A 72,089-nucleotide genomic window follows, 5' to 3' on the forward strand; every position below is an offset into this window, starting at 1 on the left:
GAACCGTTTTAACATGGACAGCTCTTATCGCACCTTTTGGAGAGTCAATTTAATCGAAACTTCTCATATTAACCATTTATTATCAATCACACCCTTTCATCATATATTAATCAGATTCGTTAATATTTGTAGTTGAGTTTTACTAGACAAATCATATTCTAATAGACTTCATAAAACTCTTTGTCGTATCATTGTAATTTTATTTACTGCAGATAAAAACTTATTAATTCTGTCTATGACCCGTCAAAGTCTTGGTCTATAATGACTTTTCTAACACTATGAATTGAAGTGATGCCTTCTCATATTCGTTTCCTTTAACAAGGTAATCGCTGCCATAATTATATTTGTTCCCAGAAAACAATACAAGTCTACAATCATTTGAACCAGTTGACAAGTGTCGATTCCTATTGCATAAGCTAAAGGCACGTAAAGGTAAAGGTCTCTAGTTTCTGCAAAGAAAACTTACTGCGAAGAATCTGATTGTTGTCCCTTGTATAATCATTGGATTTGTAATGTATGCTCAGACTTCTTTAACATAATGTAAGGCATAACATTATGTTTGAACAATCTGAAACATATCTCTTAATAGATATTGATGACAAAATATGTTCATCAATTTCTATAGCAATATGTTTATCAATCTTCGTAGCAATATGTTTATCAATCTCTATGAATCAGCAGACCTATTTGATATCAATGACAATATCTCTATCAAAGATCATATCATTCATGGGTCATTCTATCTTTGCTCTCATTTTAATCGACATTGACATCTTTATGCCTCTCCTTGGGGATGTGGTTCTTATGGTTGGGGATAGACCACGAACTCGATCGTTGGATTATGAGCGTCTCTCTTTCTTTGTTGGAGATGCTTCTCAACGAGTCACTTAGCTACGGATTGTTTTCTCTCATGGTATAAAAGTGATGTTACTTCATGGAAAGATACTATTGCTGATCATTTGACTATCAAGACTTTTGATTCTGATGTTTTTTATGATTCCTCCTAGGATGAGGTTGTGCCTCTTACTGTCATTGAGGCCTTTGTTGGCCCCCTGGTTGCTACTAGTGTGACCTCCTCTGGCCTTGAGGCTTCTACTCCCATTGCTCCTGTTCTGCAACAACGGTGTGCTCCTAGTGAGTCTACTCCAGATGTTGTTTTGCAGCAACAATCTGCTGCAATTGTTGACGGAAACGCAAAGAGGATCTCCCCGCTTGATCCTTCCTATAATATTCCTAACGATAGTATTGCCTAGAATGTTGTTTGTCACATGCGAAAAGGTAAGTCTTCCCCACTTCACCCTCCACACTCCCCTCTCCTCAGCCCACCCCCGCACACCCTAACCTCCCCCGCCCCCCAAGCCCCTCTAACTCAAGTTTTGGGTGTTTCTCCCCACTCTTGAGTTAAGTCTTTTTGGGTTGTTGTTAGTTTGGCAAGCCTTTAACAATGACTTTTTGCCTTGTTGTTAAATGCCTATCTAACCTAGGCTTGTTTAGAATCAGCACCCTTGCTTTGTTGTATTTTTTATATACCGCCTACGGGTTGTTTGTATATAGGGCCAACACCCTTGTTTTGTTGCTTATTTTAATCAAAAACAACATCATAATTTTATAATAATAATTTAGTTCATTTACACATCCAAATTATATTGGGATGGGATTTAAATATTATAAATCCTAATCTTATATTAATAATTGAATTAATTTACACATCTAAAAACATATTGAAATGGGATTTAATTACTCTAAACGATTTTTAGAATGTCTTATATCAAAATTTTACCAAGTAAATTTTAAAAATAAATATTACACAATTATAATTATTCAAAATACAATATTTTTGAGCTATGTAAAATCACAAAATTCTTAAGAAATTGGCAGAAAGCTAGTTGAATATCATCTCGTTGCCATTTCCTTTGAAAACCATATTTTACAAGATGTTACTGCATGTGCTCAAATGCTTGTAGCTTGAAACACTTTATATGTAAGTTGACCTAAAGGAATTATAATAATCTAGTGATATGTTAGCTATATCGTTTTTAGGGAATAAAGTTGTGCAAACCCTCTTGCCTTGTGATTATCATCAATGCATACAAAATTAAAAAAGACTTCATTAGAATAATATTAGCATATTTTATCTATTAATAGTCAATATTGTAATCTTTAGTTAAGTTAGATAGTTTCTAATTTTGTCTTTAGTTAATGATTGTTTCTTTAAGAAAATCGCCTCTGTAATCTCTTTAAATAGAGTTTTCATCTTTAATGTAAACATACAATTACCATTACATAGCATCAAAGTGGGTATAATTTTTTGAAAAAAAATTATAATTCTAAAAATTTCCTAACAAGAAATTTTTTAGTGAAAAATTTTCTACAAATGCATAACAACCTGTGCCAACTCTTATGTATGTTTTTGTGCTAGCTGCAATGAGAAATGTTTGCAATTTCTGGATCAAGGGTCTCTTGCTCACATTTTTTCACTACAATGGGTATTATCCTACCTGCATCAAGATTTCCTTATGCATTGCGAGGGTTTCATTTTTCTCTCTTTGAATTTGTAGTGCAGAGCGACTGAACTTTCATGACTGCTCTCTACTCAGATTCATGTATATTTTCGCGCAGCCTATTATATTTTTTAGTGTGCAATTGAAATTTTTTCTTTCGCGCTAGTTTATGAGGATTTTGTTCGTGACTGAGGGCTCATAAAAGCATCAATATTGCATGTGTCTATACTACTTTATCTGTTCTTTCTACCTTAGGTTTTAATTTAGTGATTCTTTCTTTGTGCCTAAGCTCTCGCAATCTAGGGTTTTATGATGACATCAGTAAAAAAATTAAAGAATCTTTTTTCTTTTTCTCTCTATCGTGACCTGAGGTTTCTAGGTCTTTGTAGATGTGGTTGCTTGTTTTGTGGTTGTTCTTTTAGACTTGACCTAGGGTTTTCTACTTCTAATCTATGTACCTTGGGATCTATGCATTACGTTTTGTGTCTGCAAGTGTTTTTCAACATCTTGGGTTTTGTGTTGATCGTTTCTTTGTTCTATTCAAAAGCTTATACCTTGTTGTTCATGCATTCACAAGGTTGATTTGGTTTGACCTCGATGGTCATGATGGCATCTCTGACCAACATTATGTTGGAAAGTAGTCATAAGTTCAATGGCCGCAACTACAACACGTGGAAACAATGCATGTTGACAATGTTCGAGTATCGATGCCTAAACAAAGTCATACTGGGTAGTACACCTCGTCCTATTGCCGCCAGTAAATATTAGGACAAGTGTGGTGAGCGCAACCGTGAAGCTAGGATGTTCCTCAAACTATCTATCGCTCACGATCAACTCTCACAAGTTCCTTCCAAGAAGACAGTTGCAAAGATCTAGACCCACTTGAAGGATCTTCATGAAACACTAGATAAGAGTCAAGCATTCTTTCTCATGGACATGCTCTTTTCGATCATGATGGACGAGAAGATGTCTCTCCAGGAGCATTTGACAAAAATCAAGGATATTCGCAACTAGTTGGAGGCTATAGGTCGAAAAATGGAGAAAAAAAGATATAGTGATGATCACTTTGAAAAGTCTACCTCGGGCCTATGAGCACCTCATTGAAACGCTCAATATCACATTTACCTATGTTGATCTCAAGTTTCCAGACCTCTACAAAAAGCTTCTGCAACAAGATAGATGGAAGTAGCAGTTCGGGACCAACACTAGTACTTCCTCTTTTGAGTAGGATTTCACAACAAAAGCCTTTGATAAGGACAAGGGAAAGGCAAGTCCGTTCAATAGAAAGGTCAGGGCAAGCCTCCGGAGAATCCTAAGAATAACATTCAATGTTACTACTATCATAAGTATGGCCACATGAAGAAGGATTGCAGAAATGACTGCCATCTGAGCAATCCAGATAAGGAGTCTCAGAAAAAGGCCCATGCTGCTACACATTCTAAACAGAAGGGGTCAGTCTTCTATGTGTCCATAGGAAAACACCCATCTGATCATGTGAAATCATCTACCTAATACATCGACTCTGGTACCTCTAGACATTTCACACATCATCGCAATTGGTTTACATAGTACAAGTCTTTCACTAATTCGGTAATCTTTGGAGGAGGCGAAGAGTATACTGTTGTCAACAAGGGCAACATGCAGATTCAATCTAGAGAGAAATTTAATATTTCTCAATGTATACTTTGTACCTAGCATAGAGCTAAATCTACTGTCAATCGGTTAGATTATGCAACATTCTCCTACACTAGATATTGTATTCAATTCGCACAAATGTAGTATTGTTGACAAGGAGACTCTCACTACAATTGTTGTGGGTCTTGAGAATCATGGTCTTTATAGACTTGTTGACAATGGTGATTCTCAAGAGCACGCCATAGCAGCCAAAAGTACTTGAGCACACCATGGCATCAGTGGTATGGGCACCTGAATGTGCACCATCTCTCTCAGCTTGTTCTAAAGGGTTTGGTTGTTGGCTTACCTGAGATTCAAACTCAAAATCATGGAGTTTGCAGAGCTTGTCAAGCTGGAAAGCAACATCGGACTTCGTTTTTAGATGGCGATTCTTGAAGAGCCTCCAAGGTATTACAGTTGGTTCATGTAGATGTTTGTGGACCGATGAACACTCCATTAGACACTGGATCCAGGTATTTTATGTTATTTGTTGATGATTCCAGTAGAAGAATGTAGGTGTATTTTCTTAAAAATGAATCAGAGGTGTTTAGCATGTTTCGAAAGTTTAAGGCCTTAGTAGAAAAAGAGTTCGACTATCTGATAGTCAACTCTTAGGTCAAACAATGGGGGGGTGGGGTGGGGAATTTCGTTCTTCTAATTTCTCCAACTTTTGTGCAACACATGGCATTAAGCGTCAGCTTACCACACCTTACACCCCTCAGCAGAACGGTATTGTTGAATGGAAAAACCGCACAATCACTGAGATGGCCCGGTCTATGTTGGAGCACAGAAATGTTCCAAAGAATTTTTGGGTTGAAGCAATTTACATTGCAGTCTATCTTTTGAACCAGCCTCCTACATAGGTCGTTAAGAAGATGACTCCAAAAGAAGCATGGTCTAGATGGAAGCCTAAAATCAGCCACCTAGAAGTCTTTGGCTCCATTGCTTATGTTTGTATTCCAAATGCCAAATGCACAAAATTGGATTCCAAGAGCCAGAAACTCATGTTCACAAGCTACAATGATAACCTCAAAGCTTATCGGCTAATTGATGTAGACACTGATCATCTCATATTTACTCATAATGTTGTTTTTGATGAAGAACGAGGGCACTTTTAGCTCTCTTCTCCTATTTTGAGTCCTGAGGATTAGCTTCTAAAGGCTTAGGATTTGGGTGTCAACACTTAGGTCCTATCTGATCTTCCACGTAGGAAGAAACTCATTGGCTGCAAATGGGTGTATAAAAACAAGTATAAAGTTGATCGAACACCTTGATAAATATAAGGCTTGATTGGTAGCCAAAGGGTTCTCGCAATAAGAGGGCATCGACAATGAGGAGACATTTGCCCTCACAACCAAAATGGGTACCATTCAACTTGTCCTCGCTATTTCAGCCCAGTTTGGATGGAAAGACCATCAGATGGATGTCAAAAGTGCCTTAATGGTGATTTAGAGGAAGAGGTATACGTGATGCAACCTTCTGGTTTCAAGGTTGTCAGTAAAGAACACTAGGTATGCAAACTCGTGAAAGCACTCTATGGTCTCAAACAGGCTCCTCGGGCATGGTACATGAAAATTGATAAGTACCTACTTGATCATGGTTTTCAAAGGAGTCCATCTAATTCTAATCTGAATGTCAAACAATCTAGTGATGGTATTCTTTTTCTTGTTGTCTATGTTGATGACCAATCATTACTGGGAGCTCGACACATTTGATTGAAGAAATCAAACATAATTTGTGTCACTCCTTTGATATGACAGATTTGGAACTTCTACATTATTGTCTCTGTGTAGAGGTTTGGTAGACAGATGGTAGCATTTTCTTATCTCAAACAAAGAATGCCAACAGTTTGTTGGATAAATTTTGGATGAAAAACTGCAAACCTACATCTACACCTATGGAGAAAGGGCTAAAACTATCAACTATTAGCCAAATCAAATTCACCTACGATGAATGAATCAACGTTCACGAAACTAGTGGGCAGCCTCATCTATCTCACCACCACTAGACCTAACCTCAGTTATGTTGTGAGCTACATCTCTTACTTCATGGCAGCCCCAAAAACTAAACATTGTGTTGCAACGAAGCGTGTGCTAAGATATGTGAAGGGCACTCCTGACTTTGGTATTTTGTATAGCAGATGCAACGATCCTAAGCTCATTGGTTTGACAGACTCAGATAGTTTTTGTTGATGACAGAAAGTCTACTTTTGGGTATGTTTTCAGTTTGAGCACAGGTGCAATTACATGGACTAGCAAGAAGCAATAGGCAGCAGCTCTTTCTTCAACCGAAGCTGAATATCAAAAAACTGTAAAAGCAACTTGTGAGGCAATTTGGCTTCGAAGGATGCTTTCTGACATGCAAATGTCGCAAACCAATCCTTCACCCTTTTTCAATGATAATCAAGGGGTGCTCAAACTAGCCAAAAATCCAATCTTCCATGAATGTACCAAGCATGTCAAGCTTCATTGTCATTTCATCCACAAGTTGGTAGAAGATGGATCAGTGCAATTGCAGTATGTTTCAACTAAGGATCAAATTGCAAACATCCTCACCAAGTCTCTGAACCCGAACAAGTTTGTACAATTTAGGGGGCAACTTGGTGTAGTCGACAGATTGACCATTAAAGAAGGGTATTAGAATAATATTAGCATATTTTATCTATTAATGGTCAATATTGTAATCTTTGGTTAAGTTGGTTTCTAATTTTATCTTCAATTAATGATTGTTTCCTTAAGAAACATCGTATTTGTAATCTCTTTAAACAAAGCTTTCATCTTTCATCTTTAATGTTAAATGTACAATTACCATTACAGACTTGTGGTTGTCATTCTAAAATTGTTTTTTATAATCCAAACAACTTTCATCATCCTTTTCAAAAGAAAAAAAGATAAACAACTTTCATCATCCACTATCATGCATCTTTACCTTGGAGTAGGTTTTTATGAGCAAAAAATAATTTTCCTAGATGGCGGTTGTAGAAAAAGATGGAATTTTCTATGATGCTCTATCCAATTTCAAATTCTTTATTTTTTTCACATCAAGTACTATATTTTAGATTATTGATAATAATTGACACCTCTATGCATCTATCCATTGTTAATAACACAATGTTCAATCTATATAAATTCACCCTCATCTCTTAATCATTCCCCTAGACCTAACAAATGCATTTGTTTTGCTAAAACCAATCCTCACAATAAACAAGCACCAATTGCAACTTTTGACAATTGCCTCTAAATAAATACAAGGAAAACAAATGCCCTCAAAAGTCACAAATATTTATGAAAAAACAAGGATCTTGACATTTTGAAATTGATTTCGATAATGATGTGGCCACTAAACTTAACTTTGGAATTTGCAATATAAGCCAATCAACCATTCCATTAAATGTTGTGCCAGGCAACCAAGGCTATATTATTTTCTTAATGGAGAAAGATTTGAAAGTCAATTTTCTTTGTTCAAACTTCAACTAACAAGTTTGTAAAAAGCCCACACATGTTGAATGATCTCTTCCCTTTCGGTGCTGGTATTTGTACCTGCTTTTTGTGTAAGAAATTACCACTTGGATTATCCTTTTTTTTTCTGTTCTCTATTTAAATGCACATCTCCTAATTCTAATTTAGTTAATTTAGTTTTGTGATAGTCATAAACATGCATGGGTAAGTGGATCGGTAAGATCAAGCATATTTCCTACACTTAGTCATAAGGTAGAAATCCAGGATCAAAACCTAACAAAGAACCTTTACATTCACTGTGTTCACATTTTATCATCTACTACAAATGCTACTCCATTTCAAAAGATAAAAGGTATAGAAGAGTTTTTAAATCTATGCAATGCTAGCACACCTACTTGACACATCAAAGTCCATATTCGTATTATGATTGTATTTCAAATTTTAAATTCTAAATATTGATGCCAAATAAATTTGAAGGGAAATAAAACAACCCTTCATAAAATATTTACAAATATAAGTGAATAAATTAGTTAATCATAATTAATATTTTAAATATAATATTTGAGTATGTAAATAGACATAAGTAAATTAATTGAAACTGAAAGTTAATATACGTTAAAATAGAAATGAGATGATTAACATTGTGTACTTTAAAACCATCACACTGTGAACTTCAACATTGTGTTGTGACAAACGACTGCAGGCAGAGAAGTGAGATGAGAAATCCAATCAGAACGTAGAGATGACTGAAATTTGAGAAGCTAAGAATCCGGGACAGAATCACAACAACAATCATATCTAAGGGTGCAATCATGTCCATATTTTATTAATTTTAATTCGAGTGCAATGGGATCTGCGGCATCTACTTGCCTATTGATATCTGAAGTGTGTGCTAAAGAGCCTGTGGGCATGCTATACAAACGTTGAAGTTTGGGATGTCCTTGTTCCCTACTCAAGCCCCAAGACTGAGTTAACAGTAAAAACAAAAGACCTAAAGGGTAGCAATAGATGCTAATGTGAAGAAACAATATATGCCAGTGTGAGGTGCCAATGAATGTTGGTTAGCTCATTACTGTTGAAGACAAATGCAAGCCAATGAATAACTATGTTGGACTATATATTTGAAGCATGCTTTGATAATGGATGTTGCTTGACTGGTTGTGGAGAGATCAATCATTGTTGATGTTAATAAAGATGACAAATGACTTATTACATATGAGAGGAGAAATGTTTTTGATACTTCCGTCAAAAAAATGTTTTCAATTATGTGATGATTTTAGTTCAAAGATGATGCCATTAAATACATAACCTTGGGCACATAATTTTGAATTTTTGGTACCTGTGCTAACAAGAGTTAAATCCCCAAATTAAACCTTAGAATGAGAATTAATATCTTAAAAGAAGACGGTATGACTGGACCAACTTGTGTTGATTTTGGCCACAATAAGTAGGTAGATGGAAATAGAGCTAAAACAAAGTTATGAATGACATGGGGAAGCATATTTGACTGTTAAAGTGGGTCTCGACTCGATGTGCAAAATGGTCAAATTATATGATAAAATGAAAAACACTCAAATTATGTGCTAAAATCATGCATCCAATACATCAAACCCAAAGTGACATAAAAGAAGAAATAGTGACAGTATGTGGCATGCACTTTTCTCCTCTGCAATATTATTTTTTATTGAAAGTAGTAATTACTTCTTATGTTTAGAGACTTATTTAAGAAACTTTAAAATGGATGCCAAGCACATCACAATGTAGTTTAATAAGATTCTATGACACAGAATTTCATATCTTCTGAATGGAATTTACACCAAATCACATGTGGCTTCTTTCCTCCAAATCAGAATATCTTAAGCCACTTGCCATAGTCAAGGGAAACTCCACAGTTTGCTGAGGTGCACGCGTGCAAGGGTCAAATAGATTATTTTTATATTTATGCTAGATTAGATTTTATGAGGAAAAATGCTTAAAGCATGCACAACGTAGAGATAGATTGAACAAAGTCATAAGTTCACATGAGCCAAATCCCCTTTTGAAGTTTTAAACCAATGTGTATTCTTGCGTATTAGCTACTTTCCACTTGTTTTGAGTCCAGGATATATTTGACTAAAGTTGTAAATCTGCTTAAGAAATAATCAATTTCAGATTTCTAATAAGAAAATTTGGTTGTTCAACCCAAATCAAATCAGGTGAATTGATTTTCTTCAGGAGAATTAAATACATTATCCGAATTTACATGGAGCTCCAATCTTCTCATGAACCACAGGCTGCCCTGAAAGCATAACCATGTGCCTCGTCGATCAGAGAATAACCCTATATAACATCACCTTACAAGAGCCATGAAGCCCACAATAGTTTGAAATGCAACTTTGACAATTTTATAATAAGCTGCAACCTCATAAACCTTTCTTTTTTGTAGAAAGTTTTAAGCCATCTCTGTCCAGAAATAGAGGAAAAAGAAGCAACAAAAATACTTACCCAATCAAGTACAATTGGGAAGACACTTATGAGAGTTGAGCCATCAAGGTGTGTCCCAGATGCACCAAGTGTGGCCGACTGCAACCACAAATATCCCACTCTATCAATGAAAAATATATCTCCATACTAGAAGTTCTACTGCTCCTAGGATGTGTAATCCGAAAAAGTGGAAAATTTAAGAATATTTAAGCCAGACCTAAATAAATGTTGTTTCATTTAGAAATGAATAATAAGGCCAGCTTCCACTCTTGAAGCATTTAACAAGAAATAGCTATCCTAATATAAGGCATGATGTAGCTACATATTGCTCTGAATAGATAGTAATATGAGCAACCAAGACAAGCTAATAATACAGGACACACTTCATCATGGGAGGTGCAAGCTTTATTTAAAATGAGGTGCATACTGTATTTGAATATCACGGCTGTGTATTTTACATTCTAAAACATCATTACATAGTTTGACATTTTGTACTTGAGTCATCATCACACCAACAATTTTCATGAGTAGTTGTTTCTTCCGTGACCTTTCACTCATGCATTTGTAATATCGCTAGACAAAGCACCCAGTTAATTCTCTAAGCACTTGTTATTAAAATTTTAAGGGAAAGGAATGATGATTATTAGAATACATAGAGTATTGACTTCTACACCTTCTGGCTTATGAATGCCAAAGTATTTTTGAAATGTTTTTGACTAGTAACCTTGAACTAGTGTCTTGGTATTTTCTTCTTAGGTTTTTATTCTACTTACCAGGCATTTTTAAGTCAACAATCAAACACATCATATGGCACCAGCCAAGAAAGACAACAGTATTGATGATGGCATTTCAGATACAACAGAGAAAAAAACATTCTTCAAAATATCATTCGATAAAATACATGGGATTTTGGCACATGAAAATATTACCTGTAGTACAGTTTTTCACCTTAAGCACTCTCTCAATAATTCATTCACTCATACTCCAATCTTGCATGTTCTCAGTAAATTCTCTTCCTTTTTCTACCCACTTTTGGTTTTACACCTTTACATAGTTTATCTGTAGCAAAATGACTTCTGTTAGAAATGACATTTGGCACATTGTGTGTCACCATTGAAGATATTTTCTTTAAACGAACACGAGAAGAAGATTTCTTATTTAAACGGTTCCCAACATTACCCCCATGTGATTCCTTGAGTACATCCACATTGGCTGACAAAAATTGATCTACCATCTCAGATTTCTTCTTTGGTTGCACCCTCCGATTTAACCTGTTTGATCCATTTCCCTTGCATTTCTTACTCCTCTTCCTTTTCTGTTTTCTTGTACAAGATAAACAGTACCATTTTCCTTCTGGTATTTCATCTAGAGGAGGGTTCAAACAGTAAATATGATAACCTTCATCACAATCATCACAAAGGATTATGAAATCATCATTCTCATCAACAAAGCAGATTCTGCAAAGGCAAGAAGGGCAGTACCATCCAGGTGGAGGAATGGTATCCAGCTTTGGTGTCAAACAGCTCAAGTGATAAAACTTGGAAACACATTTAGTGTTACTGCAGTCCATAAGATAATCACCATCCTTTTCTCCAACAGAACATACTCTGCAAAGTCGTCCATGTATTGATTCCTCATTACATGGTTGAAGTTCCTCAGCACTAGCCTGTTCAGTCATCTCTGTTTTGTTAGTATGCAAATTTATCTGTTCCATACTCAATTCTACCTCTTCCCCTTGAAGGTTTGCTACATCCCCTTTACTCGCACTTTGAGGTTCAGCTTGTTGCTTGACCTGAAAATTTTGCATCTTGCTGAGGCGCTCACAGACAACACAGTGATAGACAACAGCGTCCTTTCCTTCCTCGATAAGCATGGTTTCCTGTGTATCATGAAATAAGTCAACTTCTGGTGATTCCTTGCCAGCTGCGTAACAAGACGAACAGTACCAGCTCTCACTGGGAATCTCATTTAATGGGGGTGAGAGGCAATATATATGATATGCTGCCTCACAGGCATCACATATCAGCATACAGTTAGTATTGATCTCAATGCCACACACCTTGCAAAGACTGCCATCTGTGCCTGATGAAGGATGGTCACACTTTTCACATGGTAGACATTGACTATTTATAGCAATTTGAATTTTTCCACTTGGAGACAAATTAAAACCCTTGGTTGTGCCATTCAATTCAACTTTCCTGTCTTCAGCAACCCTCACACTGTCTTTGTCTCCCTGTTGTATGGTTTCACAAATTAACAACATATCAGACAACAGATAGACATCGAAACAAGTATGATCTGCTTCCTTTTATCAGAAAGAAAATATAAACAATTTACAATGTTATTAACATAGTTCAAAGTTTTGCTTCTACCAGAATCTTAGAGGTTGTGATAGACTCATTCCTGATGTCACCAACCCTAGGAAACTGTCCAAATTTGTGTCTCCTCTGGTTACACATTTCCTCAGCTTCATCTCCTTGGTCTAAGAAAGTTCCACCACTGGTTGGCTTGTCTGTGTCATCGAGCTTACAACTCTGGGCAGTTCCTGGCTGAAGCACGGCAGCCACCTGCAGAAATCAATTTTAAACTGATATATAACTTAGCTGAAAGACAATTTATAGGCATCACTCTATCCTTTCATTCAATAATGAATATGTAGGCAACAGTTTGGAGAACAAATTCACCTAGATCCACCTTATTACCTAATTCTAATCAATCTATTCAAAAAGAAATCAGAAATGTGAGATCCTTTGATGATATACATATGCATACAAACTTCTACAGTTGTAAAGCTTCACACTCAGAAATAAACAAAGCATGATAGCCCCAAAAGACAATTCTCCTTGATCAGGTTGTACCTCTTTTTCATAAAAATTTTGAGAAAGTTGTGAGAGCGCATCTGTCAGAAGAACCATCTCCTTACCAATCTTGTGTACATTTTTCCAAAGCTGCAAAATTTCACAATAAATGGATGTCATAGCAGCAAATGAAGGTGCCAATAAAATATGTTGCAAGAAAATCCAGCACAAGTGAATCAGAGATAATTTGAGAGCATTAAAGGAAACAACTGATTAAACCAACATATGTAAAGAAAAAATGAACTGCATAAACTTTTCATTATGATGGTGCAGAACAAATTGGTGTTTATATAAAAATCTATTGGATATTTTCAACAATATAGTTGTTCTCCGTCCACCTCAACATATTTCTATGGACTCAAGTGCCCAGTGTGATGTCCCCACTTCGAAATATAATTTAATAATAAATAATGATAATAAAACTAAAATATAAAAGAATAAACATAAAAATTAAATTAAATTAAATATCAAAACATTTATTTCTATCAACAATATATTATAGAATAATGAATAACCATTTATCTCTATAATAATAAATTATTAAATAAAATATTAATTTGCAATCACTATTAATTACTATTAAAAAATTATTAAATAAACAGTGGCAGACCAAATCTTACGCATGTCAGATTTGTTTGCCTTTGCAACAAAAACATACAAGGAAAGGTACGATTTAGATATGAAGACATAATAATATTTGACTGACATTAATAAATATTTATTAAGAATAATATTTAATAAGGCTATGTTAGACATAATATTTAAGAGGCTACGAACCTTAGTTATTCCTAAACAAACAAAAAAACAGCATTGGAAATAAGGAGGAGACACGTCCTTCCCATATAGCCCATCACATCAGCAGCGCATGTCTTAACTATTAAGAGGTCCAGCGAATCATTATGAGGAATAGGGGGATTGGAGAAGACAACAATGTGTATTAATACAAGTCTCAATTATACGATAAGAGGGGAAACAATACAACAAAGTGCGCTTGATGACTTAGACTTTGCAAACATTAAGGTGACCGATCAGAATTTGAGGATCAAATGGTATCCGATTGACCAAAGAAAATGTAGTGATTCACGAAGAAGTAGATGGACTTTACCAGGACAGTCAGTGATCATCTATCTTAAGTCTCTATATTGCCAAATTCGCATAGTGGCAATCTAATTTGAATATCGATTTAATAAGACAGTGATTTGTTAATAGATATGAGAGGTGGCGGATTGATGCTTAAAACTGCCAACTAGAAGAGGATGCTCCCAAAGAGATGGAAAGAGTGTAGAGATGGAGTTGTCGTCAATAAGAAGATTGAATCGCAGAATAGATTAATATGCTAGCTGATCCCATAAGTAGTTGGTAAGCATTTGTATGCTGCGATTTACAAAGGAAACATTGAATAGATGATTGTATGTAATCAGGCCAAATAATATAAAGAAATACATAATAAAGAACAGCAACGATAATGTGTGTATTCATTATGATTCAATAAGAATTGTAATTCTGAAATTAGTGAAATGCGTGTCTGGTTGAAATATACGATTTGTAAGTGAGGATGTTAAGGTACAATTACAAGGAGCAAGTGAAGACTGTTTAAATTATTTTAATTTAGAAAAGCCATAAACGTTAAATCACAACCTTTCTATAAGAAACGTCTACTCTAACAGGCACGTCTCTAAGAGATAGAGAATAAATAAAGGATCATTTTGATAAGTAAAGTGGGGGTAGAGATGGATTATATACACCAATTTTAAGGGGAGTCATTTTGGGAGATTATGGCAAACATTTGAAAGAGGTTATTTCGGTTACCTTGTGCTGAGAATTGGAAGACCTTATAGAAGATTTGGGGAAGATTTTATTTTATTTTTAATCTAATCTGAAGGGCTCAGACAAGCAACAAAAAATTCACAACAGGGTGGAGTATGTTTCAAGTACTCAAATCAGAAAAACTACCAAGGACCAAACCAAAGGCAAATCCCAAATGGGGACATTACACCCAGGGTGCACCAACTATCATGGAGCAAAGGACAAGGTAATGGGAGCAGATTTCCGTGACAATAGTGCCCATCTCCAAAAATAAACACAGGAAACAGACATGAAAATACATATATTTCATAGGTTTCTAATCTAACAACTCTTATGGAAATGCTGAAGACAAATTTTATGTACCAAATGATACATAAAAAATAGAAGCTTTGATTATCTGGTTTGAAAGTGCTGTCGAAAATTGTTGGGTCTCTGTTCCATGAAAATTGATAAGCTATGGCTACTGAAATGTGTCCCAGCGACAAATTTTGTCTTCTGTGCTGGTGTTACAATGTAAACTTGTAAATATTAATTTTGTTGATATAAATTCTGCGCAGTTTTTACTGATCAGAAAAAAAAACATAGAGGAGGGGCATAGAAAGGCAGAAAAAGGTTAAAAAATAATGATGCATCAAGAGATGAATCCATCATAGCCTCAAAACTTTATACAACATACAAAAGCTGTGTTACAGTGGCATGTTCCAATCTATTGCTTCTAGACAATCCCAAAATAAATGGGCATCCATATTGTTCCTGCTCTTCAAGCACAAACCAGCCTACATTTCTACACCCCATCCTCATCAATTTATGTGACATCCTTTGCATCCATGTCCCATTACGCTGTAGTCATTTCAGATAATAGGTCAAGTGATATATATTTATCAAAAACTTGACCATAAATCTCCGGTTAGATAATTGGAAAATGGGAAAAAGAGAAAGAAATAACAAAGCAAATGGTTTTCTTTTGGTAGAGAAAAAGTAGATTAAAAGTTTTCCCAGATTGGTGAAAGTGAGCCAGAAACTTGATCAAAAGTCTCAGAGCATTTCAGAAATATCTCTGTAAATATGAGATGTTTCCTTTAGGTGACTTGCCAGGTGGGATATCCAGGACCACTGGGATGGAGAGGTGCATTGTGGAACCACTGAATGTGGTTTCTACAATTTTGTAGCTTTTGCATCAGTCTGTCTTCAATCTAAACATGTTATCATGTTATGTACAACAATTCACTTCTTGCTTTGTTAGAGTGCTATTGATAGAAAGGAAGATGATGTAAGAGAACCAGTGCTTTGTGGGTGAGGAACTAGTAATCTGAAATAAAGGTTAATGATGTGCTTCTAAGTCCTACAACTCCATCCTCGTGCATCCTATTTGAGTAATTCTATAGCAGCAAAAAATCGTTTGGGAAAAAATCAGCAAACCAAAAGTATAAGATTTTTTGAAAAAAATTGGGAAAAAATCAGATTAAAAAAAAAAAACTGCAAAAAAATTGTAGGAAAAAGACATACTATTTTTTTTTAATTCTTAAGGGCATTTCCATAGCATAGAGGTATTGAGAGCAAATGAAATAGAAAGTTCAACCCATGAATTATAGAAAATAGGACTTTGCTGTTTATATTCATATCATTGATTACATTGCATTGCACAAAGCATACTTCATAGTGCATAAATAATGACTAGATGGTTCGAGTTGACAAAATTTGAATTTCAATATATGTACAAAGTCAATCTATAAATTAAGTACAAAGTTCCAAAAAATCAAAGATAGCCAATGACTCTTGCTATTACAAATGGAGCTATGCTAGAGGGCTGCATATTCTGATGATGCTGCTCCTAGTTCAAAGCATCTCCTAAGTCATTCAACCTTGTGAGTCTGTGACTATCCAATTTGACCTCAAGATCTCAAAATTCTCGGGCTCAATAAAGTCATTATAAAGATAGTTTTCCTTTGCCGAGCAGACATCATAAATTACAAAACAAGAATCAACTGGTCCATATTTGTGATTTAACAGTACTTGCAATTTCTAGAACAGTGTGAAAGAGAACTCTATTAAGAGTGTGTAAGGGAAATTATCTGACAAAGGAAGGAATTGCAAATAGCTCATTAGCTGACAAAGGAAGTAATAGAAAATGCTTCTGAAACATCATCCTACATCTCAAAAGACCATAAATGATATTGAAATGTTCACACTGATTACTATTTTAGCAGGTTTGTAAAATAGTGTTAAGTATTTTTCCATTAGATAATAAAGACCTGCTAGTAGAAAAGAAGAGAATAATAATTTGCGCCACAAGTTTAGCTATTACTTATTCAAGTAAATTTTCCTTGATTTTGCGTGTAAGTAGATGGAGTTAAAAACACTGATGGACTTTGAGTTGATAATTTGAGAGATAAAAGGTACAAATTTCAATGAAAAACCAGAGCATGAGGAACATTCCCTTTCAATTGGACAGTTGCTGCTGAAATCTATTTGGATCATTATAGAGAAAATATATTAGGCCTGCCTTGCAAGGGATTGAGATGAGCCCACAAGGGCATGACTTCTTTCAAGGAATGTATTAGTTTGCCAGTTACCTATTTAAAATGTATGGAATGATACACTATATATGTCTAAAGCATTCAAGTACTGATATTGTAATCCTTGCAGGTCTTCTGAACCTCCATGTATATGACAAGCCTAAATCGAATGTAGTTCCCTAACAAATGCAGGGCATGGATTTAAGCAGTGAGTTTCACCAATTAACAAAGCATTAGGCCTGTAGAATATAGAGGAAATTTGAATATAACAAAATCAATCCTTTATTTTGATATAAAATATTGTTACAATTCATTTTTTCAGCACTAAAAGCTCATTTTTTCTTTCTGATAGGAACCATTCAGCTTCTGCTTCCACAATGTCTATATACTGTATGTATACAATTCTGCTTCCCACTTGATTATACAATTGTCACTACCCTACCCAGTTGTCATTAAAACTTGATGGCCAGTGTCAAACTGAAGCTCCAAACTATCACACTTTGTTAGCATCTTGAAAGGAAATTTGTCCCAACCTAACCTTGATAATCTAAATAACCACCTTAGTATTATTATTGAAAACTGAAATATTAATATTTCTTTGAATAATCCAGATCACAAGAATTCCAAGAAAACAAACCTCTTTAGATTGATATCAAGCCAATAGAGTTTCATTTCAATTCAGTTTGGCTTCCTATAATTACTTTTGGCAAGTACTCTTATAAAGTTCAGATATTTTAAAAAAACAGATAGAAGCCTTAGTATTTATGATATTGTCTACTATATCCCACTAAATTGTCTTTGGATTTATATAAATGGAAAGCATTACTACAAGCCTAAAGCAAATGATAATATTGTGGAATATAAAGAAAAAAAAGCACATCTATTAACCATTCCATGTTAATGTCCTTAACCTCAAACATAGAAGAAGGACGTCTCTATTTTAATATCATTAACATCTATTAGAAATAGACATCCATTCAAGATCACCTACTTGCAATTTGCCTCAGCAACCTGATGAAATCTGGTAAATCTTTGATGGTGAACCACATCCTAATAGCTAATGCTTAGTTTTGTGCTAAAATCAATGAAAAAACCCAACTAAATAGCAATTACGCACGTTTAGGGCTTCGTGACAGGTTGGTCATAACAGATAAGGAAGTCCAGCTACTAATAAGGTAAGGAATGAGGTTTATCGAAGTGATTTTTTCACAATTTTTACACAATTCAAACCCTTTAAAATCATTGAACATCGTTAAAAATCACAATTGATTAAATCGCAAGGAAAAAAATCATTTCAACTGGAGGTTTTTTTAAAATACAAAAATCGAGATTTTTTGAACATTTATGCTTCTATGGTTGGCCTATTCTAGACTTATCTGCCATGAGCCTCTCCAATTGGAAAAGAGCATTTTAAACTCTATAAAAGGCAAGAAATATTCTTGACACAACCTACCCTTATGAAAAGGCAACTTAAAATCCTCTTCCACCTCCCAAACATCCATTGGAAGTACTCTCCTATGCCTCTTCATAGACCACCTCAAATTCAGCTCATAGTGTGAGATTTTGCCAAGATCAAGAGCTCAATGAAAAGTACATTAGAAAGACAAAATAGATGATAGGAATAAACTGTATTCTATCAAGATGAAAATACTAATCAACTGGATCATCAAACGTTACATACAATGTAGATGAGTCTGCTTATAAAGGCAAGGCTATATGGATATGAGAGCACACAAACATGACATGTGGCTCAATAAGAAACAAGGGTAGGTAGGAAATAGGTGTGTGTTGTGACCATTTCACACATCGCCCCATTAGAATGGGGACCCCCTCTTTTTGCCTTAGGTTTTGCTTTCTCTTTGCTTATTTTTCTCTCTGCTTTTAGGGTTTTGAGTGAGTGAGTGGTCTGCCTAGGCTGGCTAGATTAGGGCTAAACCTTGGAAGCTCGTTTTAGGGTTTCTTTCAAGCTAAGTCTAGTCTTGTTTAGGGAGGTTGTTAGTCGTCTGCTTGAAACCTCAAGTTTACCAGAATTAAGCATGCCTTTCAGGAGAGTCAAGTTGGTTAGATCAGGGGACAGGGTGAATAGGTCTCATGTCAGGTCAGGACTAGATTTGAGGGTTTTCTTGTTAGAGTCCTGATTGTTTCCCGGTCTGAGTCAGTTGAGCAGAGTCACTGGAGAAAGAGAATTGATTTGATCAAGTTTGATGGAGAGTGAAGCGAATCAAGGTAACATCTAGCCTGGAAATGTCAAAATCACTCCTGACCCTTCCAGAGGGTCTAGAGCGAATTTCATCCTAAACACTATTTCTTGCCTTGGACAGACTTGCAATCCTGTTCCTAGCTTAGAAAATGATCTAACTTTGCCTTGTGAGGTGGTTTGAAACTTGAAAACTGAGCAATTTGGTCTGGAATGGAGGTTTCGCTCCTGACCCTTCCAGAGGGTCCAGAGCGAAAATCTTATTAAACCTTATTTCTTCCTAACTTTCGCTAACTTTTCATGTGTAGGGTCTCTTGGAATGAAGATTGGACATCATTTGATACCTTTGAGGATTTGGAAGCGTGCAAAATGAAGAATTTTGGACAAGAAGGGAAATTTCGCTCCTGACCCTTCCAAAGGGTTCAGAGCGAAATTCCCAAAAGCTCTTGTTGTGCAGGGGAGAAGGTCAAGTTTTTGGCATGAATGAAACAAGAACAACTTGCTTTTGCCTCTTGAAGATGTTTTAACTTGAAAAAATGAAGGATTTTGCCCAAAAGGAGAATTTTCGCTCCTAACCCTTCCAGAGGGTCCAGGGCGAAAATTCCTCAATCACCTATTTTTCTTGCAAAATCAAGTCACTTTTTGGTTTTCATGGCTTGGATGAGAGAGGAGTAGTGTTTTCTTCCTTTGAGAGGCGAATTCAACTTGAACTGATGATGGAATAGGCCTAAAACCTAAAAATCGCTCCTGACCCTTCCAAAGGGTCCAGAGCAAAAATTTCTATAGAAGGCATTTCTTGTCTTGCTTGGTCAAATTGAGGTGTCAAAGGCATGAAAAAGGGAAGAGAGAGCATGTTGAAACCCTTAGGCATGTTTAGAAGTCATGAAAATGAAGGTTTCTAGCCAGGAAAGGCAATTTCGCTCCTGACCCTTCCAAAGGGTCCAGAGCGAAATTCCTTATAAACACATTTTTTAGCCTTTCTTGGACATGAAATTCTATTCCTAGCACAATGAAAGATGAAATCCCATTTGGCAAAGACGTTTCAAGGTGAAAAAATGAAGGATTTTAGTCAAGATTGAGAAATTCGCTCCTAACCCTTCCAAAGGGTCTAGAGCAAATTTTCTCAAAATCACCTTTTGCTATCAAATTTTGCTAAGTCAAATGTGGGATAAGGTGAAACATAGAAGGAATTGCCCCTGGGAGTGACTTGAGGTTGCAAGAAATCATCAAAAAGTGAAGGAATTGAGCCAAATGGTGAATTTCGCTCCTGACCCTTCCAGAGGGTCCAGAGCGAAATTCCTAAAAACACCTATTTTCTTTGCAAGGTTTAGACAACTTTTTGGTTTTTATGTCTTGACTAGGTGTGAGGAAGTATGTTATTGCCTTTTGAGGATGATTGAGGTTGAAAAGATGAAGGAATTGACCCTAGAACATGATTTTCGCTCCTGACCCTTCCAAAGGGTCCAGAGCGAAAATCCTCAAAAGTCATCCTTTTCTCAAAATTTAGGCAAAGCTAAACTTGGACAAGGGTATGAGAACCTATTGGAAATGCCTTAGAGTTGAATTGGATCGCCAAGAATGCAAGTTTTGATGCCTAGAGGGAAATTCGCTTCTGACCCTTCCAGAGGGTCCAGGGCGAAATTTCCAAATCCTCCTATTTTCCTTGCAGTTCAAGATAAGATTTTGGTTTTCAAGACTCAAAGAGGAGTAAGGCATGATGTTCTATGCCTTGGAAATGATTTGAAGTTGGAAGAATGAAGGAATTGCCCTAAAACCTAAAAATCGCTCCTGACCCTTCCAAAGGGTCTGGGGCGAAAATCCTAAAACCAACATGTTCCTTTCAAGTTTGTGCTAAGGCAAGACTAGACCAAGGTAGAAGAGGCCTTTGAGACCACCCTTGAGTGGATGTTTGTTCCAAAAAATGATGATTCTAGGTCAGAAGAAGAAAATCGCTCCTGACCCTTCCAAAGGGTCTAGGGCGAAAAAACTTAAAGTCACCTTTTCCTTCCAGATTTGAGTGAGACTAGGCCTGGACTACAATGAAAGAACTTATTTGGAATGCCTTGAAGAAATTTAGACCATCAAAAAATGGGAATTTTGAGCTCAGGAGCGAAATTCCCAAAAATGCAATATTTCCTTCAAAGTTTTGATGAGCTAACCCAGTGATGGAGATAAATGAACCCTGGAGATTGCCTTGGAGGAGTTTAATGATCAAACTAAGGTGAATTTTGGCCTAAAATGTAAAAATCGCTCCTGACCCTTCCAGAGGGTCCAGGGCGAAATTCACATTTTCACCTAATTTCCTCATGTGAAAGACTAAAAATTGAAATGCAAGACTTTGATCTGGGCAAAACAAACATGAACTCGCCTTCCAGGAGATTTTGGAATGAAGGGAATAAGGTATTCAAGACCTAATTTGAAAAATCGCTCCTAACCCTTCCAAAGGGTCCAGGGCAAAATCATCAAAAAAAAAACCATCATTCAACCTTGATTGATTAAGTTTAAGGCAAATTGCAAGATTGTAAAGACAAAGACATGGAAATTTGCAAATGTAGGTTGAGAAAATTTCAATTTCATCAAGAGAACAAGCATGGATAAGGGGTTCAAACAAGTCTTGAAGTGAATCTAGACCTTCATCACTTGGAATATTTCAAAACTCAAGGAAAAAGGAAATTTCATTAAGCCTCAATCAAACCTCCATATTCCTAAATTTTCACCAAATTTGCCAAATTCAAGACATTTGGGAGGTTAAATTAAGTTCGCATAATTTGAGGCCTTTATAATTGAATTAATTAATTTTTAAAGCCTTAAAGCAAATATAAAATCCACCTTGGAGGCCTTGAAATTAATTTTAAAATTTTAAAAATAAAAGGAGAGCGCTTAAAATACATTTATTTTCTTTTACAAGCAAGTCGGCCTCCTTTTAAGTGGGATTTTATCTTATTTTATTGCTAAACACCTAAGTTGGCCTCATGAGGATTAGGGTAAGCGCCCTATTTAAGGGAGATGCTTTGTGGTGAATCCAAATCATTCATTCATTGTTCTAAATGCGATCTTGAGGAGCAGATTGGAGGCGAATTCTTACTAAGTTGGAGGCTAAATTTCCAGAATTTGCCAAGTGGTTGGAGGTTAGTGGAAGGCGAACTTCTTTTGAAGGTTAATCAAGACATAATTCATCTAAAGGGAGACCAAAATCCAATCCTTATCCAGCAAGATCTGATCTTTTTCCTTCCATATTCCAAGGTTGATAGTTAAGCATTCAAGAAGAGGTATGAAGAATCAAATTGTTTGAAGTCCTTATTCAAGACTTATTTTGATTTCATAGCAATCTTTTAAAGTCTAAGTCTTGAAAATCTAATTTCCATTCATAATTAATTTAAAAGTTAATAATTCTTGGATTTGTCATTCTCAAATAAATGTTTTGAATTATTCCCTTGGAAGGTCTTCGATCCTATGCTTTAAGATATGATGCTTAAAAACTAATTTTAAATTTTTTGTGTAGGCCTCAAATGACGACCCCCAAAGCCAGAGGATCTACTAGTCGGCAGGCTCTCATCAAGGAAGATCAGAGGAGCGACGAATTGGAGACCAAGATCGTGTCCAAGTGGAATAATATCGGAGACACCAACTTAGGAAACTTCAATGTGAAGAAGTTTCGAGGAGTCCCCTACATTGGCAAGCCATCACTTGTTGCAAGGAGGATAATTGAGAGTGGCATCATCAAGGCTGCAGGTTTCCCTCCCGCAGTCAAGTGTCATGAGTTGATGATCGAGTGTGCTCGCCACTATGACTCACAATCAAGGACGATCGTAACCAAGGACGGGAACATCTTAGCCTACCTTTCAAAGGAAGCTATAGGCGAAGCTCTTCATCTTCCGGACCATAAAGACATGATTTACAAGAGCTTGGAAGGAGCAAGGTCGATCTATGAAGATGATCCTGAGTCTTGTTTGAACTTCATCAATAAAAATTGGTTGCTCAAAAGTTGGCCTCGCCTGAACAAGATTCCCAATACACCACATAGGATTGACTTCCACGAGGAATACAGGGACTTGATAACTTTGCTCAATCGAGTTACAGGTGCTTCTCAAGCCTTCTTCTTCGACAAGTGGATGTTCTTCTTTATACAAGTGATAGTCCAAGGAAAAGGAATGCTTCATTGGGCCAGAATCATTAGCAATTGTCTGGACGTACAGTTGAGAAGGCTAAGACCCACCAAATAATTCCACATGAGCTCATATGCTATATATGCCTTGGTCAGGAGTTTCGAGTATGCAGGGCTACCTCACAGAGGAGTGATTGGAAGAGGACCCGGATAAATAAGAGTTTGTGATTCTTATGTTCATCTGCATCATCCGCCTAGAAGTGACTACAAGTTAGTCAATGACACCTTCACGATGAACATTACCAGGATATTGCAAGGTGGGATTCACAATCGACTGTCTTTGGATGCACAAGAGCTTGTGAAGAAGTATGGTGCATGGTTCATTCAGTTTCAAAAATTCACATACATCAGAGTTCATGGGTGTCCTTCACCTCCCTACATGTTGCCAAGATATCCAACAGACAGGATAGTACTACTTGAGGTGACTAGACAGTTGGTTCATTCAGTTTCAAAAATTCACATACATCAGAGTTCATGGGTGTCCTTCACCTCCCTACATGTTGCCAAGATATCCAACAGACAGGATAGTACTACTTGAGGTGACTAGACAGTTGGCAGCTTATGCGAAGGCATCCAGACACAAGCATGGAAATGGAATTCCCGTGCCCATCATACTAGGGAATTCAATTGAAGTGTGTCCTAATACTCAAGCCGCGGAAGATGCAGAAAAGGAATTATCTTTATACTCATTCACATCCTTTGCCTCACGAGAGAATTTTGATCCTCATGGTTATATGGAGGAGACAGTCGACAGGAAGTACAAGCATGAGTTTCAAGTGGAGGACTTTTGGATGAATCTCCCAGGTGATTTAGAGGTCAAAAGAAAGATGCATTCCAGGCTACCCTTAGATCTTATCAGGAAATGCAAAGTTTATAGAGTAGCCGATCAAGCCCAGGATAATGGTAGATACCTCCAGTCATCCTCTGAGAAAGAAGACAAAGAAGTGAAGATAGATTGGAATGAGCCCGAGGTTTTAGACTTGAGAGCTTTGATGGCTCCCGTTTTATCCTGCACTCGCAAATGGGTGGATGTACAGCATCAAAAGTTGAAGGAGCAGAATGTATCAATGACATTCACTTTGGAGGCAAGACCAGAAGCAGGAGAAGCAAGTGTGAGTGAGAATACTTCTCATTCCAAAGGCTCAAAGAGGAAAGAAGGACCTGAGAAGAGAGAACCTTCCAAGAAGAAGCAGAAAACAAATCCTAATCACCCACCAAGCACATCTTCTAGGCATGAAAAGGAGGCGAGTCAAGGGGAAGATCAGAGGCAGATAGTATATGAAGTTGATGAGTCTATGGAATCCATGGTACAGAATGATAAACAAGAGAAAGGACAAACACCTCAGCATTCATCAAGTCACTCTCCCCAAGTTGGTGCTAATGAGCAACACAAAGAAAAGAATGATGATAAAGCAACATCTCCTTTCCGGGAAGATAGACCACTACCTAAAGAAATACAAGTGAGGGAAACAAGATCTGCCATTCCTGATTAGCTGAAAGAGAGACTAACAAGGGTAGTTGTGGTTGAAGAAGAAGAAGATGTGTTTGACTTGGAAAGCCTTATAGGAAATTCTCATGAGGTAATGGAAAAGAAGAAGGCCATGAAGATGTCTAAGGTAATTAGAGATGAGACAGGATCCAGGAAAGTGCAGGTAGCTACACCAGTGGTAGACAAATATGAGGATGAGATTCTTGCAGAAGAGTATGACTTAGAAACATTTGAGCTTGGTCCACTTACCTCCGAGCAAGCGATGGAAGATGCAACTGATTCATTTGAAGCACTTAAAGACAAACTTAAAGAAGAAATCGAAAAGAATAAGAAGCTTGAGAGGGAGGTCAGTGCTTGGAGGAACTATTTTAGTCATCATAATCAGCCCTTGAGACGTCAAGATCCAGCAGAATCTCCTTTACAAGCACTCCCTCTTGAATCAGTAGGTGAGGCAGAAAGGGTGAAGAGCTTAGTTCAACTTATGAGTTCTTGGATTGATAAATCTCACAAGGTAGCCGTTGAATTTGCAACAAGAACAATGAAGACAGTTCATCGAGCTATCCAGGTCCTTGAGATTATCCATAATCTAATGATAACTGTAGCTGCACTCACTCACACTAGAGATGTTATCATCCCAGTCTTACAAGTGATAAGAGAAACACCAAGACGGATTCTGGCACAAGAAAAGATAATGGATGGAGGAACCCATAACCTCCTACAGTGGTCAGCTCTGCTCCAAATGAAGGAGGTCCTTTTTGAAGACATCAACACCAGATGCAGCCGAGTTGAAGGTATCATTCATCCAATTCAAGATAAGGTGTTTGAGGTGTTGTGTACCATTCTTGACAGACGGATCAAGATCGAGACAGATGTGGACATCCAAGAGTTGGAGGATAGAATCAAGGTCATCTTTTGCAAGAAGGAGAACATCATCACAGATAAGCAACGAGATCAAATGTACACTACTATGTTCCTGATTGAGAAGACCAAAGAACTCGAACCTGGATGGGAGACGACTCTTCTCATTGCTTTTGATCAAGTCCTTCACCTGGAAGAACGAATGAAGAATCTTCCTGAGATTCCCATTGCTGAGATTGAGGGAATTGTGTCCAAATTCATTGAATATGCTAAGAAAGAGCATAGGAAAAGGAACAAAATTCTAGATGAAAAGTTGTTATAGGATGATGTGGCAACTTAATTCCTATTGGTCTATGTCTCCTCGGTATTTGTGCCAATTCTTTATTGGCTATGGATTAGTGATGTTTATCTAAATGGGGACTTTTTTGTAACAAACCCTAATTAGGGTTTAGGTGTCAAAATCTCAGCCGTTGATCTTCTTTTGATCCGGGCCATTCATTGTATTTGAGGATGCTATATATACCCTCACTCATTTCATTTTAGAGAGTTAGAAAAGTTAGAGAAAAGAGAGAGAGCTTAGAGAGAAGAAAGTTAGAAAGTTATTGTTGTAGCAAGATTGAGTAGTGAAGAAAGAATTTTGAACAATTGTTGTCCATTTGGCTATGAGATCAATAAAATATTGAAGTTATGGTGTTTTATTGCAATACTTGTGGCTATCTTCATGATTGTTTATCTTCTTGAATCACTCTCAATTGAAATAGCATTTAAATTTTAAGTTTGAAGGACGAAGTGTTGTGCTTGATCTTTGATAAGATTCACATTCCAAACCACTAGCTTCTTACTGATTGTGAGGAAACATTGAGATTGATTAAGAATTCAATCATTTTTGGAAGTATTGATATGTATCTCTATGATAGTATCTATACCCTTGATGATTTGAAAGTTATTAAATCCCCTTAGAAGATTGCATCAATTCCAGTAGAGTTGTAATTTCTTGGCGATACTGAAATTGGTAGAATCTTATCAAATCTAGTCTTCATTGAGTCATTCTTAGGATTAGTTCAAGTATTCCTTCCTTGAAACCCTTATCTTTTGATATTTTTGAAATCTGTTAGTGTTAGGAAAATCCTGTTCCTGCATTTGGAAAGAGAGTAAAACGGACAAGCTTTCTGTGAAAGTACGTAAGGCCCCTTGAAGAAACAGCATACACAACGACCACTGGTGCTTATCCACACGTAGAGATCCTACAACAAGGAACCTTGAAGTCATCCCGATTGATCCTTTTCGCGACATCTTCAACATTCGGAGACTTTATTCAAGAGAGGATAAGATACCTCTGGGTATTTTATTCTATGTTTGGTCGTGTACAAAATACACATCAATAGTGTGGTAGGTAGGAAAAACAATATAATATTCCACATGAGGTGGATCAGCCACCGAAGGTGGAATTATCACTCCACAATAAGTGGATATGAGTAGTAACAACAAGATCACACCATAAAAGGTGGAAATCTCCTACACGCACTTATCCCAATGTGGCACAAACACCCAAGTGTCTCATACCCAAACTACTATGAAATGCATGTACCTAAGTACACTTAAGTAAAGTGTAATAATATCCAACATGAATAATTAATTACACCAACACATAGATAACGTCTAAGCAGATTTTCCATCCTATCCTATCTCCTATATTGCATATAAATTTGTCATACAAATCCAAAGTAGGATCCCGCTTAGAGAACATTAACCCAACACAATATTGTGGTTCTCACAATATTAATTTTACTCAAATGACACTTTCGTCATCTTACATTTTCAAAAGTCAATACAATAGAAGAAAGGCCCATTTCGCTTTTAACTATGAATGTGATAACATAATCTTAGATGCCCAACAATTCTAGATCCTGTGCCCCAACTTTAATCACAAGTAATCAATTAAAACTTTAATTTCTAGCCTAGGTAGAAATAGCATAAACCAAAGAAACTCCAAATATTATGAGCTAATACTAGCATGTAAAATTTACCGATTTACAAAGGGAAGGGTATAGAAACCACATGATACGTCCAATAGACCTCTACATCATAGCAGCTTCTTAATCCTTCTATCAGAACAACATATAAATGAGAAAACTTCTCTCCAACCAGGGTACAATGCATTCTAATTTCAATGTATTGGGCAAATAATGGTTGTAATGTCCTCTTCTCCTTAGCACGTGCAGTTGTGTTGAGGTTGGCCTATATTTGACCCTCGTAGGCCAAGGAGTTGTTTAGGGGGTCGACATGGCGGTGATTGGTGACTTCACATCTCTTTATTATTTGTTATTTTCTGATATGAACTCCTAATACTTTTCACTTAGACATTTCATCAAACACTTGACTGTCATAGTCTAATCTGCTGATCTAAGTTTCAGATTGATATTAGGGACATCTAATGCTAATTCTTCATGCAAGAACATTCACAAATGGAAGTATAATAATATAGAAGTGCTTGGACAGCAACCCAAATGTATATTGAGACAAATGAAGCTTATAAACAATCATATCTAATTACTGACATTTTGTCAAATAGTTGACATACAACCTCAGTATCCAATTGTATAAGGTGCAGCCCTATATGCTTTGATCCTTATTCATATAATAGCTCAATGAAACAATACAAACTCAAAACACATGGTCTGATAATGATTACTAATTCTCAGATTTTCTGAGGACAAGAGGCACTCATATAACTCATGCAAACAATCTGAAATTACAGTGAAATAAGGATGCCTTAGGAACCTGATAAATTCACCCAAGTGAAGCGATGAAGAAGCAAACTACATCCAAGATCAAAGTTCCTCCAACATGCAATATCGAACAATGCCTAGTGCTGTCCCTGCTGCTGCCAGTAGTAGGTCTGAGAACCCAGTATGATATGAAGTATAGCAGTCTAAATACTCCTCCAAAATGATGGGACCTTCCTCCAAATGAAGCGCCTTGCTTGACAAAGGGGTCACCAAGCTTTCACATGCACTAAATGCTCAGATCGGAGGTCATGACCCACGAACCTGCCTCAGGTCGGATTCTTGATATTAATCAAAAGAGATACCAAATCGCCTTTCAAACTGTCCAAAGGGTATCGCCTCTTCCTTCTATGAATTTTGGCATCATTACAAGTTAATATCGATGCACACAGGATAAGATATGAACAAAATCGTGGGAACCTAGTTCTGCAACCTGTTTGATAACAGCACCCAATATCTTCGATTTGCATCCAACTAATGATGATAGATATCGCCTAGATGCCCAAATGGAATAGCTGTCAAAGAATGGTTCAAGAATGCACTCTCCAATGCAAGGCGATCTCAGCAATCTGCAAGTTTGAAATACTATTATAATCTGGTATTAAAACTCCTATGGCTCAATGTGGAAGGCTGAATGCTCTCCACTCTCCTCACAACCCTTCAGAGGGTCTTTCACCTCCTTAGTTATGCTGACCAATAGGGATGTATCGTTCCCCAAGATCTTCTGCGGACAACCTATGTCTCCACACTCAACAAGAGATAACATAAACAACTGATGCCCAACATGTGTTTCCTCTCTTCTATTTATCCATTACATAATACGTCACAATCACCTTCTAGAAGATAAGGTTAGGTACACTTTATATTATTTAATTAAACATGTTATTTTAATGTACCTTTAATTTATTAATTAAATAAATTTAACACGTCCCCTGATACGTGTTATCTCCTTATAGCATCAAAATAACAAATAATAAAGAGATGTGAAGTCACCAATCATCGCCATGTCGACCCCCTAAACAACTCCTTGGCCTACAAGGGTCAAATATAGGCCAACCTCAACACAACTGCACGTGCTAAGGAGAACGGGACATTACAATGGTATAGTTGATTTTTTAACATATCTGTGAAAGAAAATATTTATTCAATTTTTCACTAGTAGCATAATGATGGTGAAAGAAAGAAATTAATCAGATTATATCGAGCTCCACAGATGAACAACATAAGTCAATAGGATTCCAAAATTTAGCAAACCAATAGAAGAGTCTAGCTAACAAGAGAGGGTGAAACCAAGGCAAGAAAACCCTGCACATCAAGCATTACAGAAAACATCACAACGAATATCCACAACCAAATATGATAGAGAAAGCCATAACTGGAAGTAATGGCTGACCCTAATCTGAATCACATGATGGCTTATCATCTATTGGTGTATTATTTTCTTCACCTTAGATATGTCTCCATCATGAATGTGATATTGCAACTATTTAATATATTTACTTAGGATATTAAGAATAATTAATTTTCCTCATCTAAGTAGTTAATAGTGCCACTGACGCCTCATCAACCCTTGATTGACAGTTGTTAAGTGCCACCTCCGTTAGTCAAGTCCACCTTTGTCTTAGTCAGATTGAGTAAACTGATCCACTGATTGACAGTTTAACTCTTGACCTTATAGTTAGACCAAGTTAATCGATCCAGTTATTGGCAGTTAAACACATGGCCAAACATGTCATCTCCTCGAGTCATGCATCTAGGTAGCCTTTCTATATGTACTTCATCCAGTCATTTGAAAGTTCAATTGATTGATTTGATTTAGTTATTGATCTACAAATAGCTTGCATATTGCATTATTCGTTTTGTTTTGTGATTGACAGTTTAACTCTTGACCTTATAGTTAGACCAAGATAATTGATCCACTACTTGGCAGTTAAACACATAACCACCAAACATGTCATCTCCATTAGTCATTCATCTAGGTAGCATTTCTATGTGTACTTCATCCACTCATTGGAAGTTCGTTTGATTTGATTTGGTGGTTATTGATTTACTCTATCCTACAATAGCTTGCATATTGCATTATTCATTTTGTGCCTGCACCTACTGTAACTTTCTTCATGCGCCTAGATGCAGGCTCTTATAATAAGATTTGGTGGTGTGAGGGACCCATTTCTAATGATATTCATGGGAGAATACCAAGACATTGAAATTACTGAGGTTTTGCTACAAATACACATTGAAATTACTTCTTCAATGAATAGATACCGTATCCACCTGCCTTAATGCTTTTAGGCTATGTCACCGCATTCGTCGAATTTCAGGTATGAAGTTTGAAATTAGGTGGATTTCAAAACATTAATAAAAATTCATTGAAATTCGTCATAAATTTGGTGCAGTAAACAGGGCAAAATTTGTTCTAATAAAATATTTTTTTAAAATGTTTTGTTCTAATTCCAAATGGTTTAAACTTTATTCTAAGCATAGATTAGCGGAATAATTTGGCATTAAATTTGGTCCCAGGAAATTAGTGGTGTGGATTAGGCACTGCCCACAAAACTAGTATGCATCCATTCTACGACTGAGTTGATTTTTCAGGGCTTTTCACAACGAGGGTTACTAATTTTTAACGTTTTGTTCTTATTTAATTTTTTTTGCTTTTTCAAATTAAATTAAAATTATTTATACTTTATGTTTTCGATTTGTTATTTAATTTTGTTTATTATTCAATATGTTAAAGCTTAAAATTTTAAAATATTTAAACTAAACTTATTATTATAATATATTTATTATTCAATATATTTTTATATATTAATAATATGTAGAATTAAATTTTTAAAAATTATTTATTATTTATTTTCTTTTATGTTTAAATTTTTTAGTATATTTAAATACATTACTATACTAACATTATTTTATTACTCATTTTCAATTTATTGCTTATAGTTATATTTTAAGAAAAAACTTATATAAGGCAAATAAATGCCGATTTTTTTTTGTATTTTTTGCTCTTGTTGAACTTCATCCGAATTTTATGATTTCCAAACTCGAATTCAAATTCGAACGCGATGACTTAGCTTTTAGATATACATATTTCTGCAGGCAGCGACAAATATCTATTGCACATTAAGGTGCATGATCTTGTCTTGTTGTGTTAGCATCCAGATTGTTTCCAGTCATTCTTAGCACTCCTAAGATTTCAATGCTCATTGATTATACCATTGATGATATTAGTAACATACAAAATGAAAACTGTTTCAGACATGGAGCCGAACCCCAAGTGTAAGGGACCCACATTAAAGGACAATAATGAATATATGAATTGCATATGCATTCTTTCATCATTAACCCAAATTGTCAATATCTACAACCATAAAATGAAATATGAATTGCATATGCATTCTTTCATTATTAATGACTAAATGTATACGAATGTATACCTGTTGCATATCTGAAGCGAAAAGCTCTGGTGACTTGCCATAAGTTCCAGAATTCATCCTTGAATCGATGTGCCGAAAATCAAACACCTCATGCACCCTTGAGTCGGTGACACTCCCACGGACCAAGTTACATAATAACATAAATTTTTCTGATGAAATAATCTTAAAGAACACGTCACAGCAACGTTTAGTAACCACATCTGATGAAGAAACAGCTTCTTGTGCAGCCATTTTTCTTCCACAGTTGTTAATAAAGGCATCCTTCTCCATCTTGGTGTTCTCCGGAACAATCTCATTTTCCTCAGGAGATTCCTCTCTTTCTTCATACCTGTAACCAAGCTGTTCACCTCGATACCATGCAAGAAGTACTGATGAAACTGCCTCCTGTGTTCAATTTTTAAACATCAAGAAAAGGATGTTCTAAAACAAATGTTATAATATTCATGAAATTGACAAAAGGAGTTTGAATTACCTTCATGGGTAGAGTTCCACCATTGTTAGAAGCATCCTTTGAAATGCTTTCCTGAAGAAACTTCTTTGCACATTCTGGTGGGCCAGAAGCAAGTGCCTTGGAAATGGAATTCCTAATCCCACCTGAAGTCATGCATGATGAATTCAATATCTCCTCCAGGACTTCGGTCCAATTCATATGTTTACTATTCCTCATATCTTTACTACTATGTGTACTTAAATTCTTCATGTTTTCATCTTTTATTCTGAGGTCAGATGTTCCACTCCATGGCTGAGATTGTTTTTCTTTAAGATTTGGCATGGACTTTATGTGTCTGTCTTCTGTCTCTAAGTTAGATGATTCACTCGGGAGCTCTTCTTGTAAGTCACCAAAATTTTGCAGTGATCCTGTGCCTCTGCCTTCCCTTTCAAGGTTAATTGGCTCATGCAAAGGTTTTTCTTTAGTTTCATTTGAACTCTGCACAGAAAAAGAAAGAAAAACAAAGAGTGCTCATATGAATCCCGTCAATACATGGTTGGGACAATTGCAGAATCTAATATAGATTACAGCCTGACATGGTGTTCTAATTAAAACAATAAAAGATTCACTGGAAACACTTTTGCATATCTTTGTGGGGAAACCAGCATACAGATGAACACAGAATCGTACTTGTATTGCATGTATTACTCAATTAGATTTCTCTATAGTTCAATGATTTGAGGAAAAGAGAGGTATTTTCTTCAATTTATTGGTTTTGGTAGTTCTACTTTCATTAACTTTCAAAGAAAACAAGACTAAATTGAGGAGTATCTAGAAACTACACCTAGAGTAATCTACTCCCTAAAGCTATTAAAATATTCAACCTCGCCATTACATGGGGAAATCAAAGAGAAGGTAGCAAAATTACAATTAAATTGAAAAAGATTAAACATATTGAATCAAGAAACTGTGTGCCTAATAAGGGACTAGTTTAGTGGATTAAGACATGATTGTCAAATGTTGATATATGTGGGTTTAATCATCCTCATTGTAGGATGAATGAATAAGCCAATAAAGGCTGAGAGCCTGAGACACAAGGCCATACTGAAAAAACATTCTACAAAGTCGAACAACAAATATAACGAGTTGGACCTACACATTTTTCATGATTGGCATTAATTGATAAATATGATGCCTAGGTATGACAGCAGAGAAGCAAGATGATTGGAGCATGCAAAAGTGGTGGCTTATCTGATGTAGACGTGTATGTTGGTGAAGGCAGAATTAATCTACTTGCCTTCCTATCCTTCTTTCAAAATGTGGAATAGATCTCTGACTGCCAGCATTTTGAGGTGGAATAACTGTAAGAAGACTAGCGGAAGCAATGGCTTTAAAGTCTAGGTCTAGCAGTGAGAAAGGCAACAAAAAATGAAAAAAGTGTGAGAAACAAGGATGAGATGGAGATTTTAGACATTTCAGGTGATGGGAGGTCGGGCATAGCTAGGGTTTCAGAGAAATTTGCAGACCATATTTCTAAAGAGCTGGTTAATCCAGAGCTGAGAATTTGGATGCTTCACATGTGGGGGTTGGCAAAAGAGATCAATGGAGACAACTGTGTGGTGATCAATGCATGGTTAAGGTGGTGTTGGACCTGAGTTGATCAATTGGGAGGCACAATGACTTTGACATAGCTCAATCTATCAAAAGTGTGACTATGCTATCCATGGTCGATGGGTCTTTCAAGCATCACAAGGACACAAGGGTTATTACAGAGAAAATTGTTCATAAAAGCTGCCTCCTAGAGCACCTGCACACTATAATGAAGAACTGAGGCAAAAAAAATCGCTATCAAAGAAATTAAGTGTTGCATGTTAAAATTTTGGGAGATATAAAAGTGGAAGAGGTTAAATGCTGCAAGGAAGACCTAACTGGGTGTCCAAGCCCTCAATCTGATTTTAATTGTATTTACATGTTTCGGTTAGAGTGACCTGCAAAATTTGCTACCCCAACTGAAGATAAAAAGAACTCTAACAACTCATCCTTTGTCTAGTTATAGCGCTATGGGATTATGGATTCTGTAATTTGCCAAATCCCTGACCTTTTTGTACGCCAAACTATTGAAAGCTTATATCAGTATTTTTGCATCAGACGATGGAATTTGTGTATAAAATGCTTTTTAGATTGGATTTGGTGAACCTAGATTAGCGATTAGCTTTTTCTGTGGTCCCTAGCTGCCTAACCCAAGTTTAATAGCGCCAAAAAACATGCATACCTACACACACGTGTCTGTATACATATATGCATATAAACCAACCAAAATAGCCATCCTTTGGTAGATTGATAAAGCTAAATACATATTTGTTTGATGGGGAGCTCGTCTTGTTCAACTAGAACCAACAACATGGAGGAATGTCCAGCTCCCTATCTATGGTGATTCATGAGATCAAAAATCTCATTTGAGAGTGGATTGGGACACAACTAACCGGCCAAGCACCCAATAAAGTAATATGTGCATGGTCAATCTTTCAAAACCTCATTGAACAACCTGCCCGTCTCCTAACTATCTGTCCCATTTAGCAATAACAAATCTCCCTGTTTGCCATGCTACAACAACCTAGAAACACGCATATACACAAACTGTATATATCAAAAGGGGAGACTAAAATATGTAGCTAAGACCTTCCACATAATGTCATGTGATACACACTCTATATAAAAATTATACTTTGCAGGAAAAATAACATACGGTCTTTGTAACCAAAAGCAACTTTTAATGATCAAATGTAATGTCATACACAATTTGCATTCTCTAAAATTTGTCTACAACAATTCTTGCGTCTAGAATGTCCTAGAACTTTTGGAAGGAAAAGTAGCACACTTGTATCCTCTAGGTTGCACTTGTGATGGCCTCTAGTAGTAATCTCTCCAGCATTGACAAGCCCCTCATGCCTCTAAAGATCTATGGACTCAAATTAAACTAAGTAGTATCCCCCACAAATTGGGGAAGCGGGATACATGGACAATTAATCCTATAGCGATGAAATCCTTAACAAATTGTCTATAAGATCCAAGGATGTCCCACTCAAATCTCTTTTTCAAATTTAGGACAAAGTGTGGAGTTCTACCACCTTTCTCAAAAAAGTCTCCCCTCATGGTGTAACTCACAAAGGAAAAGATGATTAAAATATAGCACTTTCTCTCTCTCAAACAAATATTCAATAGACAGTTGACCTATAACCTCATAGGATATGAATTTATGGATTTATCAATAATAAAGCATTCAGACTATTACAATTTGACATACATATAAAACAATAGCACACAAAAGTAGAGACAATAACAATTATATGTATTGTAAGTTCTGGACTTTCAACCATGAGTGTTGGGGTGAATGTTCTAACAAAGAGGAGGTGAAGGGATCCTTATGCCATAGACAAAAGTGGACACCAAGTCTCCACGGTGTGTGAACCTTACTGCCTTGACAAACACTTACCAAATTGCATCCACTGATCTTGTCCGTACCTAAGAAACTCTCATAGAACAAGGAACCCACGCCTCAGCAATTGCTTTCAAATAACTATTTTGGGACCCCCAATGAAATTCAACTTCCTCTTTTATTCTACACCCATAGCTAAACTACCCAAATACACAATACTACTACAAACAATGTTGAACAGAAAACTACTTCAATGATAAGCCTGCCATAACTAATTGGCAAAAGGAAAAGGGATAGGAGAACGAAGGTTAGAAAAGGAATAGTATTAGAGAAATATAACAAAAGGGTTTGAGCACTATGAAAGGGCAGCCAATTAACTTTCCGCATAGCACACAACCAACTCTCCTCTATGAACAAACATGTACCTATAGTGGAATTGCCTCAACTTCTATTACACAAACTTACATGCATGCAAAACAACACCAATGGGCATTCCAACACATGAAAATAATTCACTTCAATTCAAGGGGCACAAACAAATAAGCACACATACATTCACAATATCAAACTAGGGAGAACTCTCTGAAACAAGATGTAGAGACCATATGAGCTATAATAAATTCACATTCCATATAGACTACTAGATCATGACTAGTTGACTCTTTAGTATAGAAATCCAAAAGTTTATTCTTTATTAGAAAGCCAAAAGATATTTACATGAGGTTGTAGCCCATACTATACAACTGTGAGTAATCCTTGTGCAAATTGCAACAAAGAAGCCCACATGAAATTACAAAGAATGAGAAGAGAGAGGAACAGATGTTGGAAGGGCTACAACATCTATTGGATGATCTTCAAATGATAGTGGAGTGACTAACAAGAGGAAGCACATGCAGACAATAAGAAACTTCAGCTGCAATCTATTGAAGCCATGATGGTCTCCAGACATGCATGTGCCCCTTATTGTCTTTGAGTGTTGATGTTCCATGAAATCCAATAGGGACAAAATATCAATTGACCACAACAAATATTGAGTAGCAGCTCTCAATCGAAGGTCATTAAAAGTAGTGAAGCACATGTTGAACATGAGATGGGAAATGCTACATCAAATGGTACAAGTTGCCTAGGGGAGTCAAACATACTTGGCAGAGGGAAGAGCATCGGTGATGTCACCAAGAGGGGAGACAACCTCCATTTGAAGAACCCTGCAGAGGTCTCACTTCATTTAGAAAAGGAGAACCCCAAGAGCTCAAAACCATCAAATTATATTTCCAAATCAATGACTGGCACAAATGGGGAGGTGCCAATGTGGCAGGATCCTAAAAAGTTCTCAATGAGAGGCAGCAGACAAGAGTGGGACCCACTACAAGGTCAGGCTTGGTAGTGCACGGAGGGTATAATGCAAAGAAAACCACATTGTTGGATGCCACCAAAAATCAATAGCTAGTACAATAGCTAGTACAACTAAGGGGATGCCAATGCAGCTACAATCAAGAGGAAATCCCAAAAACGGAAAAGGACAAGCGAAGTGGTTGGACCCACCAAGACCTCTTCATAATCAAAAGAAAATTGCCTACATGGGGACTTGTTGTGACGTTTTCACACATCGCCCCATTGCAAATGGGGACCCATGTTTTTTGCTTTTTAGGGTTTGTTTTCTAGGTCCTTTAGGGTTTTGTTAGCTAGCCTTTGCATTTTGAGTGCTGTCGGGGAGATCAATGGGATAGCAAGTCCGGCTTGAGTGAAGTCCTGATCCTGAAATTTGGCTAAGTCTGGAATGTCCTGATCCTGAAATTTGACTAAGTCTGGAAACTGAAAAAACCTCCAAAAACTAGATTTTGCAATATAACTCCTGGAGGTCTGAAACCACTCTCAAACATCCTGAAAGTATATATGGAATATAACTTAAAGTATAACTTATACTTAAATGTTATATTCCATAAAAGTTATCCTGATAGAGAGTTCGAAAGTCAAATTTCGCTCATGTCCTTCACTGAGGATCCAGAGCGAATTTCGCTCCTGTCCCTCACCAAGGGACCAGGGCGATAATACTTATTTGAGCTATTCCTGACCGTGTTTGGACGAATTAAGACATCAAAGGCATGGTGAAGGACGAAATGAGCATGATAGAGCATCCAGACTTGATCAAAAACAATGAAATGATGAAGTTTTTGCCTAGAGGGTCAAATTCGCTCCTGTCCCTCACTGAAGGACCAGAGCGAAATTCTTCATAAGGTACGATCTGGGCAAAGATCAAGCAAGTTTTATGTTTGAAGGTAAGAAAGGAGATGAATTGAACCCATTGAAGACAAATTGAAGATTATCAAACGTCAACAAGGGACCCAAATGCCCAAGTTCGCTCTTGTCCCTCAGGCAGGGACCAGAGCAATTTTTGTCTTAGACAAATTTCTTGCCAAGTTACAATGAATTCCAAGGCATGGATGAATGAAAGGGGACATTACAAGACCATTGAAGATAAATTTGGAAGCTGGCGAAGTGTGATGGAGACTGCAAGTACAAATTCGCTCCTGTCCCTCTCCAAGGGACCAGGGGGATATCTTAGTTATGTTGCCTTTTCCTCCAAATTCAAGACACTTCAAGGCGAAGTACAAGGTGGCAAAGATGTTTTAAGGTGTCTCAATCAAGCACAAAGTTACAAAGATCACCAAGACACCTAATTCGCTCTTGTCCCTCAGGAAGGGACCAGAGCGATATTTCCATAAAGGCATAGATTTCAAAAGTTTCAAGCGTCCAAGGTGTTCAAAGGGACTTCATTCTACGCGATGAAAGTGATGGCAAATTGGTCGAAACAAGGACAAGCTCAAAACGTTGAAGTTCGCTCCTGTCCCTCAGGAAGGGACCAGAGCGATATTGATTATAGTTGCTAATTCCTTCAAAAATCACATTAAGTCAAGGTTTTGCAAAGTGGTAAAAGGTCCAAGGTGTCTTTTGAAGATGATATTCGAAGGTTTTTAACGTCAAAATGATCATCAATTGAGCTAAAGAGACTATATCGCTCCTGTCCTTTGGACAAGGACCAAAGTGATTTTTATTAAAACACTCATGCTCCTTCAAAACCAAGACAAGGCAAGGATAGCCAAGGTCAAGGACGTCCTTTGGAAGGCAATGAACGAAGAACGAAGATCAAAAGTTTGCAAATTTGAGCCAGGACACTAGGATCGCTCCTGTCCCTCAGGAAGGGACCAGGGCGATATTTGCCAAAGCACTCATTTTCCTTCGAAGATCATGACAAAACAAACTTGCAAAGGGTTCAAAGCGTTGTTTGAAAGGTAATAAAGGAGAAGTTGATATCAAGAACGGAGAATTTCAAGTAAAAATTGATGGATCGCTCCTGTCCCTCTCCAAGGGACCAGGGCGATAATAGTCATGAGATGCATTCATTCACACAAACAAGTCAATTAAGCTCAAAGATCCTAGCAAAAATGTCTAATTCAACGTGGAAATAAATACTTTGGACGTCAAAATTGCACGAATCAAGACCAAGAAGGTAGATCGCTCCTGTCCCTCTCCAAGGGACCAGGGCGATGAGGTACGTATCTTTCCATCTTCAAAATATTTTGGCGCTCAAACACATTTTTGAATTTATTTAAATGCTAGAAAATTCGATAAGATTGAAAATTTAATTAAAAATAGCATTTAAATATTGCATTTAAATATTAATTAATTTTTGCCTTGTAAAAAAAATCGAAGTTTATTAATTAAAAACGATGGCAAATTAATTAATTATTATAGAGCGCTTGGTATTTTATTGTTTTATGAAGGTCGGCCTTTCTTATTTATTAAAAAATCGTTTATAATTGCTTTATTTTTACAAAAGTCGGCCTATATGATAGTGGGTGGTGTAAGCGCCTATAAAGGAGGTGAGAATTTTCATTTTTTCATCATCATTTTTTACCATCTACAATCAAGTGCGATTTGAAGAAGACAAAGGAGTAGCGCAAATTGTGTGTTAGAGGAGCGAATTTCATTCCAAGCAAGGGAGTACGAACTTGAAGTTTCAAGTTAGGCGAACTTGCCAAGGACATTGAAGAGCACATCAAAGATATCCCCAAGGGTGGCGAATTGACAAAGAGGACGTTCATTATCCTTCAAGATCACGTTTAAGCCATCAAATTTTGATTTTTGTCTAGGCGAATTCCTTTATTTTGGCATTTTAGAGTTAAGCTCTCAAGTAAGGTATGGCAAGATCTCTTGTTTTAATTTCAAATTTTGATCGTCATTGCCTTAAGCTTAAATTTTGAATTTTGAAATTTTGAATTCCAGTAGCCCAATCGTTTTTTAGGAAATAATAACTCAAGGATTTATTATGAGGTTTCCTAAAATTAATTTAATCTATGTTATATATTGCAAAATCATGGTACTAATTTTGAAATGTTGTGTAGGCATCAAATGGAGATCTCTTCAAGGAAAATCAAGCCGAATCAAGGACGGTCTTCGCCAGGACGATCAAGCCAGGACATGGGCGACCTCTTTCAATCCAGTGTTCCAAGGCGAGGTACATCATCATCCTGCACATCAAGGACACATGGAGTTAGAACAAGGGCTCGTTGAAGAAGCAAAAAGTTCCAGATGAATTAATTAAAGCAAGCTTCTCAACAACATCAAGTTGAATATCTACCAAGTTACAAGTGTCAGATGAGGTGGCGTCCTAGTCATCACGTCTCCAATCAGTGAGGTCCATCTCAGCATGTCCAGATTCAATGTACTTAACTCATGGAAGGTGGCACAAACTCCGATGTACCTACCCCGGCTATTTATTGGTCGATTTTTCTAAAGAGGACATGTGTCCAAGCAATACAATTTTATCATTGGTCAAGCATTAAATGTTATGTAATGGTTGTAACAAACCCTAATTAGGGTTTTCATTGTAAAATCTTGGCCATTGATCTCGAATTGATCTAAGCCATCAAATTATATTGTGGGCACTATATATACCCCGGCATTTCATTTTGTAAAGAGAGTTAGATATAATTAGAGATAGTATAGAAATAGTTGAAAGTAGTTAGTAGATAGAGAGTAGTTAGAAATTGATAGAATAGCAATTAGAGTAGAATAGGAGGACAAGGCAAGAAATTGTTGCCATTGATTGTAAACAAACTCCATTTTCATTGAAGTAATGGTGAAGTGTGTTGTTTCTTGCAATTTGCATGGTTTCTTGTTGAGTCTTCAATCTTAGATGGTAGATGATTAGATGAATGGAGGAAATGTGATTGATTGATGGTGGAATTCGTATATCCATACTACTAGCAGTTTGTTGATTGCAGACTTGCCTTGTGTAGTCAACTGGAATCGTTCAGCTTAAGCTCAATTTCAATTTGTCGCTTCTTCATTGATATGCATCAACTTGATGGTGTCTATGCCTGCGGTGATGATTTGAACATCATAAAGCTTCCCTTAGAAGATCGCACTAGCCTTGTGGAGATGGTCCATTGATGTCAAAACAAGACCTAGTTAGAGTTTCATCAAAAATCAAATCATTGCTCCTACATTCTTAGTATTAGGATTAGATCCTCTCTTTGCCCTCACCCCCTTTTTCCATTTTTTCAAATCTAAGCTAGTAAGAGCCCGTGTTCCAGCAATAATCAAAGCAGATCAGATGTTCAATGTAAGTCCCCTTGTGATTCCAGCAAATCACATCATACCACGGCGAGCTTATCCACACGTAGAGACCCTACATCAAAGAACCTTGGAGTCATCCTGATTGATCCTTTTTCGCGATATCTTCAGCAATCGGAGGCTTTGTTCAAGAGAGGATAAGGTACCCTTGGGTATTTTATTCTGTGTTAGGCTGTGTACAAAATACACGTCAACAGGACTTAAACTTAGTGAGACACCCAAAGGACAAAAAAGTTGTAAATCCAATCACTAGGAAGGAGCAAGGCCCACACAAGCAAGAGGCCTGCGAGCAAAGAAATCTTTGAAATTGATGGATACAATGGATACAAGATTGAAGATTTCCCAAAGAATTTAAAGACATGGATACAAGATTGAAGATTTCCCAAAGAATTTAAAGACTTAGTCAAAATCATGAACAAAGGTTGTGAGCAGCACCAAGGCACCAAAAGCATTGAGTTGTGTAGATCACAAGAACAATTTGAAACTCGAAGGAGAATCCTACGGATCCAAAAGGGACCAAAGTTCAAAGAAAACAACTAGAAAGGACCCAAGTAATCTATCTATGTTAACATTGATTACTCAAAGGGAGTGTGTGAAGAAAACACATTACAAGTACCTACTTTGATTATAGGATACCATACAAATTCTCTCAATAATATTGTTCCAGTCTTAACAACAAATCTTACAAACCACAGATGACTAGGAACCTGAAAAGACCATGCAACAAACGTCTATTAACCTGAAAAGACCATGCAACAGATTTCTGGAAACTTGAATGCAACAGCCGGAAATAAGTAACCTGCTACAAGTCTTTGCTCAATCAAGCTAACTTGTGTGAGCTCCTTGGTGTTTTACAAGTGATATATTTATCTAATAAGAAATCAAAAAGTTTACCAAACCTATAAAATAGTATCAGGCTTTTATGTAGTAAATACCTCATCAATTCTATAAACTGTGAATATGGTTTTCCAAATTTGGAGATTCAATGCCTATAATGTTAGACTAGTATGGTTTTTGATAGTTTAGTCATATTGTGACTAGATTCTTCCTAATTTCAAAGTGCTTCCGGAATCAGGTAAAAAGTTGTTGTTACTTTACAGCAATAAATGATGACTAATAAATCCAGAACTGTAATGGTCATTTACTATTATTTACTTACAACATTAAATGGCACATTTTTTTTTGGCTGGAATTCAAACAAATACAATATGCATTATCTGGAAAGCAGTAAATATTTGCAAGTTCACTCACAAAAAAAAAACTTGCTTGCCAAAATAAATTAAAATTTGATCAATACGACATCAACAAGGTTAGAAACAACAGATTTCACTACTCGTCCACTCAAATGACACTCTTTGAGAACGTAAGCAAGAATGACCTAAGAATAAAGAAGATAAATAATCAATGCTGAATGGAAATAGATCCACACAGTTTGATCTACAGAAACAATCATGTCTACATTGTAGTACAAACTACAAGAATCCTCTATGAAGTAATACAATGTACAATTTCCACAAAAAATAAAAGAAAAATCATGACAATCAGAGAACACTAGGAAGGGCATTGTGAACAATAGCAAATCATATACATCACAAATAAGATAGCAGTGAAAGAACACAGTGATCCATAAAAAATTGCATAATACAGACCCAGGCAGAAAAGCATTTGAACACTGAACTTCGAAGTAACATACAAGACAAATTCAGGAAAATTACATATGAACACCGAAATATAGAATCAATTAGGCTCTAACAGATATTAGCAAGCCAAAGGACCTTATCAGGAATTTTGTATGCTAAGAAACAATAATATAGAACAAAATGTGCACCTCATGAAGGTAAGTAAGGTTGATCCTGAATTTAAATCTAATTTTCCAAGACAAAGATCAAAATCATGAAAATCTTCTTGTTTATGAACAGATATTGGTCCTGGCCTTGCATGTTTGTTTTAAGGCGTAATTTAGACATTATTAAAACTTGGCCAATGCGTTGAATGCGCAAATTAAAAAGAATCATACAGTCAATTTCATCTTCTCACGCAGTTTTCAGATTTTCTAAGACATCAATGCAGGTTTGGATTCAGGGGTCGGGTTTGCCATACAGTGGGTTTTTTGTCCATGGGTTTGGTACAGTTGGTGTGTGTAGTTGACCATATGGTGGAACTTTTTTTCCATGGGTTCAGTACTGCTGTGTGTTTGTTCAGGGGGTGGGTTTGGGGACGGTCGCAGGGAAGGTGTGTAACAGTGAAAATTTACAAAAATACTCATAATTCGCAAAAACAAAATACTCATATTAATGATTCAATGTCAAATGTCAATACAAATTACAATCAATAATCTTTGTATTGCTCTTGGTCCCTTTGTCAGTCCTTCACCTTCAAAAAATAACCAGCAGGCTTCAAGAATGCAAAATGGCAACTTGGGGACAAAATTACTGTTTTGATCTTTTGTATTTGTCAAACAAATGTTGTTTGAATCACTTTATGCCAAAATAGGTCATATTGAGCCATAAGGAATAAAAAACATGTATTTTTGTTGAAGAAAAGGTTTTCCATCAGATTTTGCCATCACGCCTATGGATTTGTCTTAGGTATGCCTGGGTTCACCCAGGGATTGGCTTGGGCACCCCAGGTTCACTATGGATTGTCCGTCTAGGTCCTGAACTTTACCCTAACTAACACCATAATTTGCCAATTCATTCATTGTTTCTTCCAAACCCAGCTTCTTAGATTTTCTTACAACAGCCTAAAAAAATGCAAGAAAGAGAAAGTAACCAAAACATTGTTTTCCCTAGTTGAACATATTTGAACATTGCAACAATGGTAAACATACCCACAGAATAGAGTTGCAGCCCTTATTTGGTCCATGCTCTGCTACAACAGAGGTGGTAACTTCTAAAGATAGTTTGTTAGTCTCCTTGTCCATTTTGTGAGGAACCTGATCCAAGGCCAAATTTCCCGCAATGGTTTCCTTTTTAGAATCACTCACATTCAAGCAAACAGAAACACAAGAAGCAACCCCATTTGGTTCCGTTGTACCTGGTTTCTCTTCTTTCCAGATTTGCCTATCTTTTAAGTGCCCTACAGCACTTCTCATTGAATTGGGTCTTACATTCACTTGCTTATCGGAAATTTGTACTTTCCATCCAGGATCAATAGTTCCACCTCTCTCAGCAGCATTTTCCTTCATTTTTTCTAACTGTTCAAGATCAATGTTATCCTCCTCAATCTTAGTATAAATCTTATTCGATGCCTCAGGGTCTACAACATGAAGTAACCCTTCAGAACCATGTTCTACAGAAGAAACAAGTGCGCTATTTTTCTGGGCTTTCATAACAGGAGATGGACTGGGCTCTAATACAGTTTTATTCATCCCTCTTAACACTTGCAGATTGTCTACAACATTACCATTGTGTTCAGGAAATAATTCATCAGAATTGTCTTCACTTGTTATGCCCAATTCTTGTTTGGCTGGAGCCATGTTCAAGCTACCCAACTTGCCAGTACTTCTGTTACATGGATTACCCTTTATTCTCCTGTACTTTTCCCTTATGAATGGTCTTTTTGAGACATCAGCACAGCTTTCTCTGGAAAAATCCTTCCTTTCCTCCACAGCATCAGTACTTGGATAATTTACAGCTGTTTTGCAAGCAGGCATCCCCCATGTACCAGATTCTGAGAGAACTTGACTTTCAAGAGAAGTCACTTGGTCGGGTGGTAGAGAGTTCACTGGAGGAATATCTACACATGCCAATCCAGTTGTTTGCCTCTTTCTTGACCGCAGCTCCCTGTCCACTCCCATCTTTAAACTTTGACTTGACAATTACACTGTCTGTTAGAACTCCGTGTGCAGCCTAGAGATAAGTTATATACTTACTGAGAAAATAACCCAGTTAAAACCCCCGAAGGAGTGCTCCACATCATAATGCAGCTGTTGGAAAATGTAACTAAGAAAATGGATTCATGTGCCCTCTCTGATCTTGAAACAGGGTTTGCCTAGCAAAGAAAACTTAACTTAGTCAATCTCCTTCTGCTGCAAGATTTTAAGAAAATATGTTGATAAGGATGCAGATGAGGAAATGGATGCTAATTTTAAAGTTAGTTATTACTTACTGGACGGAAGTATTTGTAGAGAACACTTAAAGCTGATATTAAATGAGACAGTTCCTTGCAAAATACATGACAGTAATTTAAAGTGCCTATAAGTGCCACATTGAACAAACCTTGGAAATTCGACTCTTAAGTCGGAAGTAAATGCAAATGCTTGTAGACAGGAAGATACTCTGAAACAAACATGCACGAACTAGAAAGCATCCTTCAAATCTAAACCCGCCATGCCTCAAGATTTCATAGATATAAGTGCACAAGAAGCACCCAGAATACATGCAACTCCAAATTTTACTCACAGCAATTCGAAAGCCATTTTGTCATACCACTTATAAAAAAGCACCTGCCAAACAAAGTTCATAATGTCAAATCCAACATTGCTATGAGGACAATAATATAAAGTCTCTACAAAACATTTGACTGCAACGGCCAGATTCCAGAAGCATACTATGTTGCCATATACCCCTTCTATGTCTTGGATATGCCTTTTGCCAGGTTTGGTATGGAAAACGATCAAATATTCCTTTCGCCAGATTCTGGAATGGATACAGTCAAGATACAGAACACACACGTTCAGCAGACAGCAGATAGAACCAACTCTGAATGTGAACTCTACCCAAAAGTTCTAAAAAATGATAAAAACATTTCAAATCTGATATACCATTAGAATCTTTCTTGTCAAATAAGCCACTCATTGAGCATAGCTTTGGATGGTTTTCACATGACAGGCTTCTGGTCTGAAATTGCCATTGTTTTATGGTATTTAGGGAATACATCAATGTCACTCCCCACCATAGCGTATTGAAGCTCTTTCAAAATTTTGTTTTATCCATACGAGATATAGTAATATATCCATATTTGCCTATAAACATATCCCAGTAAATCAGGAATATGCCTATAAACATATCCCAGTAAATCAGAAATATATCTTATTTTGTTTTATATCCCTCTTCACAATGCCATTCTATTAGGTGAGCTCACATTAAACATTAGATTATATATAAACAGAAAAACCTTACATCTTCATCTTCCCAAGTTTGTCCATATAATAATAAGAACCCAACAGACTAATGATATGGCAGGAATGAAGATTATGTCCCAGAGGAAGGCGGTCAGATTGCCAATCCCATAAGTTTCTACTTATTCTCGACCTCAGTCTATCACATGAACACACAATCACAGACTTGTAATAAGTTGCAATTACCCATCAGTAAGCTTTGCGCTTGAGCCTACATGCATCGACGGTAAGTAAAAGTCACGCAAATAGCAAAATACTTACAAAAAGACAGTTTTCCAGTCTCATCTACCAACATGCAGAATAAACTTACAAGAGCTAAATTCATGTCAATTAGGAACCAACTCACATAATCCTCTAGTAGACTGACCCTCCTGAATACACCTTGGAAATAAAGAATCTGTAAGTTGTGCAACTCAATCAAGTAGAAGAGCAACAGATGTTTCCTTTTAGTTCTATCCTATTCACTGTGGAATGGCATTAACCAAAATCAAACATATTTGCAGTAATGCCTACCAGGCAGCCCATCTTATTCTATGACTTGCTAGGTTACCGGAGGGATCTTAACCCAACTGAGGATTCATGGGGGGAAGGGAGCGAGGAGGAGATGGGGTGGGTGCTGTATGACTTTGGTGCATTCCATCTGCCTCTTGAAGGAATACTTGCTAACCGCTATTAAAAAACTATTCACTTGCTCAAGCTTCCCTCTTGTCAGGTAGTCCAAATGGCTCAAAGCCAGTGAAGGAGCCCTAAAATAACAATAGTTCAAATGAGTAAAAAATATGTTCAGCAACAATAAAATTTGTCAGTCCATTCAAAGGTTTTTGCATTGAGATATCTATTAATTATTGATATTGTCTTTATGCCCCCACCATCTCAGCTTCAGCTCCACATTTTTGTCCTCCTGTATTTCTGTCCCATTTCTCCACTCCCTCTCTCCCTGCTCTCGTTAGAATAGCAGGTTACCAAATGTGATAAATCGCATCAAGCAGAGAGAAGAAAGATCTTAGGGACAATCCATATGTTGGGATGGACTTGGACAGAAGCCCAAAGAACATGTTCTAAGCAGAAGAAGAAGACTCAAGATACCTTGGCAGTGATACATCAGGAAAGAGTGACGCAGCTGACAATTTGTACATGAGAGAAAGAGCATCAATTGTTCTGCAGAAATTATCTTTCCTTAGGCATGAGATTATACAAATAGGGCATCTGAGTATCCATCCTATGTGGATTCACAAGCACAAGAATAAAAGGCTACTTCATTTTAGACCTTAGGGTTAATAACTGTGATAAGAAGCCAAGCTACTTCCTTTGATCAAACAGATTCCTTTCCCACCCCTAAGATGCAAGCAGGCTCCACCAATTAAGGGACAAAACTGCCAGATCCTTAGCAGAGCGACCAGGAAAAGTCCCTGGAAAAGCTCCATCCGCTATTTAAACAGGGCCAATACCATGTAGTAAATTGGCCAAGTTCTACACTGTGCCAGAAGAAGAAGCTAAAAGAATAATGCAAATTTTGAGGTGAGGCATATATCTGGAACAGAATATTGGCAGGTAGAAGATGGAGACAAATCACTCAGGTAGATCTGCAAAGGGGAAGTAGGCATTTCAGGAGTAGGTTCAAGAAACTCAACTGCAGCCCCTCCTATTGAACTGTTGGCTAAGGTGACCATTTAGCTTAAGATTATTTTTAAGCTTTTGAATTCAAGGAATTTTAGTTCAAAATAATTATTGTTCAAAATAATTAAATAAAGATAGTGCAAAGTGTATTGTTCGGTCAATTTTAGTTCAATTAGGCTTGATGGCACGTTCCTCTTAACAGTGATGGTCGAAATTTCTGCTAAAAGCTACCTGAGACGACTCTAGGTAATGTAGATGGTGAGAAAGCTAGATTGACAAAAAGTGCACCACGTTCAACTCTTGCTGGGTGGAGTTGCCCCGGGTTTAATCCCCAAGTAAGAAAATGATTTCCCCTGGTCAGAGACCAAGCGGTAAAGAAAATGTCTTACCAAAGAAAGTCCTGTTAATAGTGGCAATCAAAATCCATCGATGTAGAATCCCGATTTTTTTATATATAGTTCACAAACAATTAACCTTTCACAAAGATTAGTAGGTAAAAAAAATCCTTTCTTCGAAACATCTGAAACAAATTAACTTAGGAGAAAAATAATCCTTTCTTGGAAACAAATGGATTTTCTTGGAAGTAAATGACCTGGTTAAAAATGGACTTTCTTGGAAACAACCGACCTGAATAAAAAACGATAACCACACCATAGAACAGTCCATCAGTATCTAGGTTGTGCTGAGTTGAGAGAATGGGAATCGAACTTTGAACCGCTTATCGAATTTTAAACGGACGGGGGCTTTGTCAATGGCATTTACATTGAAAACATATGTTGAATCCATACAAACAATGAAGCCTTGAAAATCTACAAAAGAAACCGTTAACAACCAAACTGAATTGCATCCATCTACAAAATGAACTATTAAATACAAACTGAACTCACATCTAAAACCTCTTCACCTTCCATACAAACCCGATTTTAGTCACTCATAAACTTCCATACAAAACAGTGAAGCTTCAAGACCGAACCCACTTCTAATAGCTTCAGCTTCCGAGAAAGAATGCAACCCATGCCACCACCAACACAATCAATGCAAACATACAATATGAAGTTTTGATGACGGTATGAATGGAAAACTAACCTGATCACAAATATAACCTCGCACATCTATTCTTGTTAAAAACAGACATTTAACTTCGCTGCACTGTCACAACAGTATTACCGTGAAGTTTGAGTTAAATCTGGTCAAAACAGAAGAGGCGGATGAAGAAAAATGAATATAGCTTTCATGTCCGACCACTTTGAAAAAGCAAATTTATCCGTTTCATGGAGTGTGTAGCCAATGCTTTTGTGTTTAATATGGGTTTGCATTAGCGCTGATCGTACCTGTACGGTTCGATTTGCTTTTTAAGGGAGAGATTTGAAGGGATAGATGGGATTTCAGTGTTAGATCTTAGGATTTCCCAGTTTGTACAGTTAATTATTAGTCTGCAGACAGAAATACATTCAAATTCTGCCGTTTTTCTAACTTTACAACTTAAAACGAGTTAATTTTTGGTTTTTGGTTCTAATTTTACAACTCGGAAAATGAGTTAATTTTTGGTTTTTGATCTCTTAGATTATTAGGTCTCGTGAACTGCATTAAAATTTCTTCATTCATTTCAGTCAATTAATTGAATTATTGAGACTTATTTTAGGTACAATTTTCTTAAAATTCTTAAATTTATAGTATAATATATCTAAATTGTTTGAACTTATATACTATAAAAAATATTTTTTTATTTATTTTTTAAAATTAGTGTTGAATAAAAGTGAGTGATTGATTATGTAATAGTAGTATAGATATTTTAAATAATTGTGAATATTGTTATTAGTATATTGTAAGTTTTTGATAATAAAGCAGCCAAGACAAGGGTGTTGACCTACCTCAGAGAGAGCATAACCAGCACATACACAGCAAAAACAAAAACCACCTGCAGCTATAGAATAACCCAAGATTGATAGCAATCTCGTCCATGTAGCAACTTAAACAGCAAATAATTAAAAAGAAACTAACCATAAACCATCTATCCTTGCAGATGAGCATATTGTTCATACTATAAAAACTAAAGAAAGTAGCAAGAGTCTTGGCAAGTTTCATATGGCTGATAAAGAAATTAAACTTAAGAGGGATCCAGCCCATCCTGAAATTAGTATGATGTAAGTTACTCTAATAGTATTTTAAATAATTGTGAATAGTGTTATTAGTATGAAGTAAGTTACTCTAATAGTGGTATAGATATTTTAAATAATTATAAATAGTGTTATTAGTATCATGTAAGTTAGTAATAGGAGTATAGATATTTTTAATAATTGTGAATAATATTATATATGATGTAAGTTATTCTAATAGTAGTATAGATATTTTAAATAATTATGAATAGTGTTATTAGTGTGATGTAAGTTACTAATAGTGGTATAGATATTTTAAATAATTGTGAATAGTGTTATTAGCAAGATGTAAGTTACTCTAATAGTAGTATAGATATTTTAAATAATTGTGAATAGTGTTATTAGTATGTTGTAAGCTATGTAATAGTGGTATAGATATTTTAAATAATTGTGAATAGTGTTATTAGTATGATGTAAGTTATTGTAATAGTGGTATAGATATTTTAAATAATTGTGAATAGCATTTTAGTATGATGCAAGTTACTCTAATAATAGTATAGATATTTTAAATAGTTGTAAATAGTGTTATTAGTATGATTTAATTTGTTGGACTCGTAGTTAATTGTACTTGATGAAATATTTTTAGTTGTTTATTCATTGACTATTAAAAAGCTAATAGTGTAGCCAATTATTTTCACATCACTTTTTAATTGTGATAGTTGTTTTATTTTTATATTTATGAAGAAATGTGGTCTTGTGTGGCCACACTTATTAATATTGAATGTAATCATTGTGTCATTTCATAATGACATTAATTTGTATTTAAGTGGATGTGACTCACATTATTAAATACTTTTTTGTTTATTATATTAGAATCAATTTTAATTTGGATGGAATACAATTTTAATCATATATTTTAAAAAATTATACTAAAGATGAGAATAAAGTATTTTTAATTAATTATTTTCTTATTTTATTGTATTGATACTAGAATTATTTGTGGCCAACAACCCTCTCATGCCATGAATCTCACTCTTGTCATCTCTAGGAAGTCATCCATTCCACCCCACCAAGATTCTTGAATACATGACTCTTTTCACTTCTTCTTTGGTGTCTAGCTTCAACATTCATGCAAAAAACATAAAAGCTATGTCAACATTCGTGTAGAATTTGTGATCCAAACTCAAAAATTCATCCCCTAGTAGCATTTTGATTACTTGCAACATCCTCCAACAAAACCCTTTTGACCCAAAATTTCTCAAACCCTAAATTTGCATCCAACCCATTATAATAACAAACCTAAATCCTCATATCTACAATAAAACAACCTAAAAGTGTATTCCCTACCTTGTGATGTCTCAAATCTTTCATGCATTGTGATGGCTTCAACTTTGCATCTAATCCACTCAAATTAAGGTTATACGTCAAAATCAAACCATCATAGATCTAATACCACTTGTTAAAAAATAAAGCATCAATACCCAGTTCATTTAATCCATTTCCTACATAACCCATGAGAGAAAACCATGCATACAAGCTCAAAGAATAATCATTATGCATAGATCCAATAGACAATCCACAAGATAGCACTTGAGATATACCTTAGGAAAACCCTTAAGAGAGAAAAACCTAGCCTCGAAAAGCATCCATGACTCATGTATTATTCAGTAATAAGCATTACAATAATTCTTTAAAGCCAGCATGTTAATGGGCCTAATCGAGCTAATTCAATTTTGAATCATCCTATGAAGGTGGATTGGACAAAGATGAAGTCAGGATGGTGTAAGATCAATTTTGATGGGGCTTCCAAGGGCAAGTTGGGTCCTTCGGGGACTGGGTTTATTGCATGGGACTGGGATGGAAATATCATTGCCTTTGGGGTGACCAAGCTAGCGGAAGGGACAAACAATGATGTCGAAGCTCAAGTCGTGATCAAAGCTCTAAAAATGGCCAAAGCAGTGAGGTTACATGAAATGCGTCTTGAGGGGGATTCTCAAATAATTATAAATGTCATTAATAAGGGAGATATCCATGCATGAAAACTCAATAAATTTATCACCATTGCCAAATCCATATTGGAAAATTTTGAGAACTATGAGATAAGTCATGTGATCAGCGCAGAGAATGAGCTAGCACATAGGCTTTCTAATTGGACGATATCTTTTAATGATGTAGGATGGAGTACTATTGAGGCCTTCAATGATATCACCCTGGATTGAGTACTCTCGCACAAGTGTAGAAATTAATTCATTTTATAGTTGTACACCACTAGGTGCAGAGTGCATTTATGAGAAGCCAGAGTGGCATTTGAATTTGATAAGGGTTAAATATGTAAGATTAAATTCTCCTTGCTTGCAAGGTGGTGTCCAGGTGAAGCTACATGTGGTGGAGAACTATTGAAGCAAAGGGTGGAGAACTGCATTTTTCCATAGAGGCGACCTTCTCTCTTAACACCCCAAGACAATAACTCCCCTTTATGGGCCGAATTTCTAAGAAAAGGTTGAGGGGATTGTTTAAATATGGTGAAGAAAACATCCTATAGATTTTGGAAGTTCTTTTCAGTAAGGAGTTCGTGAACACGGAGCACAGGTACAAACCCAACATGAACATTGTTTCAATGTTGATGGTGTGGGGACTTGAAGTGAGGAAGAAGGAAGAAGTGAAGTGGGTGGTGAAAGGTTGTGTAGAGGAGGAGTGGTTCTATGGGTTGCAACCATTTCTTGGATGGGCTATGACAAGAGCAGGGTTTCTTCATGTGGAGGAGGAGCATGGCATAAAGGAGGAGGCACCACAACAATTGATGTCATTTATTTGATGGTTGAAAGGAATGAATCGAGACGAGTGAAGGGCAAAAGCGTATATCGGCTAGGAATCCCTTAAATTATTCATCTGAGAAAAGGATCTTGAGTAAAGGAAGGGGAAGAAGAGTGTGGAGATAGAGAAGAACGTAGAGCCAAGGTTCGAGCTCAAAGATTATTGGAACAATGAGTCATTGAAAGTCGTGAGGAACCATTAAAAAATCATTTTTTTAAAAATATTTTTTGTTTAGCTATTTTTTTAAAAACTATGTTATAGTATGCGATGGCCCTTGTTTTTTTTTGTAAAGGGTTTTTGTATGGGCATAGCTGCATGATAGATTTAAATGACTAGGATGATATGCTACTATGGTGGCAAGTGGGTAGTAGTTTAGTTAGAATTTCAAGGATGAAATTTTCATTTGATCTGTGTGAACTTGGACTTTGATGGCATTATGGACATGGATGATGTTTTTTTATGGCAATATTAATATTAATATAAACTCAATATTATCGATCGAAAAAAATTCTTTAAAGCCTCCATTAACACATCTAAAACATCAAGCCTCCTCGATAAATCATCCATGTGTCCAAGCATGAATCTCCACATCCCATGTCATACTTCACATATGCGTTCTTCAAAAGAAGACTCAAAACCCCAACTAGCCAACCTTAACTACAAAACATAAATTGTCTTATATAGATTCAATCTCACACAAATACAACCAAGTGGTAAGATAAAACCATGTGCAACACAATACCATTCACCCCTCATTTAATATTGGGTTCTAAGTTTTCGCTTTATTAAAATTTCCCCAATATTAAATTAAATATATTTTTCCATTGTGAGAATTGCATATAGAATATATCTCTCAATGTTATATACAACCCATAAAGTTGGCCCAAGAGTGTTAACTCCTATTGATGTGCATACTTCTGAGTGCCCCTAGGTGCACCACATGCATAATAATAAAATGAACATTATAATTATGTAAGGTGTACAACACCTTATCCTAACAAATATCTCATTTAAAATTTTACCTCAAAAAGTGACTTGGAGCTCTTTTTTCTATAGGTTGAAATTAGTCTCCATTTTCTCTATGTGCTCTTCTATTTGTTGCATCTACCTTACTCCTTTGTCTATCCTTATAGCCACATTGTCAGCACAATTTCACCTTTCAATGACTGGTGACTATCGTCCTTCCATCCACTTACCATCAATAAACCATTGAACACTTACTAATGAAACATATTTGTGTACTCCACACTTTCCTCAAATTCATGAATACAACAACAAAATTGATGAATCTTGTGAGAAATATGACATTAAAAGAAATTTTTTTGCAGTGAGAACACCACAGCAAAATGGTGTAGTTGAAAGAAGAAATCAAACAATTAAAGAAATGGCAAGAACCCTACTAAATGAAGCCAAAATACCTAATAAGTTTTGTGTGTGTTGGTTGAAAATTTTGTAAACTTGTGAGAATTAAAAAATTGTGGTTTCAACATAATGTGTGAGATAATATCTCTCCTCACAAAGGGGAGCTTGACTTCTTATCACTCCAAACAATTTTACAACAAAATCTATAACTATCTATATTAATTATCTAATTATCAGATGTTACACTACCTTTTCCTCTTCTCTTGTATTCAAAAGGGATAATTTTGCTAAGAGTAATAATGATCGATAGACTACTTAGTTATTTAGAATTGGCTAAGAAGCATACCAATGACATTGATTGAAAAAGAAGCAAAGTTTCTATGAAGGCTCAAAGACTTTCGTTGCTTCCAAGACAGGAGAGCAATATTTTAAATCTTAAAGACTTTAACACATAATATAATCCTATCAACCTTTTGTAATAACTTTTGTAACATAGTATAACTTTTATTGACTATAAAAAAAATATGGCTCAAAGACCTTAAAATGTTATTAGATAAAGTATTAAAGTGCAATATATGATTGCTCAAAGACTTTCAGTATAATTCAATTCTCACTTAAGACAATAAAAAGAATCGCAACACAAATACTATAAGTTCTTCCTAACACAACTAATAACTATATCTAAATTAGAATTTTACAGCCCAAAGTCTGTAAGAAATCAAATTCAAAAAACTCTTCACAGCGTAACAATATCCTCACATACACTTTGATCAACTTAATCTATAATATCACCACTATGACATAAGCACACAATGATAGCATAGAATGGGCTTCAACTCAAAGATTGAAAACTCAACAACTCTCTTATTAAACAAAGACACAAAATTGCAATGTATAAATCAAATTTTATATCGTTGCACAATTTCGACGAAGTTTTCTTGCATGCCAAAAAGATAATCTAATTACAAAGAGCTCCCTCCTATATATAGATGAGGATCTATGATGAAAAGGTGGAAAATTATAACTAAATTTGACTTATTCAACATCATAAGTCCTAAGCTATTTTGACTTGTAACGCGATCATATTTAATTACATATTTTAACTTTACATATGATATGTCTAAACAAAATAACTTCCTAGAAAACAAAGAAAACTAATATTTTAGGGTACTTCTTCTCAACATTCATTCTAGGCCACGAATTTTGCAAACTTACACAATGAAGTTTGCACATCCTCATCATTTGGCCCAAAAGTATGACTTGCTACTGCTATGATCTTGGGAACAACATTAGAATAACTATTAAAAAACATCTAATACTTCTTCATAACACCTTGCATTTTGTTCAAAAATATCTGGAGATTGGTCAATTTATCAATGAGAGTTGAGGTGAAATGATCAGTGATAGGGAGGCGACCTAGTTTACCATCAATTAGGTTTCTTTGAAGGTTTGCTTCTATCCCTTTCTAGGTTCCAAGTCTACCACTCTAAATTTCTAAGGGCTTCCCTACCATTTATTTGCTTATCTCACCTTCCTCAAGCTCACAAAGTAAGCTTGCTCACTATATCCTTACAGGGTTGTAGGACACACACATTCGATCTCTCTTTGCTAGACCACCCATCTTGTTTGGTTTAGTAAACTTTCTCCTTTTGGTTTCACAATGTCTCGGTTTTAGGCTTGTAGCCTTTTGGATCTTCTTCCAATTCTCAGCAGATTCCTTCCCCTGCAAGTTATCTCCTTCAAGTTACTGACACCTAGTTGGACTATCACCAAGCTCGCCTAGGGTCAGTTTGCAAGAATAGCTAATGCCATCTTCTGGACTCTTACAAATAAAAACCTACTGTACATGTTTGGCTCTGCTTGACAATCTCCAATGATCATGTGGAGTTTCAAGTCAAAGCCATATGGTTATTGTGAATCAAGGAACAAAAATAGAAATGGAATACTTTATTTACAGATCCTGAGCTTATTCACAGGTTCAAACCAGAAACTCACAAAATAGAGAAAAGAAGCATTTACATTAATAGCATACGTGAACTTAGAGTTTTTAACACATCATTGTAGTTCACCAATAGAAATTAGACTATGATTGGAAACCAGAAAATGGACTTCTCTATCGCATTTCAGAAAAATAAATGTGTTCTCCAAGGCAATCGACAATCAACGATCAACCTCTTACATATGTCCATTGGGTCTTTTTATACATACATCCTCTGTTGGGAACTCCTCCTATTGGACGAGATAAATCTCGTTACCAACGGTTTCCATTTGCAACGGTTTCACAGGTTCCATCGGTCCGTCGGTGTAACAACAAATCTTGACTTCCGATGGGTGATGACAACTTTTCGCACTCTGCACTTCCTATCGGGCATCAAGGTAACATCAAATCTTGGCTTCCGATGGCCGATGACAACTTTCTGCACTCTGCACTTCCTATCGAGCATCGGGGTAACATCAAATCCTGGCTTCCAATGGTTGATGACAAATTTGCAAGCAAGGTGGTCCCGTTGGGTCATCGATGTAGTACGAAACCCCTCTTACCGATCTTCGATAACACCACCTTCGAACATGCTCCAACTCTAATGCTTACTCATTGGATCGTCGGGGTAACGTGAAATGGCTCCTTCCAATACCCAATGGCTCCACTCCACGCCTGTGCTTTCTCATCGGGTCGTCGGGGTAACTTGAAACTACTTCCCCCGATACCCGATAACAATACTTCGAGCGCTGATGACTTATCGAGTCATCGGGTAAGTGTGAACCACTCCTGTCGATACTTGATATAACCACTCCAAACTCTGGTGAACTCATCGGAGTAAGACTTGCTGATCGGGGTAGGTATTGCCGATAAGAAAATTTTAAAAACTGCAAATTAAACAACCATACAAAATGGACTAGAGCCAGTCCTTATGTATTTACATGACCATTGGAAGGTCTCAGAAGCCAAAATTGGTTAAGGGCATTTCAACCTCTAGGTGCTCTTGCACCATACTCCCCCCAAAACAAAGAAGTCAAGTGACTGCACTCGACAGTAAGGAAATATCAATTCCCTACTTAACAAAGTCTGATTCAGGGACCCAGGTCACTTCAGAATCAGGTTTATGCATCCATTTGACCAAATGTTCCATGTAGACCTATTGTCTAGTCTTCTCGAGAATGCGAGAATCCAACACTTTCTCAGCCTGAGGCATGGAGAAAGTAAGGGAAGGTCGGCAAGTGACTATTGGACATCTAAAACTCGTGCATCCTGTTTGGGAAGTTGTCCCTTGTAGGCAACCAAATCTGCGACATTGAAAATGGGAGACAAAGCAATATCAGATGGCAAATCAATCTTATAGGCATTAGAGCCATACTTGGCTAAAAAATTACATGGGCCTATTCTCATTATTTGTATCTTGCTGGGAACCCCTTTCTGAAGTCGAGCCTTATTCAAATGTACCATCACCAAATCTCCAACTGAAAATTGCACATCTCTCAGTGTGGTATCAACTCTAGCTTTAACTTTTTGTGAAGAATCTTGGAGAGATTGCCTGACTTGGTCATGAACCTCCTTCATAGATTGAGTGACATCATCAGCTTGACCACTTCTGTGCGACAAATTACCAAGATCTTGTAATTCCATAACACATCATGGGTGCATACCGTACACTATCTCAAAATGACTCTTCCCAGTATACTTGTTGACACTGTCATTATACGCAAACTCTGCCTGGTGAAGAACCTGATCCCAACTCTATCCATATTCTTTTGTCAATCACCTTAAAAGGTTTCCAAGTGTCCTATTGACCACCTCTGTTTGACCATCCGTTTGGGGATGATAGGCTGAACCAAAAGATAAATTAGTTCCCAGTCTTTTCCAAAGAGTTTTCCAAAAATGTCCAAGGAATTTGACATCTCTATCTAAAACAATACTAATCGACAAACCATGGATTCTAATAACCTCTTTGAAAAACAAGTGTGCAATGTGACTAGCATCATGAGTAGTTTTACAAGGAACAAAATGTGTCATTTTACTGAATCTATCAACAACAACAAAAATGCTATCACAACCAAGCTTTGTTTTGGGCAATCCAACCACAAAATCCATACTTACACATTCCCATGGCCTTGTAGGAATCGGTAATGGTTGATAAAGACCAGCATTACTAGTTGTACCTTTAGCTTTCTGACAAATCATACACTGCTCAACATACCTTCTGATATCCCTCTGCATCATGGGCCAATAGTATAACCTTTGAACAAGTTCCAATGTCTTATTAAGGCCAAAATGACCACTCAATCATCCATTGTGCTTTTCTTGGATCAGATTTTTCCTCATCGATCCCTTGGGAACACACAACTGTCCACCTTTAAATAACAAACCATTCTGCAAAGTAAAATCAGCATATTCACTATGAAAGTGATTCTGAAATTCTTGACAAACCTTGTAAATGGCTACAAAATCTTCATCATTGGGGTACAAATCCTTGAAGTAATCAACTCCAATACTCTGAATCTGCACTTCTTGCACTATTAGTAGCCTTCTACTCAAAGCATCTGCTACTTTATTACTTTGTCCTTTCTTATTCTTAATAGAAAAATTACATGACTCCAAATACTCAACCCATTTAACATGCCTATGACTCAACTTATCTTGTGAATTCAGAAAACTTAAAGCTTGATTATCTGTGTAAACAACAAACTCCTTAGGTAACAAGTAGTACCTCCACTTCCTAAGAGCTTGGACAAGAGCATATAGCTCAATATCATAGGACGAATACTTCTTCTTGGCATCATTGAGATTCTCACTAAAGAAAGCTACAGGTTTATTCTCTTGACTCAAAACAGCACCAACTATTATATTACTTGCATCACATTCAATTGTGAACAACTTATCAAAACTATGAAGAATGAGTACTGGTTATGTAGCTACCTTTTGTTTGAAAATTTCAAACCCTTTGTTAGTTGCATTGGTCCACTTAAACTTATTTTAACTCCTCCTTTGATGGTATCCAGCATGGGTGCACAAATCTCATTGAACCCTCTGATAAAATTCCTATAGAACTATGCCAAACCATGAAAACTTCTTACTTCACTTGTTGTCTTTGGTGTTGGCCAATTTGTGATGGCTTCCACCTTTGATGTGTCCATCTTCAAATCTCCTACTGAAACTACAAATCCAAGATAGACAAGTTCCTGCTTGATAAACTCACACTTCTCCAAGTTTATTGTTAGTTGCTCATCATACAATTTTTGCAATACAATACTAAGATGCTCTAGATGTTCCTCTTTAATTCTACTAAAAATCAAGATATCATCTAGGTATACAACAACAAATTTACCAATAAAATATTTGAGCACTTCATTCATGAGTCTCATGAATGTACTGGGAGCATTACTAAGACCGAATGGCATAACAAGCCACTCATAAAGTCCTTCATTGGTTTTGAAGGTTGTTTTCCATTCATCGCCTTCTTTTATCCTGATCTGATGGTATCCACTCTTGAGATCAATCTTAGTGAAGTACTTTACACCTCCCAAGCAATCCATCAAGTCTTCAATTCTTGGGATAGGAAATCTGTACTTGATAGTGATTCTATTTATGGCTCTTGAATCTATGCATAGCCTCCACGTTCCTCCTTTCTTGGGTGCTAACACTATAGGTACAACACAAGGACTTATTCTCTTCTTTATCAACCCTTGGTCCAACAATTCTTGGACTTGTCTAGCCACTTCCTTGTTATGTTTCAGAGTCATCTTATAGGTTGCTTTGTTGGGTAATGATGCTCCTGGAATGAAATCAATCTGATGGCTTATGGCTCTAATGGGAGGTAGGGTTGTTGGTGCTCCATCACTTATGATCTCTTTGAAGTTTTCTAGCATCTATTGCACTTAATGAGGTATTTTGAACCTTCTATTCTTGCTTTGCTTCCTTTGGTTTCACTATAAGAGCAAACCCCACTCCTTCTCCTTCCTTGAGAGTGTTAATGAACTCTTTTTCACCTACCAGTAACGCATTTGGGCATTTAGTTTTGTTGCCCTCTCCTTCATCACTTAGGGACTGAATATGGTATGTAACTCCATTCTTCTAAAAAGAATAAGAGTTCTTCTCTCCATTGTGAATGGCCTTTCTGTCAAACTACCATGGTCTACCAAGAAGTAGATGGCAAGCATCCATAGGCAGGATGTCACACAAGACTTTATCCTTATAACTACCTATGTTGAACTCAACCCACGTTTGTTCATTTACTACCACATGTTTCTCCTTGTTGATCCAAGTGACCCTATATGGATTACTATGTGGGATTATTTCCAATTTCAGTTTATTTACTGCTTCCTCTGACATAATGTTGTCAATAGACCCTGAGTCTATCACCACTCTACAAACCCTACCAAGGACCTTGCATTTGATTCTAAACAAAGATCTTCTTTGACTTGGTTCTTCTTTGATTATCTCCTTAATCAAGGCTCTTCTCATCATTAAATTTTCTCCATCTTCAGAAGCTAAGCTCACATCTTGTGTCTTGCCGCTTTTTGCATCTTCTTGCGCATATGTCACTCTTCTTTGACTTCCTTGAGATGAAGAGGATTTCTCTGGACATCTATAGGCTGGGTGACCCAACTTTTGGCAATTGTAACACTTCATGGTGGAGAAGTAGGACCGTCTTCTCGATCCACTAGATCTACCTCTTCCTGGGTTGCTATATGATCCCCTTCCTTTATAGTTTCTTTTGCTATGTGAATCCTCACTTTTCTCTATAAGTTTGGACTCCCCTTGGGACCTTTGATCTGCTCCTCTTCCACCAAAACTGCCTCTTTGGCCTCTACCATCTTTTCCTCTACCTCTTCCTCTATTGCTTTGTTCTCGCTTCTTTTTACTCTTTTCCTCCACCTTCAGTGCCAATTAATAGCACTTATGCACAGTGTTAGGACATAACAAACTCAACTCCTCTTGAATATTCCATCGCAAGTCATTCAAGTATTTGGCTACCTTTATGCTCTCATCCTCTACCACCTGTGATCTCAGACACAACTTCTGAAATTCCTTAGTATAGCTGCTTACATCCAAGTCTCTTTGCCTCAAATTTTGTCTCCTCTTGTGCAGCTGGATTTCATAATCTTCAGGGATGTATGCCTCTTTCACCTTAGCTAACATGCCCTTCCAAGTAGCTATGGGGTTCTTGCCCTCTTTTTGCCTCTCTTCTTGAATAAATTTCCACCAAGTCAAAGTTGCCCCTCTCAATCTAGACTTAGCCACCTTCACCTTTTGTGCCTCACTGATTCCATCACATTAAAAGTGATTCCCCAATCCCTCTATCCATTCCAGGACTACCTTAGGCTCTATTTTTCCACAAAAAAGTGGCACTCCTTCTAGGGATTTTCCTCCTAAGGCTTTGATGGCTTTAAGGAAAGGTTATTCTGGTAGAATAGGGTTTGGTTCAGTAGTCCTATCCTCTTCTACAACTTTTTTTCCCTTTCCCTCATTGACCTTGATTGCCACTTTCTCAATTTTATCTTCAATTGCGTCTAGTTTTCTCTCCAGTTGTAATAACCTTTCTTTGAGGAGCCTATTTTCTTTGTCTTGTTCTTCTACCTTCTTGGCTAACTCCGCATTGGTCACCATTCTGAGACTATTTTCTCCTACTGATTCAATGCCTGACATCAACTATTTTCTTCCCGAGTCTAAACTTGCTCTGATACCACTATGATAGGGAGGCTACCTAGTTTACCATCAATTAGGTTTCTTTGAAGGTTTGCTTCTATCCCTTTCTGGGTTCCAAGTCTACCACTCTAAATTTCTAAGGGCTTCCCTACCATTTATTTGCTTATCTCACCTTCCTCAAGCTCACAAAGTAAGCTTGCTCACTATATCCTTGCAGGGTTGTAGGACACACACATTCGATCTCTCTTTGCTAGACCACCCATCTTGTTTGGTTTAGTAAACTTTCTCCTTTTGGTTTCACAATGTCTCGGTTTTAGTCTTGTAGCCTTCTGGATCTTCTTCCAGTTCTCAGCAGATTCCTTCCCCTGCAAGTTATCTCCTTCAAGTTACGGACACCTAGTTGGACTATCACCAAGCTCGCCTAGGGTCAGTTTGCAGGAATAGCTAATGCCATCTTCTGGACTCTTACAAATAAAAACCTACTGTACATGTTTGGCTTTGCTTGACAATATCCAATGATCATGTGGAGTTTCAAGTCAGAGCCATATGGTTATTGTGAATCAGGGAACAAAAACAGAAATGGAAAGCTTTATTTACAGATCCTGAGCTTATTCACGGGTTCAAACCAAAAACTCACAAAATAGAGAAAAGAAGCATTTACATTAACAACATACGTGAACTTAGAGTTTTTAACACATTATTGCAGTTCACCAACATAAATTAGACTCTGGTTGAAAACCATAAAATGGACTTATCAATCGCATTTCAGAAAAAACAAATGTGTTCTCTGAGGCAATCGATAATCAATGATCAACCTCTTACAAATGCATGTTGGGTCTTTTTATACAGACATCCTCTGTTGGGAACTCGTCCTATTGGATGAGATAAATCTCATTACCAACAGTTTCCATTTGCAATTGTTTCGTAGGTTCCATTGGTATATCAGTGTAACAACAAATCCTAACTTCCGATGGCCAATGACAACTTTTCGCACTCCGCACTTCCTATCGAGCATCGGGGTAACATCAAATCCTGGCTTTCGATGGCCAATGACAACTTTTCGCACTCCGCACTTCCTATTGGGCATCGGGGTAACATCAAATCTTGGCTTCCGATGGCCGATGACAACTTTGTAAGCGAGGCAGTCCCATCAGGTCATCAATGTAGTACGAAACCCCTCTTATCGATCTCCAATAACACCACCTTCGAACGCGCTCCAACTCTAATGCTTACTCATCGGGTCATCGGGGTAACGTGAAACCGCTCCTTCCGATACCCGATGGCTCTACTCCACGCCTATGCTTTCTCATCGGGTCTTCGGGTAACTTGAAACTACTTCCCCCGATACCCGATAACAATAGTTCGAGCACTGACGACTTATTGGGTCATCGGGGTAAGTGTGAACCACTCCTGCCGATACCCAATACAACCACTCGAAACTCTGGTGAACTCATCGGGGTAAGAATTGCCGATCGAGGTAGGTCTTTCCGATAAGAAAATTTTAAAAACTGTAAATTAAACAACCATACAAAATGGACTAGAGCCGGTCCTTATGTATTTACATGAGCACTGGAAGGTCTCACAAGCCAAAATTGGTTAAGGGCATGGTGCAGGAGCACCTAGTTTTGCTTATACTCTCCATTTTTGGTATTTTCATGCTTAAGTGTCTTGTTAGTTTTGAAATGTTTTCATAGGTTGTTTTTAGTCATTTCATAAGTTTTTCATCTCATTTTATGCTTGAGAGATCAAGTTTTGCTTCTTAGGGCTTGAATTGTCAATTTTGTGCTTCTAGGCCAAAAGGGCTAAAAAGTGGAAAATTGCCTTATAGGCTTAGCCATGCTTTGAAAATAATTGAAACATGTTTAGAATTTTTTTTTAATCATTCCTAGGTGGTTTTGGAAGGTTGGTTGTGTTAGGTTGCTCAAATTGCCACTTGGAGCAAAAAAAAAGTTGTCATTTTGCTTGTAAAAGTTGTCATTTTGGACACTTTTTTGTAAAAAGAAGACAAAAATGCCTTATGTCCATACAGGATTTGTTAACCACCTTAAAAATTATATTTATATGCCTCCCTCTTCTTTTTATAGGGTTGGCTTTTGTACTTTCTATCATAATTAATCAAAACGACAACAATTTTCTAATTTTTTCTCATGTTTTGGGCTTCATTTGTACAATAGTCTGTACTATAGCTTATCATTTCCATACAATACCTTTTGGGCAGTTATATTGGTGTATATTCAATTCACTTTATGTAATTTCTTTGCAGGTTGTGCATTTGGAAGTTGGTTTTATAAAAAAAATCATTTTTGCTCTTTGGCTGCCTTGTCAAGGGTTTTGGCCTCCAAAATGCATCAAATTGTCTAAATCCAGGTTTGGGCTCCCATGGATGGAATTAGAAAAGTTGTATTTCTCATTTATAGTGTAAATAATTCATATTTTGGCCAGGGTTGTGCAAAGGAAGTGTTTTTGAGTTCATGCTAGGCAAGTTGGAGATGGACTTGGCTAGTAAATTTGAAAAAGACTCAAATAAGTTTGTGCTCAGAGGTCAATTGAGTAAAAAAAAATTAATTCAAAGGTCTGCCCTAGTATCCTTAGAGTTTTGGATGTATTTGGAGCTCCAAACAATGTTTATTTTACCTTGAAATTGAGTCAAGTTGTGGCTGGCAGCAAGTACCCAGTTTTGGGGAATTTCATGACTTTTGGATCTGAACTTGCTTTGTGAACATGTTCATGCCTTGGAATCTTGTGGTAGGTGTTGAAAAGGTGTTTTGAGGTTATTTCATACCTTGGTGAAGGTTACCATGTTGTTCTAACCCTTCAAAGTGCAGTAAAAACAGTGAATTTGACAGTGACAGTGCATTTAACAGTTATTTTATTGTTGCATAGCAAGTGTTTGATGAAATTTTATGCAGTGCAGAGTTGGAGTATTGTTCTAAATGATGGGGCAGAGGTTCTACAATAATTTAGAAGCTTGGTTTTTGGTGTAAGAGTGAGTTCCTTTGTTACATGAGTAAAACCCTCCTTTCTTGCCTAAAATTGTGGACAGTCATTAAACCACCTTCTCAAGAGATAAGACCTCAAAAACATTTGATTTTGGACCTTTTAGACACCTTCCAAATCAGGTTCCAAGGTTGGTTTAGCCATCGTTTCCCTATGCAAGCAAAATCCACCCAATTAGACCTCCATGGGCTAGTAGCCTTTTAGCCCCGTTTTACTAAAAAGTGAATCCAATTGCCTCATTGATGTTAGAACCTTCCAAAATCTTGAAGGATAGTTGAAATACACCTGATGGGTCTAATTAAATCAATAATGACAGTAAAGACATCATTTTGGGGTGTGGACCTATGGTGGAGGATTTGAGTAACCTTGAGGAAGCAAGCTAGAACAAAGTTGTATAACACACAATAGGGTGGTTGTTTGAGGAGAGGTGTGGGTGTTGAAGTTTGATGTTGCCAAACACTAATTGACACAAAAGAAAAATCATATCCTTGGGTCCACTTGATAAATTAAACCAATTTAGGCTTGTTGAGTAATTACTCACTCAATCTCCCTATCAGGGCATTTCAACCCCTAGGTGCTCCTGCACCAATCAGCTTCCATCTCTACATGAATCAATGAATTGAATTTTGAGAATACCGCATCTTTTGATAACAACTTTTTATCTTGATTTTCCAAGCCACAAGAGACCTTCTCAAATTGAGCGATAATTTCTTGCTCATCTTCAACACATGATTTCAGAGTGATTCCAAATCATTGACCAAGTCCTTAGTCACTTAAGTGTTGTTGGCCATAAGTTCCTTGTATTCAAGATATTGCCTTCTATAAGATAAAACATTATATTCGCACAGGGCATCTAACTGGTAATATGTAAACTTGAGCCAAGTTTAAAAATCTTCCTGTTGAGATTGCAAATCTTGAGACAAGACCTCTAGAGTGTGCTTCAATCCAAACTTGACTTCCTCCAAATCTTCAACATTCAAAGAAATGCTCTTACCAATTTAGTACCTCATCACAACAACCTATATGCCCAAGATTCTATTGCACTTGTTTTATCTCTAGTTGTCTCGGTCTTCTTGATAGATTATCTAACAATGGAAGATGATACTGGATCAATATTTTAGTGTTTTGGGTTATCTTCAAGAGCACTGAAATGAGTTGCTCATTCTAATGTTTCAATTGATATTTCTTCTCTTTGAGCTCATCATATCTCTAAATCAAAGATGCTACAGATTCTTGTGCATTTTTCTTGGTACTGTCATGTGTTTGTTTCCCAAGTTCAATTCTTGTGACTTTGTAATATGTAGATTGCATCTCTTCATTAGGCTTATCTATAACAGGTTTTTCTACCTCAACATACTTCACTTTCTCCTCACTCACCAATATCCTTGAAGCAGTCTTTGCCCTCTTAGTGTTTTTAGAATTTTCTTGAATAAGTTGCTCAAAATAAAAATCATTTGGAGATATCTCTTGTTTCTTCCTTTTGGGAGTGATTATTCTTGATCGATTAGGAAGACTTGAATCATCAAGTTGAGTAGCTTAAACTAGATCTTGTGAAGGGGCAAATTGTGTCTACGTCATAGTTAACATAATAGATGAGGCATTCATCTATATTACAGAGGAAATTTTCTCAGTCACTATATGAGACATGAATCTAGACATAAACATATCAAAATCGATAAGGGTAGAGGTAGGTACATCTGACAAGATTGAGTATGAGGTATTAACCATTCTATTCCTATGACTGCCTCTATGACTAGTTTGCCTACTTTCACATCTACTATCATGGTTACTTCCACACAAAATGTTAATCCTATACGTGTCAGTCAAGGGGAAAACTTTGCCAATCAAAACTCTTTCATACCTCCTTTCATGAGTCTTCCATTTGTAACCCAATCATCTCCCATACCTACCTATCATAGTGTTCCACCTCATTATTCTCAACCTCATCCTTAATACATTAATATTACTCCTCCATCCAAATCCAACATGTCTAATTTCAACCCATCTATCGAAGCAACCATTAGTAGCCTAGCTCAAACTGTGTCATCCTCAAAACAACAAATAGCTTCTATGAACCAATCAAAGTTTAATGTGCCCACATTTGATGTAGCAAGCCCATTATCTAATCATATTGTTTGTGCTTTTGCTCCTAAACATGTGGAAGTCCCTCAATTGGAGCTTTATAATGGAAAAGGTGGTCCCTTGACTCATGTTTACATTTCAAACTTTGTGTAGTGACTTTGCTCATGATCAAAGACTTTTGGCTAAATTATTTACTAGAACATTTAGGAACAAAGCTTTGCAATCATATTGTTCTTTGCCTCCTTATTCAATTACATAATTTCACCAATTGACCAATGCTTTCATTCAAAAATTTCACAATAATACTGGTCCTAAGATTACTTTGACTGATTTGATTCGTTGTAAATAAGGTGTTAAATAAAAAGCTATTGATTTTATTGGTAGATATAAACATTTGTATTCTCAAATTTCTTATCCTATACCTGATCATGATGTTCAAAGAATTTTTATTTCTAATTTGCAAAAAAACATTAGGGATAAGCTTATATTTTTTGAGTTTACTTCCTTTACACAGTTGTGTATAGTAATTCATAACTATCAACTTCAAGTGAGTCAACTTGAACAATCTCCTTCAATGGCTCTGGTTGATAAGAATGAAACTGCTTAACAACCTTTTGCAAATTTTAAAGTAAATAAGGGATTCATCAATTCCAATGGCAACAACAATACACATGTAGCAACTGCAACAACATGTGTGTCTCCTTTATCCAAGTATTTTTAAAAAGAATTTACTCCTCTTTCTGAATCTTTGCATAGAATTATGACACAATTATTGAATAAAAATGTGTTGAAACTTCCTCCCATCAATCCAATTGATACCTCCAAACCTTTGCCACCTTATCATGATCCCAAATATTTTTGCCAATATCATCGTTAACCTAGTCATGATACTAAAAAGTGTTATTCCTTAAGGAGTAGAATTCAAGACCTTATTGATATGGAACAAGCAAAGAAAGAGCAACAAATAGAGATTGAATTCCATAAATTAGATAACAATCTCTGGAGTCAGAGAACAAATTCAGACAAGATAATTTCTCTGCAAACAAGGCTACAAACTTTCATTATTCCAATATGTCTTCGTGAGGAGAAAGCTACAAATATATAGGCATTAATATGCCTAAAATAAAGGATTTGGGAATATTTTCCAAATTTCCATGTGAGATGGAAAAGAAAAGGGATATAATATACTCTTCCAGATCTCAACGTGAGATGGAGAAGAATAACAAATAAACTAATAAAACCATGATATACTAACTTATGCTAACCTCCTAACAACTAGGAAACTAACATTTTACTTTTCACGTTTCACTTTTTTATTTTTGACACTTACATAGGATAAGAAACAAATAAAATTAATACTAAGCTAAGAACTTATATATATCCTATGCATACCCTATAAATCCTCATCACTTATTGATAACAATACCATATCTATAGCTAATGTGAATGACAAAAGAAACAAATGTTTATCTCCTCCTAATTAAAACCTCCAAATATTTACTGATCCTTTACTTTCCCATTCTACTAATGTGGTTGAGTGTGAGCATATTGCATTTTCTCTTAATGACCTTGGCCTTGAGTCTAATAATGTGGTGAATCTTATTGATAAACCTGCACCTCCTAAGGACCTATGTATTACCTTTGATCCTAGTGAGACTATTGAAGAACCTGATGGTACACTATGTATCACTGCGAAGATCAAAGACATACTCTCACCAGGGGTGCTCATTGATCCAATGTGTATGGTCAATGTGATAATTGAAGAATATCTTTATACTTTACAATTGCATCAAGTAACATATGATAAATCTAATGTGGTAATTAAAATATTTGATGGTTTCTCTTGTCCCACTATTGGTTGTATTACTCTTCCTGTTAAGGTTGGTACTAAGTGCTTGGATGCCATTTTTGGTATCATTCCTAGATCAGAACAATTTCATGTGAAGCTGGGACATCCTTATCTATCTTCCATGAAAGTGATCCCTTCTACTATTTATAAGTGTTTAAAATTCCCTATTCATGACAAAATCACAACTATTAATAATAGCATGTACCAACCCACGGTGAGGCATGGAGATGTTAGTCTTGATTAATTTTGGTCTAAACAATTTGAACCTATTAAACCTAGAAGTGATTCTCTCTTTGTCTCTTAAGTAATCCTAGAGATCCTATGCCTATTCCTCCTCCTCATGATAGACTTAGTCTCCTTCCTACACCTGTTATTCCTACTTTATATGTTGGCGTTCCACCTCCTACATCTTACAAAGGAAAACGCTCGACATCTCCTATTTTTCAACCTAGTAGACCCTCTCCTATTCCTTCTTTTTTAAAGAAAGAAAAGAAACCTATCTCCATTGATCCTAAACCTTCACAACCCTTGGCTAAAACTAAAAGAAACCGTTGTGGGAGAGAACATTGATGAAGACATCATGCTGAGGCTCATTAACTTGCTTCTCAACCCATTTCCTCCTCAAAGACTCCAAATGTTGATATGATCCCATTTGTCTAGCCTTCGCCTAATCCCAGGGAGGAAGTTCAACCTAAATCTCCAAGATTAAAAATTATTAAGAAAAATGATAGTTCATGTGCTATTCCTATCAAAGATCCTATTTTTATTAATCTTGGTGAAGAGGTGGATGAAAATAATGTTCATACTAACAAAGATAATGATTCAAATGATGAATATGAATTTGTTGACGTTGACAATCATTTATCTAAACAATTCTCAAAAATATTAATCCTATCTCCTATTAATAGACAAAGTGATCATCATTAGAGCATGGTCCTTGTTTGGAACTTGTGGTAGCACCATCTACCATGCTTGAAGTTGATCCTCTTGCATCTTGTCCACCTTCCCAAAACAATATTCAACAAGACTGAGAGGCAAATGATTTTCTCGATTATCTTCATTCATGTCATAGATTCTCCCTCCTCTCTTGCTTGTTCGTAACCTTCCTCTATTTGTTTCTCAATTCTTCTATTTGTTGTCCCTAGTTTTGTCTACATGAGGATGATGCAAAGTGTAGTCACACAAATCTGTCCAGCTTAATTAAATAAATATTTGCTATTTATTTGACTAAAAATCCACTAGCCATCAGTTAATTAAATTAATATTTAATTAATTCATCTCCAAACATTCTCCTATTAATTAAATAAATTATTCAATTTATTTTAATTAATTCATTAAACCAAATTCACAATCAATTAAATAAATAAAATCTATTTATTTAATTAAATCCCCCTTTTTCCTCTTTTAAATAAATTAAATAAAACATTTATTTAAATCATTATCCCCCCCCCACTTCCATTTTCCTACAAATGCAACTTGCATGCATTTATTGAAATAGATGAATTTTTATTTTAATAAAATCCTATTTTCCCTCACCCACCAAATCCAATTGCATTCCTAAATCCCCTTCTAGATTCTTCTAAACCCCTTCCTAATTAACCTAATCCATCCCCTAATTATTGTCACATTCCTAAGCAAAATGAAGTCACTTCTCAAAGACTTCAAAAAGTCTTTGAAAAGCATTTAATGCTTTGTGTGTTCAACAAATTAACCTCCAAAGTCTTCCAAAACCACTAATGGCTCTTACATGACCATTTATGGCTCTTACATAACCATTTATGGTTATTTCAATCTTGTCTCCTCAAACATTTATTGCTTTGACCATGTTTATCCCTCTTGCCCTTTGCACAAGAGTTTATCCATTGGATAAAAGTTTTATTCTTTGAATAAAGAGTTTATTATTCAACTAACCTTGACCTTAACTCCCAAGATCATGTCAAGCATTTAATGCTTACTCCCTCTCCTCTCAACCTATCTCACATTGACACTTGTCATCCTGGGATTGGGTTGAAAGCCCTCACATGGATTTGAAATCATTCAATCCTGACCCTTGTTGAGATTGCTCAATCTCAACCATCCATTGCTCCATTTTTCCTATAAATAGAGCCCATTTCTTCATAATCTAGATCCTGAAAACTTGTATGCATTTAACCTATAGGCATTTTAGAGAGCATTTAGCATAGCAAACTAAAATCTTGTTATTTTGGTTAAAATCAATCATTTTAATAGCATTTAGTATTTTAGCTTTTCATTTTACATTTGGAGCAAAATACTAAAATCTCAATCCTCCATAAGCATCCATAGTGCAAAAAGCTACTGAGAGCTACACTATTGTGGAACTTGGAGAGGAGAGGAACAAGGGAGAAGGAGCTAAGAGCATGCTAAGAGGCATTTGGAGATGCTTTATTATCTTTGTTTCATTTATTAGATATATTAGCATGATTTTAGTATCTCTTTTGATATGCCTGTTTAGATTAGTTTTTGATTGACTAACACTAACGATTTCTTGTGTCTTGTGTTGTTTGTCATTTGCTAACCTTGTCCATTTCGCAGTGCATCACAAAGTATTGAGATCTCTTTTGGTCTCTTCCATATTGACTCAAAATACACATGTGCCCTTCTCCTAATTTGGTTCCACTTTCTTTGGGGGTGAGGACAATTCAATTAAAATATATATACACGATATACATTATTTATCATAAGAGAATACTGACCCAGAGTTAAGTAGAACCCTTATGTGTTTTGTGTTTTATGACCATTATCCTTTGATTTGTCCTTCTTGGGGGAGTACCATTAT

The 72,089-nt window shown here is 36.4% G+C and overlaps 1 protein-coding gene across 21 annotated transcripts; it reads right to left on the reverse strand.

Annotated features, from left to right (window-relative positions):
- Positions 1–9,394: 9,394 nt before the first annotated feature.
- Positions 9,395–49,897, reverse strand: LOC131061245 (uncharacterized). Of its 21 annotated transcripts, XM_057994810.2 has the most exons (13): positions 49,078–49,530; positions 46,264–46,351; positions 45,932–46,158; positions 45,586–45,704; positions 44,542–45,496; positions 32,681–33,136; positions 32,209–32,592; positions 12,955–13,044; positions 12,469–12,663; positions 11,276–12,329; positions 11,026–11,155; positions 10,118–10,195; positions 9,395–9,911 (listed from the first exon to the last, which is right to left on the reverse strand). In XM_057994810.2, exons 3-11 carry the CDS (start codon positions 46,091–46,093, stop codon positions 11,097–11,099), a joined length of 3,474 nt encoding a protein of 1,157 aa, XP_057850793.2. In that variant the 5' UTR covers positions 46,094–46,158; positions 46,264–46,351; positions 49,078–49,530; the 3' UTR covers positions 9,395–9,911; positions 10,118–10,195; positions 11,026–11,096. The 21 variants fall into 21 exon arrangements, with proteins under 21 accessions (XP_057850793.2, XP_057850777.2, XP_057850780.2 ...); XM_057994794.2 differs by adding an exon at positions 49,537–49,897 and having other exon boundaries at positions 9,395–10,195; positions 11,026–12,329; positions 49,078–49,259; XM_057994797.2 differs by having other exon boundaries at positions 9,395–10,195; positions 11,026–12,329; positions 49,078–49,259; positions 49,368–49,530.
- Positions 49,898–72,089: the final 22,192 nt, after the last annotated feature.

Source organism: Cryptomeria japonica, chromosome 11 (assembly GCF_030272615.1).
Source record: "Cryptomeria japonica chromosome 11, Sugi_1.0, whole genome shotgun sequence".
NCBI classification, from domain to species: domain Eukaryota; kingdom Viridiplantae; phylum Streptophyta; class Pinopsida; order Cupressales; family Cupressaceae; genus Cryptomeria; species Cryptomeria japonica.

Bases quoted from the DNA above. Each gene is read 5' to 3' on its own strand.
- LOC131061245 (XM_057994807.2), bottom strand. From the start codon at position 46,093: ATGTATTCTGGGTGCTTCTTGTGCACTTATATCTATGAAATCTTGAGG. The intron at 45,497-45,585 runs GTAAGTATATAA...GGGAGTGGACAG, and splicing joins TTAACTGGGTTATTTTCTCA to GGAGCTGCGGTCAAGAAAGA. The intron at 32,593-32,680 runs GTAATTCAAACT...AATTGAACACAG, and splicing joins GTGGAACTCTACCCATGAAG to GAGGCAGTTTCATCAGTACT.